The sequence below is a fragment of the Nymphaea colorata genome, chromosome 12 (genome assembly GCF_008831285.2).
Source record: "Nymphaea colorata isolate Beijing-Zhang1983 chromosome 12, ASM883128v2, whole genome shotgun sequence".
NCBI lineage: Eukaryota > Viridiplantae > Streptophyta > Magnoliopsida > Nymphaeales > Nymphaeaceae > Nymphaea > Nymphaea colorata.
The window spans coordinates 20,057,899-20,126,086 of NC_045149.1; the positions used below are offsets into that span (position 1 = coordinate 20,057,899).

General features: G+C 38.4%; 9 protein-coding genes across 19 annotated transcripts in view; 4 read left to right on the forward strand and 5 right to left on the reverse strand.

Annotated features, from left to right (window-relative positions):
* Positions 1–292: 292 nt before the first annotated feature.
* Positions 293–5,913, reverse strand: LOC116266062 (protein LSD1). Its single transcript, XM_031647138.2, has 6 exons — positions 5,512–5,913; positions 4,903–5,056; positions 4,231–4,344; positions 3,036–3,149; positions 1,930–2,039; positions 293–659 (listed from the first exon to the last, which is right to left on the reverse strand). Exons 2-6 carry the CDS (start codon positions 4,958–4,960, stop codon positions 624–626), a joined length of 432 nt encoding a protein of 143 aa, XP_031502998.1. The 5' UTR covers positions 4,961–5,056; positions 5,512–5,913; the 3' UTR covers positions 293–623.
* A 13,605-nt stretch (positions 5,914–19,518) lies between these two features.
* Positions 19,519–25,054, reverse strand: LOC116266000 (eyes absent homolog). The gene is made up of 6 exons (XM_031647036.2): positions 24,898–25,054; positions 23,860–24,156; positions 23,601–23,768; positions 22,553–22,646; positions 21,285–21,452; positions 19,519–19,970 (listed from the first exon to the last, which is right to left on the reverse strand). Exons 1-6 carry the CDS (start codon positions 24,919–24,921, stop codon positions 19,684–19,686), a joined length of 1,038 nt encoding a protein of 345 aa, XP_031502896.1. The 5' UTR covers positions 24,922–25,054; the 3' UTR covers positions 19,519–19,683.
* A 3,869-nt stretch (positions 25,055–28,923) lies between these two features.
* LOC116266309 (plant intracellular Ras-group-related LRR protein 5-like) lies at positions 28,924–32,738 on the reverse strand. 4 transcript variants are annotated; one of them, XM_050081027.1, is made up of 4 exons: positions 32,553–32,738; positions 32,112–32,214; positions 29,424–30,337; positions 28,924–29,337 (listed from the first exon to the last, which is right to left on the reverse strand). In XM_050081027.1, exons 1-4 carry the CDS (start codon positions 32,574–32,576, stop codon positions 29,206–29,208), a joined length of 1,173 nt encoding a protein of 390 aa, XP_049936984.1. In that variant the 5' UTR covers positions 32,577–32,738; the 3' UTR covers positions 28,924–29,205. The 4 variants fall into 4 exon arrangements, with proteins under 4 accessions (XP_049936984.1, XP_049936985.1, XP_031503325.1 ...); XM_050081028.1 differs by having other exon boundaries at positions 32,413–32,738; XM_031647465.2 differs by having other exon boundaries at positions 32,347–32,738.
* A 5,708-nt stretch (positions 32,739–38,446) lies between these two features.
* On the reverse strand, positions 38,447–40,121 carry LOC116266051 (E3 ubiquitin-protein ligase PUB23-like). Its single transcript, XM_031647122.2, has one exon. The coding sequence runs from the start codon at positions 40,030–40,032 to the stop codon at positions 38,764–38,766; it is 1,269 nt and encodes a 422-aa protein (XP_031502982.1). The 5' UTR covers positions 40,033–40,121; the 3' UTR covers positions 38,447–38,763.
* Positions 40,122–47,003: 6,882 nt separating this feature from the next.
* LOC116266096 (MND1-interacting protein 1-like) lies at positions 47,004–50,138 on the forward strand. 2 transcript variants are annotated; one of them, XM_031647190.2, is made up of 3 exons: positions 47,004–47,055; positions 47,422–49,186; positions 49,431–50,138. In XM_031647190.2, exons 2-3 carry the CDS (start codon positions 47,438–47,440, stop codon positions 49,956–49,958), a joined length of 2,277 nt encoding a protein of 758 aa, XP_031503050.1. In that variant the 5' UTR covers positions 47,004–47,055; positions 47,422–47,437; the 3' UTR covers positions 49,959–50,138. The 2 variants fall into 2 exon arrangements, with proteins under 2 accessions (XP_031503050.1, XP_031503049.1); XM_031647189.2 differs by lacking the exon at positions 47,004–47,055 and having other exon boundaries at positions 47,332–49,186.
* Positions 50,139–52,792: 2,654 nt separating this feature from the next.
* LOC116266143 (aluminum-activated malate transporter 12-like) lies at positions 52,793–56,952 on the forward strand. The gene is made up of 6 exons (XM_031647248.2): positions 52,793–53,021; positions 53,178–53,318; positions 53,463–53,735; positions 54,484–54,605; positions 55,946–56,080; positions 56,245–56,952. The coding sequence occupies exons 1-6, from the start codon at positions 52,847–52,849 to the stop codon at positions 56,863–56,865; spliced, it is 1,467 nt and encodes a 488-aa protein (XP_031503108.1). The 5' UTR covers positions 52,793–52,846; the 3' UTR covers positions 56,866–56,952.
* A 730-nt stretch (positions 56,953–57,682) lies between these two features.
* On the forward strand, positions 57,683–58,791 carry LOC116266074 (uncharacterized). Its single transcript, XM_031647154.2, has 2 exons — positions 57,683–58,022; positions 58,235–58,791. Exons 1-2 carry the CDS (start codon positions 57,866–57,868, stop codon positions 58,753–58,755), a joined length of 678 nt encoding a protein of 225 aa, XP_031503014.1. The 5' UTR covers positions 57,683–57,865; the 3' UTR covers positions 58,756–58,791.
* A 150-nt stretch (positions 58,792–58,941) lies between these two features.
* On the reverse strand, positions 58,942–66,583 carry LOC116266073 (DAR GTPase 2, mitochondrial). Of its 4 annotated transcripts, none has more exons than XM_031647152.2 (9): positions 66,396–66,583; positions 66,049–66,203; positions 63,398–63,507; positions 63,221–63,298; positions 62,096–62,243; positions 60,595–60,665; positions 59,842–59,938; positions 59,539–59,729; positions 58,942–59,225 (listed from the first exon to the last, which is right to left on the reverse strand). In XM_031647152.2, the coding sequence occupies exons 2-9, from the start codon at positions 66,137–66,139 to the stop codon at positions 58,944–58,946; spliced, it is 1,068 nt and encodes a 355-aa protein (XP_031503012.1). In that variant the 5' UTR covers positions 66,140–66,203; positions 66,396–66,583; the 3' UTR covers positions 58,942–58,943. The 4 variants fall into 4 exon arrangements, with proteins under 4 accessions (XP_031503012.1, XP_031503013.1, XP_049936919.1 ...); XM_031647153.2 differs by having other exon boundaries at positions 63,403–63,507; positions 66,396–66,581; XM_050080962.1 differs by having other exon boundaries at positions 66,049–66,583.
* A 736-nt stretch (positions 66,584–67,319) lies between these two features.
* The window catches only part of LOC116266284 (heavy metal-associated isoprenylated plant protein 28-like), a 1,309-nt gene continuing 440 nt past the window's right edge, over positions 67,320–68,188 (forward strand). For all 4 annotated transcript variants that reach the window (XM_031647431.2, XM_031647432.2, XM_050080990.1 and 1 more), the window contains exons 1-3: positions 67,320–67,447; positions 67,518–67,593; positions 68,076–68,188. The exon at positions 68,076–68,188 is cut by the window's right edge. In XM_031647431.2, coding sequence (XP_031503291.1) covers positions 67,442–67,447; positions 67,518–67,593; positions 68,076–68,188 — 195 coding nt within the window. In that variant the 5' untranslated portion in view covers positions 67,320–67,441. The remainder of the gene's footprint in view (positions 67,448–67,517; positions 67,594–68,075) is intronic.

The following is a 68,188-nucleotide window of genomic DNA, read 5'->3' on the forward strand; positions in this document are numbered from 1 at the left end:
GCTCTATGCGCCGTCGATTCAGCTCCCTATATCAGTCCCGGCATTGTTCTGCGGACCGATACACACACATACGACACTGAACATGACTTTTACGTAAAAATACTTGATGCTACTTACGTTGACGCATATTTATAGTCCTTGTGAACTGGGCAAGACAGTTTACTCAATATAGAACGTAATTTTTGCTTGAGAATCCGGGCACTTTGCTGCAAGCCTGCAATATGGCTGTATTTCGAGGAACAGATGGAACTCATAAAGAACTTACTGTCGTAGATGAACCTTTGACCGCAAATTAAGTGCAAAGACCGGTTTTATTTTAGCGAGAGAGAGAGAGTTGCTACGATCACCTCTCGGCTCGTCTTTAATCGTCACTAATATGGACAAAGGCCCAGGTTATTTTACATGAACACCTCTCAACTAGAAAAGAACAATTGCACATATGATGACCACCAAAACTGCTTATTTGAACTATAGAAGAGACAGGCTCTGAAGAAAGCTTCTTCTTCTGGATATGTGCGCCATGGAAAAAGGGACTTTCGCTGCCTTAAAATCAGTTATTTATCCCTGTAGCCAAAAGTAAAGGACAGCCATTCCCAGGAACAAAAGCTTCACCAAAGTACTTCTTAGCTGCTAAACTTCTGTTCTGTGCTTGGGGAGGCCTACATTCAGAACCAACTAAAATTAGAAAGTGGCCAATGTTGAAAACCATTTTTCTTCTATTCTAAATAGACAAGAGCCAAGACAAAAGATTGTTGGGAGCTTTTGATAGGTAAACGTTCATATGGTCAATAGTGATAATTGGGTACAACAAAACAGAACAACCAAATGACCTTACGGTCAGATATTAGTAGTTCTAATTCTAAAAGAAAAACATAATCACTTATAGTGACAAGAAATGCATCATAAGAATCTCTCCAGAACTTCCTTTGCCTCTTAAGCAGGCAGAGACCAAGAACTTATGGTAGATGTTATTGTAGTATTTTGTATGACAACAGAAAAAAATCATAGCGGAATATGCACATAAAATCAGCCAGAAAGAAGACCAGATCCATTACAGATGAAAATATGTATATATTTTGGAATATGAGAGTTCCTAATTTCTAACTACAATTAAAGAAAAGCTGTGATTCAAACGCAAGATTGTCAAAATCATCTTATCTTTGAAGTTTGTGGTCCTGTTGACACAGACAAATACCCCCTATGTTCTTCGTTCTCCTTTATGGAGAAGGTTTCCTTCATCAATGTAATATATTTGTAACCAGAAAGCACAGGGAAGGAACTGAATCTAGAGGCAGAATCTCAATATCTAAAACCAAAACTAATCTCAAGACAACTTGGTTAACTATCTTAAAAATTTTAGTCCCTTGATCAGTTCCATCTTGAGAGCAGTTTGACGGTTCCTATGACTCGGGTTGCCTTCTTTGACATTTGAGGGCGTTACTGCCATCAATCACTAGATGAACAATATGCTGCACGTAGTTAGTTCAAGTGACAATCTACTGAACCAGCTTAGTTCCGAATTAAGAATGAACACCAAAGGCATGTTTCAACTAATATTGCAGTCCAAGACCTGTCTTATCTTCTACCATCCTATTGGTTAATGTTAACCTTGAGTGTTACAGTCCAAGACCTGTCTCATCTTCTACCATCCTATTGGTTAATGTTAACCGTGCACAATAACAATTCAATCAGGACTTTTTGCAAAAGTTTCCTACTGGCATTGTGCTAGCAGTTCACATCTCAAGCATTTTTTATATGCAGAGGCAACAAATATCAAAATAATACTGCAATGCTAACTGTTACTCTGTGCACAGGTGTTGCAGACTGGGATCTGCATGTTCTATGCATAAGAGAGTCAATCTGGTAACCCAAATATTTGATGATGATAACAATCAATAATGAAAAACTGCAGGTTCCAAGAACACTAACCCCAATTGAAGTCACAAAACTGCACACTGCACATTTCACTGATCGTGCTCCATATTGATACATCAGCAACATTTGGCAGTTTCCACAGTTCACGTGCGCAACCTGATTTGCTGCAAGAAGAAAAGATGTCCGTGAGCGATGAACTATCATCACTTTCATTAGACATAAGAATCTATACAGGTAGTCAGGTACCAATAAACATTTCATCCTATAGGATCGGAGTAACAAAAGATGATTGCAAAATGGTCCCTCTCTAACAGTACAAAGACCAATTAATGAACCTGGTTAATAACAAGTGCAAACCAAACAACGGAAACATGCTGAAAGCAGCTCTCAGACACATAGGTTAAAGTATCCCCATAAAGAAAGCTGTAGACCTGCAGATATTCAACATCATCTTGCATGGCCAACCAATACAAGTGAGAACCTGTGGTTTCTTTTTTAACAATGCACAGTGGTTAAAGAAAAATCTACAGTTTCATGCTTGACCTTTCTTTCATAATTTTTCAATCTGGAAACAGAAGTCAGGCCTGAGCAAAGATAATCCAGATCTCATTTTCAGTAAATGAAAGTCAATTCCACTTAAGTTAGAAAGAGGATATAGTAATGCATGTTTTGTCTTACAAATTTTCCAGGTCTAGATGCAGGCTAACTGATACGGGTGTCCAAACTATAAGACCAGCACATAACAAGATAGCTGAAGTTGCAAACTGACCATAAGCGAGCAAACAAGGTTCCGAGTCTCTAGCAATCAAGGACTGAAATAGATGACTTCCTATTCCAGTGTTTATGTGCATAAGTGTTGATTCAAATGATTAAATGACTGCTATATGTACTGATAGTGGTCTATACATGCAGCTCTGTGAAAGTAGGGTAGCTTATCTACCAAACCTTTTTACGATTGTTCTTCCAAGTTACGGAGTTTTTCTGTCAATGTTCATATATGATCAAGGATGACTTACATTTTGTTCCTTGAATAGAGATGGACAAAATACAACACACGGTTGAATGGGCACATGATAGGACAAATTGCATTGTCTTCCAGCATTTTGAATAACTATTTTTATCTTTGACAAAATAGCAAATAAGTTGAATAGTTCGCATACCTTCAAGAGCAAGGTTAATGGTATGACAACAAGAGCACTGCACACTTGTCGCACCACGGATGTACATCAAAAGAGTATGGCAGCCACCACAGACCAACTGAGCCATTTCCGTGCCTGTTGCAAAATATGTCTAGTTTTGTAAAAACAAAAAGAAATCAGACTATCTAAAAAGGCAACCTACGGATATTGATAAGAAGATACACACAATAACAAGAGAAGATAGAGGAAATATAGGGATTTCTCTTGTTTAAAAACTTAACATGCCTACCTCTGGTTTGTCATCTTCCGGGAGGCAGATGTGTGAAAAAAGCACACAAAAGTGATCGTACCTTGGGACCTCCACTATCTTGGGACCTCCACTATCAAACTTTTATTGCAAGCCCTCAAGAGCCAAATCACTAAAAATTGGGGCCATAAAGCTAAAGGGACATATTGGGAGCGTAATAACTACCAGTTCCAGTTTTAAGTGTCTCACTATTCTGAATGAACTTTTGGGACGCATATACAATTCCATCACACCAAGATGGTGTTCTGCTAAGGTTATCTGACCTAGATGCTCCTCGAACACATCAATATCCATTATTATTCAACAAATGCATTCATAAAAGGTTTTACAAACTACAATTGCCATGCACCTCTTGACTCTTTTCTGTATTTTGTGTGGCACTCACAAAGTACTTTGTAATTGGAGCATGACCTAAATGAACTACGACAAGATATTCCTAATAAATGCTAGCACATATCAGATACCTTTTGTTATTATTTTTCACCGTTTTGACCTCATTGAGAGGAGAAACCTTTTCTATTCAAAAATTTTTTATAGTGGAAACAAGAAGATTGTTTGTGGAAAATTGTGCACACGCATATGCAGATAGTTTCTTCTTGTGATCACAATATTTAGCACTCCCAGGATTGTCATCTGATATCAGATGCAACTCCAGCTGCTTTAAACAGAAAATTGGCCCCAAGTGACCAATACACATATGGCCCACTCGCAGAAAGCACCCCATAGCTATATGAAAATATCAGAACCTCTTATGGCTAAAAATTAATCAGATTAACAAGAACAACAGACCTGTAAACATTCATAACAACCACTTACATTGGGTTACAAGAAGTTGAGATGAAGTATCAGACTGCTTTTATACCACAACCATAAGAACAGGTAATGGAACAAGGTAACTGCTGAACATACCAGGGGGTGGGACTGCAGTCACTGCATTGCAAACTGCACAACACACAGATGATGCTCCAAGAGGATAGAGAAGAAGATTCCGACAGCCTGAACATACTAACTGGCTCTGCACACCTAAGAAATGTGCACATCACAAATTGAGTTAGTTATGAATCTGATTTATTGCCTACACATTCACGGTAAGACAAGACCATGGAATAGCAAGAAAACCTCACAAACAAGCATGAGAAGAAACTCGTAACAGTGGGAGACTCTGGGTAAATCTAACATGGTGGGCCCCCAGTTTAGTTGCTGCAATGTATCATTTTACAGTCTGACACGGTATCTGGACAATTATGAACAAGCAATAAAAACCTTAGATTGCTAAGACAATCTATGGTCCTTCCGGCATACCACATCCACAAAACAGACTGCTACAGAAAAAAAATGATAACTAGATCCAGCAAACTCGAATATGGAAGATAGATAGCCCAGAAATTCATCATAGACAACACCGTGTTTTCATCTGCATACCAGAATCACAAAATATGGGCAGACAAGAAAACAAATTGATGGATGGTCACAGCCAAACAGATGACTAGATGATAGCCCAAAAATTCAAGTTTCTATACGTATGGTAGCTCACATTACAATCTCGTCAGAAAAATTGTGGAAATAATGAAGATTGTTTACCGTTTGGAGGAGTGAAGGGCACCGGTGGAGATGGGTATGGTGCAAGCGGTACCGGCATTGCTTCGAGTTACGAATGCTCTATTCTTCTCGGAAAGCTATAAACCTTGCCGGCCTAAGAGAGTTGAAAATACAAGTCCCTCATTGTACATACAATCTGCATAAACAAACAAAGATCATTAGAGCAGAAAAGAAGCGCAAACCAACCCCATCATGGGATATTAATCGTCCTTGTGCGTCTATGGCGGAAAATGGTTAGTAAGACCTTGTGAATGCAGAACATTTACTCGAAAGAGTAGGAATGCCAGTAAAGCCATTTCATGCAACCAATGCAAGACCCAACTTGGGTTCCAAAACAGAACACCAGTAGGAAAATACAGAGAACAGAGCCGAAGAAAGTAATAGCAGGCTCTATGTTCCTTCAGATTTCTGCTACCCAACTGAACCGATAGGAAAATGGATAGCTGTTTTGTATTCTCAATGAATTGGACTGTCCAATTCCCACAGCAATTTGCATATACAGGCTAAAGGTTGCAAGCTGGAGAAAAAAAAAAAGTTACATGACGATGAAATTCGGACACAAAGCGCAATATCATTAGAGCTGTAACGTACCATTTGCTTCTACTGTGCGAAATGATAGATGCCTTCGTAAGCGTGAATATTCTGATGACTCAAGATGACTGAGAACCCGAGTCCCCCCTTGCACTATGAACCAGTATATATACGCAAAACTTGAGGGGAGGGGAGAAAGAAAATAATATCAAAAAGAAGGAAAATCAAGGCCAGACTCAAGTTTGTCTCGTTGAAGAAAGATTAGAACTAATCATATGCAAGGAAGACCCACCAGAAAGAGTCAAGGAATAGTATGATAATGTGTTATTTCAGTAGAAGGACAAGGAACCCAATTCTTACTATGGATGAACGTCGCAGACTTTATAGTCTTGCAGTTGACGTTGATACGAGATGGTTGAGATAGAGGCACGGTGGTGAGTGGGTTTTACTCTTGTTTTCTCATACTTGTGTAACTATTCAAGAAAGATGGCGAGAGAGAGAGACGGAGAGAAGCACTATTTGGTGGTACGTCTCCATTTCAGCACTGTCAGACCAACCCCACTTCTTCATGCCATAAATTTTCTCCGATTTTCCCTCACTTTTATCCCATAAATAACAAGATAATATCATAACACCTAACCCAATCCGGTCATGAAGGCAATTACAGATATGCCCATCCTCTAGCAATTTGCAACAAAGCATGAGAGAAAAAAAAAGTTGTAGCCGTGTAACCAGAGGGAAGACATGAGTGCTGCCATTCTCCAATGTTCCAACCAGCCTGAACGATTGCTCATCCATGTTCAGAAACCAGCGGGTGAGGCTGCATTTTTCAGTCACCAATCTGGAAAACTGGGTTTCGTGTCAATATCGTGTTAACAGCTCCACAACAAGAAAAATCATCTCATACTAGAACTAGAACAACCGCTAAACTAGGTGTATAATTTACTCCAGATCTAAGATCCAAAGCGTTCATTTATCATAGGCCCCTCCTTAAATCTATGGTTCTGGCATCTTGAGAATCATGAATTTAGGTTCCCAATTATACCTCAAATCCATAGGTCACGAGTGTTGACCTGAGATCCATGAATTAAAAATGGAAAGGATTAGAAAACCATGTTGCAGTTCATGCATTTGTTAGGGATCATGCATCTGAAATCCCAGTTTCTAAGATACCAAGGTCTCAATCTCCTTAGATTTGAGACCTGACATTATAAGACATCCCTTAATTTGTACTTTATGGAACCAATCCACGTGGTCTCAGTTTTGTTCATAATTCTAATCGTCTAAGAGGACAAAGTAATATCCAACGGTTTTTGACACTGGTAACACTGTGGCTGATGGCATTTCAGATGCATTCAGAGTAGTGACCGTATGGAACTAGTGCATATATCTTCACAGTTCTATTTCATGGTTCTAGTAGTTCTTTCGATGAAAAGGAACATGGAGACAGGGAAAATCTAAGTCTTTTGCACGGGCAATGCTGTGGCCAATGGCACTCCATGATGCATTCAGATTCTGTAAACAGAAAACCACGAATTCATAACCTCTGCGACGATCTCCAATACCGACATGGATTTTGATAACTCCGTTCCACATTGGAGATGATTCCTACGGACTAGAGATTTCTTTCATAAAGTGTTCTCTCGGATAACAATATCAAGGCGAAATCCAGAAATGGCATCGGTGCAATATCCACGAGATTCTACGACAATTTCGCTCCATATTCGGATTTTGCAGTAGGAGTTGTCGGCTAATGATAGAACACTAGTGAACACCACACGCTTGCTCAATATGTGGTGCAGAATGACACAGCTGACTTAATTACAGAAGAGCACAGAGCCTCAGCAGTCAAGGACGACACAGCACCTCACCCCAATGAAATGAATGGCTCTCGAGGCCTTCAAATTCCAAAATAAAGGAAGCGCCCATATTTCTTTTGTTCTGTTCTTTCTTGCAGAAAATTTTTACTCCCTCCAAAAACATTTCAGAGAATTAGCTTATGTTGATGGAAGTAGCTAGAAGAGCTTAAGAAAAATTTAGGCTTTCATACTTGGTCAAATTATCAACTGCATAATGAGCACAAGATTCAACTACAAACCAGCAAATCATAAGAACTTACTAAGCCAAGATATGTTTTATTTTTCTGAAGAAGTAAACACTGTAATCCATTCGATAAGCAGCTTCCAATATATGAAGTCAAAATTCATGTCTCAATAGAGAGATTCGCTTGAAACATTTAGAAATTCGAGCATACAAGTCAGATTCGGTCATCTATCCAATTTAAGCATCCATATGCAAAAGTTGGAATTCTTTTGCAAATCGAGTTTTCTTTTTCTTTTCCTCATATACTACTTTTACAGATGCGAACATGAATATTTATTCATGGAGTAAAGCTGCCGTTCTCAATCTCCTCCTCCGAGTTGGTAGTTAGAGATAAATTCTCGTTTTCTTCTGGAGGCAAAGAAGCCAATCTGCTTTCTGGATTCATAGCACAGTGAGATCAGTGCAGAGTTTTAGATTTCTGAAGATGATCTTAAGACCCAGATCAGCTTTCTGCACAAATTTGACAGCCTTGCAAGAGCCTTTCATAGAACAAGGTGCCGAGATGAACTTTCTGGTGGAACAAATTTCCCAAAGAACGCCTACGGTTACAGTAAGAAGTAGGCGTGTATGGGACGTAAACCGATAAAAGTAGAAAGAGATTCTCATCAATTAGTTTGACTAGTTGAGAGTTGTATGGGAATTATACATTGTTGAAAATGGTTTATTTTAAACCCTTAGATAAATATAAAAATGAAGCAATTACTCTTGGATTGTTCATTAACAAGAACTTATGATGTGGGTAGCAATGAGTTAAAAAGTTACCTTTTATCAAAGCAGTTAAGGTGGCTTTGAAGATAAATCCATGAGTGTCATTGTCACTTTTATGGGTGACAGAGAAAGGAAAGGCAAGCCTTGTGAAAAAGCAAAGATGGTCCTTTCATGCTCAATAGAACAGTAAAATAAAAAGCTTCAAATAATTTCAAAGCCATTTTATATTTAAATGATCTCCTTTAGTCAAGTTAAAAGATATCAAGAGTTTGGCACCTAAAATCAAAGTTATAACTAGAGTATCTTATCCACCCATATCTGCTGGGCCGATCTGCTAAAAAACGCTGCAAAAATGGAATGAAAAGGGGGTCGAAATGGCCCCTAGAATATCGGCTAAATCAGCCTGTGTTGACCTGTACAGCCGCATATCGGCCGATAATGAATAAAATACTACTTTTCTTAGTTTTATATACAAATTATTTTTGAAAAGCCGATAAGTTTGGATGCATATCAGCCAAAAACTGGCATTGGTTGGCAGGCATAAACTGAGGAGGAGTTGGACAACTTTCTGATAGTCAAGGTATGGATGATTAGAGGTCTTCTGCTAAGAAAGATGGTATTAATTTGGTATTTGGGGATTCAGATGCATGTTTTGCTCTCTGTGAATAATACAAATTAATGTCATATCATGAAGTGATGGGATGGGATTACATCATTTGAAAAATGAGAGGAACTTTAAAATGACAGTGCACCTTTAAGATGCTGTCATCCCATAATTGAACTGGCAATACATATGCAGCTATTAGCATTTTGAAAGAGCATCTCTTTCTTTTTCCTCTAATTATATGATAGGGCCTTTGTCTGAGTTAGACAAATAAGGTAAATGATTTCATTTCAAAAGAAACATGTGCTCTCCATTGGCATGAGACTGTACTTTCTCACCGCCATCTTCAGTGAACAGCTCAAGCAACAGGAGGGCTTTCTTGATCATAGGCAGATGAAACAGGAAGAAGCAGTGGGATCGAGCAAGCCACCAAGTTCTATCACATCCAAATGTCTCCATGGTTTTCCCTTGTCGTGTGATAAGAAAACACATTTGATGGGTCAAGTTTTTGATTGCTTGGCTTCAAATTCTAAGGAACTTACATCAAGATGAAGCAGACATTGTGCTGTCACTCTTAGCGGCTTGTTCAACAATACATTGAACACTCAACTTCAGGTGAAGAATGTCTGTGATTTTGCATCTTCCCCTTCAAATCCAAGTGAAGTATGCAGCCATATCTTCTTCATGAAGATAATACCCCCAAATAAGAGAAAAAAGTCAAAATTATCTAGGGCAACGGCATTCTAGATAACTTTTCCAGGCCATAAAACATGTCCTCTAAAAGAGCAATCTTGCTCCCCGAAAAAGAGAATACCTCCACATTAATCAATGTATTTGTTAGTTTACCTGTATGAGTGACAAAGCAGGAAGAAACCATGTCTCTTTGGGCAAGTGGGTGAGGCAGGAAGTTAAGACCTTACCAAATGCTGGCTTCCTTGTTCAGTCAGTAGGGCTGCCAATAATTGATGGAAAAGCAGGCAACGATCAAGTTGCGACCCTGCCATTCTTCCTTTTGAGACTCACATGGGTTTTACCTTGAGGATGTTTAGGTGGTCCAGTTCTTTGAGATATCCTTGTTATAAGAAAGAAAAGAATAAGAACAGAAAAGAAAAAACTTGCCAGTGGATCAGATTTTATATTAGGCATTAGCATGACATCCACATTAAATGCAGCAGCAATGCATGTTGATGTAGTCTCCTCTGCAACACCATTCATCTCAATGCTCCAGCCATTAACAAGTTGAGATGGACTGCCACATCATGGTGGTGAGACATGGAGAAGCACACAGAATAGCACTAGGTAATATGCAACCTCTTTAAGGCAACCCATATTTTGGTTTTACAAGAAACCTGCAAAATTCCATGTTGGCTCTACCTGCCATCTCCTTTCTTCCTTGAATATGGCCCTGGAAAAGCTGTTCTAGATTCAGATTCAACCTGATCTTACCTGACCATTTTGTCTGATTGGGAGTAAAACCAATGCTGCACCTCCTATTGGGTAGGCATTTTTTGCCCTTGCTGTGGGTGAATGAATATGTAGAAGTTTCCAATTAGGGGACATTTCTTAATCCTAATCCGAAAATCAAGCCTCAAACATTTTTTTAATACAAGTTTCGCTTTTGCTGGTAACTGTCAAAGGGACTATCTTTACTATTGCGCCATTTTTTGAGGTTAAAACGTCAGTTCAAGTTGATGAGACAATAGTTAATTGGTTTTCAACTTGAGAGAATTTTCGAATATAATTCTTCACGTCCTCCGACATGAGATGATTGATCTTGAGACCTTGTTCGGCAGGTGTCAGCGGAAAATAGATTTATATTAGAAAAAATCAGAAATATGAGATGTTCCTGACATTGTAGTAAAAAAAAAAGGGCCCTCATTGTCTTTAAACATAACTGGTGAGACTGAGGCCGGGTCTGCCCGAACACATCCTGACGTGACGAGTGTCTGAGAGACATGACCAACAGCTCAGGAGCGAACCAATTGGAATTTAATATATGGATTTCAATATATATACCTTTGTGGTGAATTGTTTTTATATTGCGTCACTAAAAAAATATCATAAATGATACATTTCGTCGCTAAAAGTCATAGCTAACCTGTCGTGGTTAAAAATAAAAAATTTACATGAGCGCAACGGTTTATGAAATAATAATTGTTTATGGCACCTTCGATGATATATTTTCCAGCAACATCAGGTATCCAGTAGATTTGAATCTTTATATATATATATATATATATATATATATATATATATATATATATATATATATATATATATATATATATAAAGGAAATCACTTGAAACATAATCCGGTTGCACTTTCAGAGGTGTAAAACCTTATCTTCTCCAATGTTTATAATGCTTAGTCTTACCGCACACAAAGTTAACGCATTTATCTGTTGGAAACGATTCAATTTGACGAATCATGTTTTCTCAGTGTGCTACAAAAATTTCTAAAATCAAAATTTAAATCTCTAAGATCAATCAATTTTCAAGAGAATGCAAATTTTACTGATTCTTCGAACACTAGCTATCAAAGATTCATAGTCGTAGTTGGAAAAACATGATCAACGGAGGTTCAACTCTCAACGCTGCAAGTATCTCAAGTTTTGACCCCTTGAATTCATTCAAACCCCTCAGTTAGGTGGATGAAGAGAAAATTTGAACTTGTCATCTACCGCACAAGTACATATTTTGAATGTATGATAGACATATATGATAATGCAACTTATTTACGAAGATACATCACTATGGATGTACGTTAAGATTGTGATACATCATTTTCATCTCTTTCACTCTTTCTTTCCCATGTTACTTGTCACATCAGATGGATCGAATTCAGTTCTGCACTAGTTCGCATTCTTAGATTTCCTTTTCCTGTAATAGAGAAACCCTTTGATTAACTTTGTTAATGAGTGAGTAGGATGAATATTTCTTCCTAACGTTCAGAAAAAAGTTGAAATTTTTACGCAACCCTTGATGAGTATTTTTTCTTACCATTCAGAAAAAAGTCAAAGCTCATTAAAAGAAAGTCAAAGCTTCCACCCAATCCTTAATCCCGTACCCTACCAAGTATGCTTTCAACCTCAAGATGTTGCTCCTTCCCCACTCAACTTGTGAGTCAGTAGCTCCTTTCTTACAACACAAGGGATTTGACGCCCATATTTTTCATGACTGCACCACTCCAATTAAGATTCATCTAGAAAAGAATGGGGTCTCGGTCTTTTGCTCAAACTTTTGGATCAACTTCCTTTTCTTCTTAGTATATTTAATTTTGTTGCATTTACTGGTAGGAATTGCATGATGTATCATAAAATCCACCTAAAAGCAAGTCAGAACCTTAATATAAGGCTATGATTCCTGAAAATTTTATGTCAAAGATAGTTTCTCCTAAACAAACATTAAAAAAAACTATTTTAGATCACCAAACTTATCTCGACTAATAAACTTTCATCTTGGTGGTTTGATTGAAACCATGCTAAGTCTAGATACTTTGTCGCTTGCCCAGTGACATAAAACTCAAACGTCCTTAATGGTTTCATCCTTAAAACTTATGTCTGCTTCAACTTGTGCAAAGGGTTAATATCCAGGAGATTTGAACCATCAAAATTATCTCCAAAATTGATTGCTAAAAAACAAAAGGTTGATATTTTTTAGTATATAAAATATTCATATTAAAAAGTTAATGATATCTATCTTGGACCACACACGTGTCAGCCGTTGGTAATCTCCACATGATGGAGGGCCCGAGATCCAACACTTTTCTTCCCTTGCTTTAAATGGAGCTGTCTTATTTCGTTGGGTGGAGACGAGTCCACGTTTGTGGTCAAGATTTGGTATCACCAAATTTGGTGATAACAGAAGAAGACCAAACATATCCTTTCGGAAGAGATCTGTGCGACGCGATTCCGTCGTTGGCTTGTGAACCGAATCGCTTAGGCGAATCGGTTAAAAACAATAGAAAGTAAAAAAATAAATGAAGAAAAGATTAAACAGAACGTTCAGAAATGCAAAAAATTAGTTGAAACTTGAGAAGCTGCATCGTTGAATCGGCCAAGAAATCAAGTCGGGTTCGGTTCGATTCCAATCAGCTAATTCAGGCACATTCCGGCCGATTCTGATAACATGGGTTCTTATGCTTTTTGAGTTTTGAGGATGTTTTCCAAAAATTCCATACCATAGATTGGATTTACTTATTAAAAAGGATTCTAAGGATTCATACTTCTAGTAGTTTCTTGACATCTGAATGAGATTTTATAACTGCCACTTCAGTTTCCAAAAGAAGCTTAAGAGAGCTGAATTTTGGAATTGAACATGATGCTTGCAATTCAAACAAATTAGGCGTGTGATTTAGGTCTGTATGAAATCATCCTCTGTGCTTTTCAAGAAAAGAAAATTTCACATTTAAATATGTTGGTCAAGTAGTAAAAAAAAAAAAAAAGTAGCTCATGTTATAGAGCGCATCATATAATTGCTCCTCTCTTTTCCTAGAATGCTTAATAATTGGACATTTGTCTTTAGATGTATATGCTTAAGCCGGGCAGTCACAAGTCATCACTGTTAGAAAGAGAGAGAAACTTGAAAATTCAGCCTCAAAATGAGACTGGGTTTTTACTCATTTTCCACTGTGGGACAGTTGCTTTCAGAGTATGAAGGAAAAAACAAAAAAAAAGTAGTGGGGAGAACGGACCATCGGCATTTTGGCTTGATTCCATATGGATATTCTACCGGTTGCAGGATTTCACTGAGGTGGCTCTAAATGACATGAGGAAAGGATCCCGTGTCGTTGATGTCAGCATTCTTGGGCTCTCTTAACTCTTGGTCAATCTCATAAAATAATGTCTACTGTTTACTTATGCCAAATTGCACTACAGAACAGACAATAAGACGAAAGAAAAGATATTTATGGAATCGCGTTTGCCTGCTAACATCTTCAAAATCAATGTTTCTAGACAACGCAAGTTACCCACCAACCTGGATTTGTTATAAGACTAAAGTGATATTCTGTTCTTGTGCTTTATTCACCTCACTCTCTCTAAGAAAGACGAAACAGAAGAGATTTACAGAATCGTATTTGCCTTCTAACATCTTCAAAATCAGCTTTTCTAGACAATCCAAGTTACCCAACAACCTGGATTAACTATAAGACTAAAATGATGTTACTGTTCCTGTTCTTCATCCATCTCTCTCTCTCTCTGAGAAAGATGAAAGAAGAGAGATTTATAGATTCATGTTTGCCTTCTAACATCTTCAAACTCATTTTTCTAGACAACCCAAGTTGCCCTCCAATCTGGATTAGTTATAAGACTTAAGTGATGTTCTGTCCCTGTGCTTTAACCACCTCTCTCTCTAGGAAGACGAAAGAAAAGAGATGTACAGAATCATGTTTGCCTTCTAACATCTTGAAAATCAGTTTTTCTAGACAACCCAAGCAACCCACCAACCTGGAGTGATCTCTCTTTCTCTCTCTTCTTTATCATCAAAATATCCTTACAAAAGGCAAAATACTTTCCTATGGGAACTTCGATGATTTATGTGAACTTCTTTAATGTGTTACCTCAGAGATCTGTCTTCCACATTGAAAGAAGAAGAAGAAGAAAGACTTGCTTGAAAATGCTAATGAAATAACTTGAGAAAAATGACAATAAGAAAGAACCATTATGAAAAAAATCCAAAAACCAAAAAGAAGAAAGACAGAGGAGAGATGAAAGAAAAGGATGGGGTATCTGGGCCCTGGTCCTGCCGAGTCTTTGGTATTTGTACCTTGCTTCCTCTAGCTTGGCATCTGGAGGTGCTCTCATGTCTCTTCTGAATCAATGAGTGGTGTGCAACTGCTTTGTTTTACCGAAATCCTCTTGTCGCTCTCGGAAAATGTGCATATCCCACCATATGGCCCACTTTTATTTGCTGAAAGGGGCACTACAGTGTGATGGATTGATGATGGCTGTCTCGACCAAAGAATCCTGGCTCCAAAATCCACATCTGATCTTGGTCATAAAAGAAGTGGTTCTTGATACTTTGTTGCTTAATTGGTCGAGTTATGATACATTGAATTGATATTGCTCCTTCATACAACAACCATATAGCTAATACTGAAATCATGTGGACAGGATTGCCAATGAATTCATGCTGCATAGGAGTAAGGCTTCTGCTGTGGGACTTGCAAGGCTGATAGCCAAACAAGTTCGACCTATCCAAGTCAATTTGCTAAATGTAGATTTGATGTAGACCTAGATGCACATAAACCAACCTACCAATGAGGGCGTTTCTTAACTCACATCCTTCTTCTTTTTCTTCTCCTAATTGATTTATTGTACTATGTTATGAAGGAGAAAAGGAAATTAAATTGGACGGATCAGGTTCAGATTTCATCTTTTTGTGGTCTAGCTAGACTGTTTGTCAGAGACTCAGATATAATTTGCATGGCTTATGTTAAACCAGCAAAGTCTTTGGCCCATGCCGAGTCCACGGCCAATGACATGGGTCCAGGTGTGTTAGGTTAAGTACCGGACACAGACAGCTTGGCTACAGGACTTCGGCATGGCCTGTTCAATACTTTTATTCTGTGATAAATTCAACTTCCGGCAGTTGGGACCCAAGGGAATTGGCCTTCTTCCCTCTTTTGTTAAAGCATCGAAGGCATGTTATTTTTCCTGTGCTATGATGTAACATTATGGTAATCTAAATCATATGGTTGCACCATTATCCACGTAATAACAGCCTGAGCCATAATTTGGTCTGCTTGATGAAACATCATCTTTGAGGTCGACCACATAAACTTTGCGCACTTCGACAGAGTTAACAGTCACCATCTTCGTGGTTAATGTTGGCAACTAAAATAAAGGTTTCGATGAAGGCTCTGGCAAACATTGTTGTCTCAAAATGTGAATTTTAACTCCAGTTTGCTGCAGACTTGGTTCACATGCATCTGCAAACATGTGAAAGCGGCAATTTGCAAATAGTTTCAGTTTACGAGAATGGTTTCTGTAGAGATTCAATCCAGTCTAAAGAGTCGGATCCATTTTACACGGTTATAATTTGATTTCATTTTCATATATGTAATGAATTCTGAAAAAAACAAGAAACCCTGTAGATCGGCATGTAAGTTGAAAGATTTTGAGAAGGTACATCGTAATCAGGAGGCAAAACACATTTTTGGTGAATTGGAAAAGTTCGCTGTTTCCCTCCTCGTAAAGGAACATAAATGACTGTATCGTCTTAATCACGATCAACTCACAGATGCTCAGTTAATCGAAGCTTAACCAAGTCTTCAGATGACAAAATTAAAGTTCATGAAAACTTAGTGAAAACAATTGCATCAATGTCAAAGACACTGTGAATAACTCTTACTGGCTATCATGAGGTTGGCACATGGTCAATGTTTAGCGCAGAGTGAGAGAGAGAGAGAGATCCTGCGGCTAAATGCTGCTAGTTGACATGGTGAATTAACTATTAAGCTAAGGGCAAGTTCGTTGTTGGACAATTAGCTTGAACTTATTATGGGGAGAGAAGGAGATTCATCAAATTGCATGGTAGCAGCCAAAGTGTGTGCTTGCATGAATCTTCTCTTTAATAACAAGTAACAAGCTTATGGGACAAACTGACATGACCCACAAAGATATGTGCATCTAAAAATGAAGCTCAGATCTCACACAACATCTGCAGGACCGCCAGAGTGTGCATCTCATGGGACCTGCACGAATCGCAGACTGGCCTCCAACAACCGATCAAATGAAGTGGATGGCACCGATGAAGCAAAGGTGCTAGCTTCAAATATATCAAGAAAGAGAAGGCCCACCGTTTTTATTTGTTTAGATGCACTCCACAAGTCTGAGGGAGGGCCCTTCTGCACATTCTGCAATCAGATGAGGTGCAATCTTTCCCAGTGCAATGATGATACTTCCACTCCATGAAAGCTTAGTCTAGCAAGCATGAAAACCAGATTGGGATTGGACTTGTCAAGAGAAAAAGACAGGCCCACAGGATGTTCGATGGTTTTTCCGAAAACCATGGTTTCCTAGAACGTATTGCATGCACACTTAACCTCCAAGTTGAAGAAGTCCAGAGTTTCAGCATATGTGTGCATGTTTTGTCTTAATCCAAAAGCAATAGGAGACTTTTTCGGATGCATGAGGGAGTCCAGATTCGTATCATTGAAGAACCATAAGAAGGCATGATAAATACGCATCTCTTCTGTCCAAAATGTCAACAAAGTTTGGTGATTTCTCTCATCAGTGGAGAAAAGGGATATGGCCCTTGGACAAGCAGCATGGGCCGAATAAAAAGAGTTTCAGTTTTGGGGGGAGAGAGAGAGTGGTCTGTAATCCCACATTTAAATGCTTCTCGTCTAGAAATCGCAGTAAGCTACATGGAAGATATCACTTTCACTAGTTAATGGGCCTGTGTAAGCAGGCCAAAATAAACGCTTACAGTTCATGTTCAGCTTGTCAAGTCAATTTCATGAGCTTGAATGAGTGCTTAATTTCTGAGCATAACTTTGAGCAGCTTGCGTTATTCTCCATCCCTCGATCGGAAACGAACAAACTTGTTGCCAGGAGACGCACGTTCTACCTTCACACTTGGAACCCGACAGTTAATTTCTCTAATGGACCTAACCCCAGCATTACAGCATTACTCTGAGAAAACTTTTCTTACAAAGACCACATGTTCACCACACACGACAGGTTCATCACTGCACGAACCTCAGTCCTCTGACAGTGATGCATGCACCTCTCACCCTACTCATCAACTGCGGAGGATTTTGACCACTCGGTCTTAAGAACGAGACTTGCAAAGATTGAAAGGTACTATCAGCCAATTCAAAGTTATTTTAGTTGGGGTGTCCCATCTTACAAAACGGTAATGATTGACTTACACATGGATCGGATCCAAAAAAAAAGTCTGCCTTCTCTTTGTGAAGTATCCAACTATTATTTTAGCTAGCCAATTCAGCTTCTTTTGTTGTTTCCCAACAATGTTGTCAGATACCAGTGTTCATTGCTCTTGGTCACTCTTTGGCATCTTAAATTGAAAAGAGGAAAGCCTAGTGGATGCAGAATATACCGTTCACAGTGAATGGTAGTCTAGCAGTGTCAATGGCTAGGTACCAAAAAATGAATTCGAGTCATATCCTTCACAGCCAAAAACTGCAGAACCTCATGTCCGTATGGACCGTACCGAACCTGCATTCACCCTTGGAGGAGAGTTTCTGGTCCTCTAAAATTTAAACCAGCACTGAGGAGGAGATTGTTTATCATTTTGCTGAACCGAAGGGGAAATCCTGAAATGCGCGGTGAATGGATAAGGTGATTCTCAAAAGCAGTTGATAACAAGTATGTACATCCTGTTCCCGCTCTCTTTCCTTCTCTTTTCATGTTCTTGGTAATTCTTTTTTACAAGATCAATTCCACTACGTCTCTACTGGGCGACTTTGGGGATGGACACCAAAAAGGGCTAAAAGACATGGCAAGGATTCATGTAAAACAAAGTTTGGTACAAACCATGAAAGTACTTTTCTAACCAAATATGAATGATATGACCCCACATTAGAGCTTCAGAGCCAACTCACGCTTCAATAGGCACCGCAAATTGATTGCATTCTATAGGCTATTCAAGCAGGAAATGATATCAACATGCATTTTTTTAACGTTAATAAATGAAATGAGGAAACTAAAGAAATAGTGGTTGGCTTGGGGACTCATCTGCAGGTTGTGTTGGCATATTTAGCTTAAAGGTCGTATGAAAAATTGTTTAGTGCACCTAATTGGCCTAAACTCTATCTGGGCCATAGTTAGCAGGAAACTCGCTTTCTTTTGTGAAAATCTAGATCCCTCCTTCCTTGTGGATCTACATCACTTCCTCGAGTCCCATCAAATATGCTGATGTATGTTCCAAGCATTTGCTTCCCCTGCTTCTGTTTCACATAGGGCATTCCTATCTGCTTCACTTGCTGATACCTACGAGCACTAGAAGAGGCTGCCGAGACAGGGTGGCGGACGATGTCTAGTTGTGACCCAAAATAAGTTAAATTGCTTTGATCACATACATAAGCCAAATTTTCTTACAACATTCATGTTTTCTTATGAAACTCGGTTACAATTTTTCGCTTTGATCACATACATAAGCCAAATTCTCTTACAACGTTCATGTTTTCTTATGAAACTCGGTTACAATTTTTCGCTTTGATCACATACATAAGCCAAATTTTCTTACGACATTCATGTTTTCTTCTGAAACTCAGTTACAATTTTTTGCTTTGATCACATGCAGAAAACAAATTTTCCTATAACATTCATGTTTTCTTATTAAATTCAGTTATGAAGATGTAAATCAGCTTTCTGGTTTGCTAAAGGTATCTTTTGTTTTGTTATCAACTAGTTTGAGTTTGGGTATTCAACCCGAACCCGTCAATTTGCATGGCCAGTTGAGTAGTAGGAATCAACCTGGTTTTACCCAAGCTAGCTTCGATGAAACATTTGTCTCAATCTGATGAATGTCCAAAATTGTTGCCCGCCAAATTTTTTCCGGATAAAGGCTGTGATGCCAAGCTAGGTCTGATGAAACCAATCGTCTCAATCTGATGATGTCCAAAATTGTTGCCCGCAAAGGCAGTGATGCCAGCGGGGCTAGTGAGGATGGGGAAAGTCCTGTTTCACGGAAAGGGAACTAGATCTTTTATGAGAAAAGCATAGCTTGTATTACACATATGCCTACCACATTCGTGACTAAAGTCATCTACAAAGCTACCACGGCTTTGCTTTAGATGGAGAATCAGATAGACAAAACCAGAGTATGCACTGGATTTCATGCTATATTTACATGACATGAGTAGATACACTACCAGATGATTCATCATTCTCGGACTTGGGGACACCATATGCAACTTCTATATGTAGTTTGATAGTTCTTATAGACAGACCAGGGAACCGGTGGTTTCCAGTTGGCTGCATATCAACTTCAACAAAAGGCCAGTTCATGGCCTCAGCAGCTTCACATTCTTCAAGTCCATTGCCGATTACACAGAACTGGCTATTTGAATTGTTGAAACGATCCCTGATCCATGAAAAGCACTGGAGTTTTCCCACATCACAAGAGCTGTACACTGGAGAACAAAGGGGAGAATGGATTATATCAATCAGGCATGAAAAACAAAGAAATCTCTATCAAGGTTACTACAATATCTCAAAGGTTATGCTTTCACAATAACTCATTGCATAATCAGAAGCCCTCAAATGTCCTGTGCCTTCTGCCGTCTGTTTAGTGTTCAAAATAAGTGTTTTCTTTGTCCTCAATTCATGGAATGAAGAACATTGTTTCATTTTCTTTCACCATTTCAAGATGGATTTCCAAAGAGACTTTCATGTGATATGATGGTTTTCTATCAGACAGTAAACTAGATACAAGAAGATAAACAATGACTTCGGACTGCAATAATCTATTTTTCACGTCTGGACAGTGGCTTGACTTTACAAATAAGAAATAGATAGCTGCCATGATTCAGGGAAGACCATCTCAAGCACGTTTTACTTCTGAAAAGATTGAACTTTTTATCCCACCCTAATGTGAATGACATGAGAGTCCAGTTATTCTATCTAAGATGAGAAAGAACGTAAAAATACTCCTGGAATATATCGAGTCTTGTAAGTTAAGCTCTCATCATTCAATAAGCATCCTGTAGTTTATACTTTATAGAAATTAGGGGCAATATAATCCTTACATGGGGACCAACCAATCCAACTTCAAGCATTGAAATCAGGTTCAACATGGATGATTATCATAAGAAATTCCTCACATATCATAAGATTCCAGTTCTTGAAAATTGGTACTTCTCCAAATCCAGCAAACAGATGGGATTCTAGAATTACACTTTGGCGCAAATGCTTCTATGCATTCCTCCTCTGGTGGGTGAACCTTATACTCTCGTAAGCTTATGCACACTAGCTAGCAATCCACCATGTCTTTTATAACATTCGTCCAGTGGTTATGGCATTTTATTATATAATGTTAAATGCATGTACAACAGTACAAGAAGACACCAAGTCATATAACAAAAATTTGAAAAGGTCATTCAACACAGACCCACATGATTATACCATACTTATGAAATCATGAGCACATGAAGCTACAGACTTCTGTAGTTGCTACAAATGAAGGGGCATCTAAGGGTACACACTTAGTAGCAAATGCAGATTATACATTGCTCAAAAATATAAGATGGACTAACATTTCAGCTGAGTTCATTTGAGAAACTGTTTGACATTAACCCAGAGAACTGAATGCTAGGACAGGACAACATATGTAGAACACTGATGTGCGGGCCCAGAGGAAGTATGCGTTTTACAAGTAACTAAGTGCAGGTAAACGCCCTAAACATAGAAAACAAAATTTATACTTGCCCAACTCCAGCTGTGCTTACCATTTGTAGATGGAATAAAATCATTGAGCCGAAACAGCAAGCACTTGACAAGACTGGGAACTAAAGCCCCAGAAGTGACGAGGACATGGATGCATCGACCTGCTTCATCAATGTTTTTGGCACCATCTTCTGGGCTATTTCCTCTACAACATGCCAATAAGGACCGTGCTACATAACAAAAAACAGAACATCAGATGGTACCAGAACCTCTCATATGCTAATCTTAGAGAGTTAGATAAGCCACAGAAAGGCTAATTTGTCAAAATCCTAGATTCAGAAACCAAATAAAGAGAAAACAAATTTCATTTGCAAATGACTTGCCGAAAGAAGTTACTTGGATATCATTCCCATCTAAAATGAAGCTAATTTGTCCCAGCTTTGATCTATACTTGTCTTTAAGATCTTCTAAAAAGATATCACTGCAAAGTGACCAAAACACAAATACATGTTCTGCAGTCTAAGGCAATGGCTTACACAAGCACAGAAACTGAACTTCTGTTTCCAAACATGAGGAAGCCAGGCAATCACTTACATCAACAAACAGCTCCAGTAAGAAGACCTTAAGTATCTGCATTTTGACTGATCACAATCATCTGACTAAGGGGAGATTTTACATAAACCTCCTGAACATTTGATTGGTCAACCATAATTATGAGCCTTGATTGGGCATATACCAATACCTGATTGACCTGGCCAAGTTGTCATATGGCTTCCAGGTAAGACAAATCTAGAAAAGCTCAACCTACTTGATTACAGCACGAATTTGCAGGGCAAACTTGAGTTTACATATTGTTATTTGTTAGTGATATGAATTTGTCCTTATAACTTATAAGTGAATAGGAACGTGTTAAGGCAACACTAGCATGCACCTCAGAGGAGCAGAGGAGAAAAATGAAAATCTGATATTTGTTTATTAAAAGCCATTTGAGGCTTAATCATGGCTCAAAATAAATCAAGGATTAATTTGAAAAAAGAAAAACCACTTTGACCAAGACTGTGAATGAAGCATCAAGACCACATCCATAATCTGAAAGTTCACATAAGTAAACATCTCGTTGCTAGAAAATATGGCAAATTCACTTGTGTAGCACCAAACTTTTTGAAAGGAAAACATATTTCCTCTTTTAATTTGGTAAAAAGGCATAACCTGCAACAAGCTAAAGTCCAATCGTTGTTATGTAGTAAATCTCTAACCAATCAACTGCCACTACATAGATGAATTTTACAGCCCAAAGTGAAAGTAAAAACAATATTGTAGAGGTGCATACCTGATGAAAGCCAACCATCAGTGTAGTGATCTGTCGAACTGTAAAGATCATGCCACAGTTTAATTGTCCTTTCATCAAGAAGATCATCCAGACCCTGCAGTAATTATATACACTTAGTTATTTGGCTTAAAACTAAAAGCTAGTGAACCACAACAAGCTCCAGCCCTCAAATAAAATAAATTTCCACAATCAAATTGAAACTTTTAAGCGTTTGAAGTAAAAGAGACTAATTTGAGTGCTTTCACAATTGTTTTCCAGCTATGCCTTCATTGTAGGCCACAGATCTATAGGAATTGTACTCCTTGTTTGAAGAGCAGCATGCCAAAAAGGAAGGGCTCAGTTGTCTGTAGGACATGCATGTCAGCACAGAGAGGATGTACAAATAAAGAAGGAAAGATGAAACAGATGATCAGAAAGAGGAGCTTTCTCCATCTCCTACCATGAGCTTCCCTGGTGAGCTACCAGGAATAGAAGTGCCCATCACTTCTCAATCACACAATTCTTCCCTGCACAATGGTTGTTTGACCTTCTTATGCAGAGGATTCTTCGGCCTGATTCACAGGTTCCATGCCTTTGTGTGGCAGTGGTGCTCATTTTCAACTCAAGGTCAGAGATACTCTAAAAGCTTGAAGAAAAAGAATCATATGCCGATTGCTGATTCATTTGCTTCTCTATTCTACAGGTACCACCAAATTTCCTGACTTTCCTACTTAACTGAAGCACCCCATAGTTACGCCTGAGCATTTTGGCCACTGTGCATATATGTTGAAGAAACTTAGAGGGCAATATAGTTCTAGAGCAGCTCATTCTGACAGTGTTTTTAAAACGTAGGATACAGAAACCATATTCATACCCTAAAGACACCAAATAACAAACGTACTAATCTCTGGGATTCAACAACAAAAAGTAAATGATGTACTCATGGGCAAACACTAACTAGGGAAAGAGAAACTATGAGAAGCAGATCAACTTAGAGTCAATGAGAAAGAAACATTATTCAAGATAGTGACCTGTAAAACATAAATTGCTAACAGCTCCCAGTTGATACCTGAGCATATCTTTTAGCCATAACACGGTAACGATATGCCAGCTTCCTGTTGTTCGAATCATCATAAGAATGACTAAGGCCATCCTTCGTGAAATCATAGCATGACAAATCCCTACCATCATCATACTCACTCAGACAATGAAGATATGGCTCACTGAAGTCCCCAATCTGCTCCAATACATGACAAAACAACTTGTGAACCATATATACTAACGAAATTTTTAAAAAATCTCAGATATGTGGAAAGGGAGAAAGATACCTGCTCATAGAAGAAAAAACTATCACAGACATGCAGAATGTGCGTTGCCCAACATTTACCTAGCTCAAATCCTCTTTTAATGTCTTTTGAACCATTAAAAGCACCTCCATATGTCCCATTCAACAAAGACTGCAGTAATATAAGAGTCTCGTCCATGTCCCATATGTATATGGTTCTTTTCTCATTCACCGAACTATTGCTCTTTACAGCAGAATGCCTTTTTCCGTGTAGACCATGACAAGGAGCAGAACATTGCCCTTTGTCGTAGCTTGCATCAGCTAGTTGCCCATGCATGCCCTAGAACACCAATCGATATAACAACAATCAGGATCACACCCTTTGACTAATGACATGAAGCTCAGACATGCTTTGCGGATTGTACAAGATAATCCAACATCCATGTATCAAGGATAGAAAATAATCTCAAAACTCAAAAGGCCTATGCATTTCATCGACTCCATCTACATGAAGCTTATTTAAATTAATTTTAATCTAAAATATTTTCAGGTAGAAAAGTAAAAGAACTAAAACGACCATAAAAACGAACATAAAGGAACAATAAAAAAAAATGTCTCTCTGTATCTGTTTTAACCGTTATTAGGTTAGCACATTCTGTTAGAAGGCAAATAGTTAAAATTCCAACCCCAAGAACATGAAAGGGATAAACCACCAAAAAGTAACTCCCATTCCTAACTAAAGAACTAGTATTTTGCTGCTGCGTCTATCCACGAGAAACAGATTATCGATGATAAAGAACGTCAGCGGGACCAACATCACAAACCAACAAATCCTCCAAAAGAACTTCACAGAAGTTTGTTTTCCGTCACATAGAGACAAAAATCCAACAACACAAAACAAAAAAAAAAATACAAGGAAGAACTAATCATGTGCCTCCTAACTTTCTTTATATGTTTAACCTCAAGAGCAATACAGCTTTCAATAGCAATAATGCCCAACCTCCTAACTTAGAGAAACTCAGTAGTAAACTAAATCAATCAAAAAAAGAAATTGGGGAGTTCAAATTCCGGAGAACAGTACCTCTTCCAGGGAGATTTGAGCCATTTTTCGTGGATCTTTAGTGTGGCAGGCTCAAATGAAACAGGTGGAGGGGGGGAGACCGGCGGATGGGTCGTCTCCATCTAACAAGAGGCAGCTGAGGGAGCGCCTTTATAGGCTTCGCCTCCAAGCGGGTTTGGACGAATAGCCGTTGGTTTTCATGGAGGAGGGCCTACCTGGTACCGAGGGCATTTTGAACATTTTGCCTTGTGGATAACCACGAGCTACATGGGAAGACGGGAACATCCACAAAATTCCAAGTTGTACAATCGCTATAAGTCAAGAACACAACTTTTCCGCCACTGTTCCAACCAGCGTAATAAGAATCTGCTGAATCTGTCGACTGGAATCGAATAAACCGGTGCAACCAATTGAGGGGTTACTCGTTACTTTTCTATTTCTGTGTCTATTCATATTTTTTAAATAAAATAAAATATTTATTTTCTGATTCTACGACTGACTTCGCTGAATCTATGAATTGCTTGATTCACCAACTTAGCACTCATCGACGAATGGGTTCAAATTTCAATTTCTGTAACACTGGTTTTCAGCGTCATAAGAGAAAAGATTCTTCAGCCCGTCTCTTTAATTCAATTTTTTGGGTAAATATAGCTATGGCGAGAATGTCTCGACCAACGTTTTTTATTTTTTATTTTTGCGAAGAAATTGGAAGCTTGATTACCATGGTATGATTTCGTTTGGCTTAAGACATCATAGTCATATATTTCAATACTTCAAATTGTTGATTTATAACAACAAATTTGAAATATTTGGTTCGAGAGGGCATAAAAAATATCATGAACTTGTAGTTCGTACATCTTAAAACTCTCAAAATTAGAAACCTTTCCTCCTTGTCACCAACTGTAAATGTCACAAACGCCGATTTAATCCTACAAGATAACTGAAAGTTTCTTAAGCAAATTATGGTTGTAAACAAATGAAATGAAGAAACAGGAGGAGATTCTTGAGCTCCATCCAACGACAGCTGCCCGATGTAATGCATCGGGTGGGTATGATTTAATGTGCTGTGAGAGCTTGGAGGATTTCTATGTTGAGACTTAGATGGAGAAATCCACAAATCCAAACAAATAAAATGAGGTATTGAATGTTGTGTGGAGAAGAAAATCTTCTTCCGAACAAAAAACAAAAGACTGAGGTGATGGCTAATTAATATTCATAGCATATTGGAAGAAGATACTTCGAAGAGGCTCGAGCCCTTCCTCCTTTTTCTTTTGCTACGAGATTAAGACAACTTTGAGACCTGAGTGAAAAACAAGACACGGGTGCTTTTTTAGATTTTTAAATACACTTTTTGAAGGAGGGCTTTAAAAAAAGCATACATTTCAAGTTTTTTTAAAGATCAAAGGTATGTTTGACTGCTCAAATTGATCAATTTTTTAGGAAATGTCGGAGATGGCAACGAATTTGGCTTCATTATTCAACAGGCTCGAGTATATTCTTCTCTTTATACGTTACCATTTTCCTTCGTTTTAAACTTTCTGAATGCTAAAGTCACTTATATGCGGTCAGACTGATGCCCATGAATGATTGAGGAAAGAGAAAAAGAGAAAGGAGAAATTATGTGAATATTCACATAGTAAAGGGCCATAATGCGCATTATGCATTTTCAGGGTCGTTGTCACATTTTCATGTGTTACTCTTTTAACTGTAAACTGTGATAAGTACGACATTCAAGTTGAAGGATCTATTCATTTAACAAGATAGAACCTTAAAGAAATAAAGGCATAGTTCTTAAGGTTTTACATGGAAGGCAGTCAATAAATCGGGTTCAGAGCCTGTACCATTTGTCATATACACACATTTGGATTCAAATTTGTATTCAAGAAGCATATTCAAAGACAAATTTTATGTTCACAATCTGAATCTGTTATTGTACTTTACATCCTAAAACTTTAAACAAACAACCACGTCCATTAGGATATGTTAAAAACTGGCTCACAAACTGTATGAATACTGGATGTAGGATGTTTTATTTAAAATTGAATAAAAACTAGAGTCTAACAAAATATTTATTCAAAACGAAATCCCGTCGGATATAATTTCTTAAATCTGATTTGATTTCCTAGTCAAATCAAATGTTGTTTTCTTTTGGCATATCCATTTTTTAAAGCAATTTAATTGGATATGATCCAAATCCAATTCATAGGCATCCTGCCATAAAATGAATCATGGGTCCATTTTGTTCAGTTTTGTGAATTTAAAATGAATTCATTATTATCTGCACCTTGCACCTTTCTTCGATAAAGCACGAAATATATAAAAAAATCGGAAACATGTGATAATAAAACTGCGTCATTATCGTGTTAAGTTCCACATGATGCAACCCGATCATATAATAAAATAGATTAAGTTTCCTTGAGAAAGGGGTCCCCCGCATGCCAATTTATATCCTAATCCTTTACAGCTAGATCTAGTGTTTGATGAAGACATTAAGTCTTTGAAAAACACTAAAATAAAGATTAATAGGTTCAAGCCTAGATGTCAAATATCTGGCTTGATCACGACTCATGGTTTGAAACACAGCAAACATTTAATAGGTGAATAGGAAGAGTATTTCATCTTACCGATAAGAAGAGAAGTGAAGCTCCTCTCCAACCTATCGTTTCTCATGGCATAAGGCCTGCATCCGGTGACTCAGGATGTCGCCCCTGCTACTTTTCAACTTGCATGTCAGTGATCCTCAAACGATTTGAAACGAGAAACTGACTTATTATGAGTCTCATGCTTGACGATACATGCTTCAAATATGAAACATTTTTTATTTTATTAAATATTTAAAATATTTAATAAATTATTTTTAAATAAAAAAAATGAAGGTAGCCCAGTATGGACCAATGGGTGTCGGCAAAAAAAGGGTCAACAAACTTATATGATGTTCACACTGATATGATTGTTTTGGTTATTATTGGAACCAACTGATAAGTACGTGACATTTTGTTCTTTCACACGGATTGCAAGATAGATCACCTCTTGTATTCCATTCATGTGCGCTGCGTGGGGACATGGATCAGTTTCAAAGCCTCTTTTTCTTCCTTTGTCAATGGCGGTGAGAATTACTTAGTTCGTAAGTTTCCCGAGGAAGAGATAGGATAACGGCAGCAGCCATTTGACGCAAGCCACCTTTGATTTTTCTTGCAGATGACACAATCTTCTTCTTCTTCTTCAATACTGCAACGATTAGAGATCTTCGCTCCGAAGTGTAGATTGAAGGGCATATACTCTGAATAGGTCCAAACCCCTTGCCCATAATTAAAATCTATTTTATTTCAGTTTTATTAGATCTTTTATGTGTTTTCTCTTATTAAAAGGCCCTTTTTGAAGGGCAGGTGTGGTTCATTTAGGGGATGAAAATGAATTGGTGGTGATTAGCCCTAATTCCTTTCCCCTTTTATGTTCTTTTCTTCATTTTCATTTGATTTATCATTTTCTTTGGTTTGTGCTTATATAACACTACATCAGAAACGGAGACACCACGTTCAAGATGGAAGACATGGCTGCACTGGTTTAATTTAACATGTCTCCATGACCTCTATAGGTCTGCACATGTACCCTCAATTTTTATGGAAGTCTACAACCCAAGGGTGCTTTTGTTGCAGTCATTAAGTCAGGTAACAACTACAAATATCAACGACGAAAAGCCTTGTAGTCTCAGTAAATGGAACCTCCGCAGAGTCACGTATATGCATGTCCATGTAGATGGAGGAACAGAGACTTCTAACGATAAGAACTCTTCAGAAATTAAGAAAACAGATAGAACATCGATCCTCCTGCCTGTTCAATTCGAATCCGAGTTCTGAATGACCAAATAAATGGACAGACCGAGCCAGACCAACCTAATAAGACCATCCAATCCACTGGGTGGGCTGAAAATCTCATCAGGGTCTAAACTCAATATAAGAGAGCTCCACCAAACATAAAATTCATAGTTTGCAGCACATCAGATATCGACAAGTGAACTTTGCAAGCTCTAATCGACTGAAAATTGGTAAAAACACATTTAAATGAATGAAACAGAGGTTTTCTTCCAATGAGATAAGAGTGGGTTATACAGGTAATCCTTGGTATGTTTACAAGCCTTCCACCATGTTTTCCTAAGTGGATCCAGTACAAACTAATAGCTACATGGCTGTGATATGTACAAAACAGAGAACCTTATACCTTATAGTACAACTGAACTGCTCTCTACAGCCCTTGTATAAGTGTTACATAAATAATGAACCAACAAAGATGTATAACAGCAACACGAACTCTATTTGCGACAAGAAAAAACTATCCTGACGCTTTTTCAGCTTGCTGTTTTGAACAAAAGGAGAGAAACCAAAAGCAGAAACAACTTCCATTATCGGGCCGTGTCTCCTTATCCCTCTCCGTGACATGCTCAGCCATGTATCTTACAACTTCCTGTGTAATGGAAGCACAGTATAAATAGGAAGAGATCAATAGTGAATGGAACTTGCAAGAAAAAAAATATGATTGTAATGAACAACCTGAGCCCCCAACTTCACAATATCTTGGGGTGGCAACTCCAGTGGTGTTTCATCAGCATGAAGCACTTGTAAATTTGACAGCATTGCAAAAGAGTCTGGTAGGGCTCTAATCTGGTTGCTGCTGACATCTAATTCTTCCAGCAACTCGAGGTTACCAATTGAAACAGGTAATGACTTCAATGCTGTAAAATTCTTTCCTATATTTAACTTCACAAGGCTGGTAACCAGGCACAAACTATCAGGTACTGATTCAAGACTGTTAAAACTGATGTCAAGTTCCTTGAGTTTTGCAAACGGTGCCATGGTTGGTGGAAACCTCTCAATCCTATTGTAGCGGGCAGTCAAAATCTCCAAAGAATTGAGATCCCCTATTGTGTCTGGAAGCGCTTCTAGTGTATTGCAATTGGCTCTAAGCTCAAGAAGAGAAGAGCAAGACCCAATCGTTTGAGGGAGTTCCTCCATATCATTGTTTTCTATATTTAGCATTCTCAGATTGGTTAGGTTTCCAATAGTTTCTGGAAGTGCAGAAAATCTATTTCTACTGATATCAAGATTTATGAGGCTTGAAAGGTTTCCAAAAGTGGTCGGTAAAGATCTCATGCGATTATCATGTAAGTCGAGATCACTCAGCATCGAGAGTTCCCCGAAGGAACTAGGCAGGTTTATCAGTTGGTTTGAATGAATGTCCAATTTCTTCAAGGATTTGAGACAACTGATTGTGGTCGGAAGAGCCATTATTTTGTTTTCTCCTAAACATAGAGTAACAAGATTAGACAGATTCCCTAAAGAGATAGGTAGCCACTCCACCTGATCCATCAACATCTCTTGAAGACAAAGTACCGTAACTCCCATTACTGCAGACGTCTCAATTAACTTTGCTACGTCTGCCAAACTCAGTTTCTTCATCTCCCCTTCTGTACAAATTGGACAAAAGAACTTTAAAATCAGAAAGTTAAATGTACAACAGAGAGGTGTCAACATATGTGACTATGCACACATGTAAGTGCACAGATGTGTACGTTCATGTGATGCACGACCACCTAGTAGATCACAGGGAAGCATTATACCCTGGAGTTTGTGAAAAAAAAATTGTTTACTCCAATTAATCATGCCCTTGAACTACAAGTTTATGGAATGGAAATGAAACAGATGAGAATTAAAGATACCCTTTGTGGAAGAATAAGTAATACTAAAAGCTTTTTCTGCTAATACAACTGCATCTGCCAATTGTGCAAGATCAAGAAATGGAGCATGTTTTTTTCAATTGAAGCATGAGTCTGGAACAGAACGTCAATTCCCAGTAAAGTGTAAGGATAAAACCACCCCGACGGAGGGATATTATAGCAACACTTCTTCTAGAGAGATGTAGCTGCTCCGCATGATTTCTAGTTTCAATTGAAAACTTTACATTTACACAGATAATGAGAAAAAGTACAGATGCCTTATCAACTGAACTATAGCAAGGGATTAAATTTACTTGCAATGATACCAAAAAACTCAAAACCTGTGCACAAGAAAATTGCATTCACAGATCACGACTTGTCTTTCCTTTATTCAATAAAGTGTGGGGTTAGGCAGATCTCTTCCAGGACAAAGAACAAGAAACAACATTAAGGTTGGGAAGTAAATCATGTTCCTCAGAATTAGTTCACTTGACTGACCCAAGCTAGCTAATTTCTAGCCAGATAAGCAAAATCTTCTGGACTCATTGCATAGCCAAAACTGGAGAAAGAAAAATGGCTAACATCTGAGATTTCTAATCCTTTTTTCCTTCATGGTTCCTTTTTTTCTTTTTCTTCTGCTCTTTGCACGTCTGCATATGTGCCTGCTTTTTCTGGCCTATATAGCTCACCCAATACATCCTCAGACCATTTTCTGACTATGGTGCTACCGACAATATTCTGATATTTTTATGTGGAAGCGAGAATTGTTTGCCTACCTCATGACTCCTGATGCTCAGAACTAGAAAAGGAATAGTAAGTCATTCAGGAGCAACCATGAATGACAATTCCTAAAGCATATACAGCAAAATTGTGCTATAATATAGAACTTGTCGAGACGCCCATGTGCTGTACCAGAACCCAGATCGGGTGATCAATTTAGCAGAAGTTGAATGCCTTAAGCCTTGAGCCAGATACAAAAGGGTCGCTTTATATCTGTTCGTAAACATCGTTACGAAAGATACATAGGTACATCCTAAATCATGAGAAGTCTCAAAATTACTTACAATTCCCATTAAATTCTGTTTTTAATTGTCATTCAAATGTTCAAATGCATGCGTTCTTCAATGAAATCGATTCGAACAATTTCCTACACCTAATAGTAAACTTACAAAACAGTAGAGACATAGTTATGCAATTGCAGTATCAACATCTGCAACTACAGAAATTGACTAATAAAACAGAAAAAAAAAATCCTTCCCATTTTATAAAAGTGATAAACGGATAATTTCATCACACAAGAACATGACAAATCTAAAGAATTTGGTGGAAAGAAAAGGTCAAAAAGAAAAAAAAAAAAATCCTCTTTCCGCCTTCAGAGAACCTTCCCGTCAATTCCATTAGCTACATGCAGCATACCATAACATCTAATAGAGACTCAACAACAGGTCTGAAAAAAAAGGCAGAAATAGAAAAAGAAGAAAAGGAATAAACCAAGGTGAGGCAAAGAACTTAATCAAGAAATTACCATCTTTGATAAAATAATCCTTCACTAAACCCATTGAGGCATCAGACTGTCCCTTCCCCTCGTCACCACAACCCTTCATGTATCTGATTGTGGCAGCAATACTCTAAAAGAGGAACAGGAAGAGCAAGAGCAAGCAAACGAAGTTAGTCTATGGGGAAAGAAAAACACCACCAATCTGAAATTGGGAAGAAGTTATATCCACAAAACCACCACCAATCTGAAATTATGTGACTACCAAGAGGGACCAGCATGGGAAAAGAAACTCTCGAGCACGCTTTTCATCGAGAAAATCCAGAATCACCTTCTCCTGTCCACTGGATGAGTCAAACCCGAAGAACACAGGATTCTTGCTTTGCTCCGCGCAGAGGCCGACCACAATATGAGCTTGTCCACCCTCTTAATTTTAAATTTGCCTCTATGGATAATCTACTTTTAACTTACATCTTCGTGCCCCCTCCTGAACATATATCTTCGTGATTTTGCCGCCAGTTGTGGCTAATTTGAGGATGACGTGCCTCATGTTTCAGGTATTTGAACTTACCCGTCAATTTGTGAGAGCAATTATATGTCTGCCGATCGGAGCAACGCCGCTCTGGCTGCTCTCCCACCGGAGGCGTGTCCATAGGAGGGGGAAGGCTTTCACGCCCTCCTCTCGAGTGTAATTAACTTTTTTTTTTCAACCGGGTGGAACCCACAAATTTAATTAAATTTACCAAAAGATGCCCGCCGTTTTAGCATATGGTTTAAGAGTTAAGGTATTTTTATCTGCGAGGTCAAAATATACTAACCATATAACCTAATTTTAAGTTATTAAAAATAATCCACAAAATAAATAGTAAAACGTCTTACTAGCAACATGCTTGGATTTTTATGATCCTACAAATTACAAAATTATTGTTGAATAATTATTTATTGCTGGCTAAGGTAAATGGGTATTTCTCCTATAACTCTAGAAATTACTCATTTTTTCTTTAATTTTTTTACATCTCCTTTTAGCCATGTTCAGCTCCAATCAAATTTTGAGTTGTTCTCTCTCTCTCTCTCTCTCTCTAGTTCACAATTAGTTGGTTTTATGAAGTGGTGTTTTTAGTTTTTATAAGAATAAAAAGAAAAAAAGAGAATTAAATTGTTGGCAATAATTTTTTTCATTTTACTTCTAAATTAGTGAGGTCTAACATATGACCTTGTCTAATAATGGGGCAGGTTATATGTTATGGTTAATGTAATGTAAACGGTCGGGCTTGGTGTTAAAGTAGTTAAACATGAAAATCTATCTTTTTTTTATGGGTATTTTTATTTATTTAAACTTTATTTATTTAAATTCTATTTTATTCTTGTAAGAGAAGTATTTCAACTTACCATTAAGGGCATTTTCGTCATTTTTTTATAACACAAAATTTGATGTTAAGGGTTAACATATAACCTACTCTAACAATGTAAGAGCTTAGATGTAAATTTTGCCAAAGGATGGTGTAAACTGGTAAAAGCGTCAAATTTTGTGTCTACTTCTGTAATTTTTTCTGTAGCAGTGAAACGACTTTATCTTGGATTCGTGTAAAGGTTTTAATAAGAACTGAAAACTCTATGTCAATTGTGTAGATTTAAATTTAACCACTTATAACTCACAAGTCAATAAAGCAACACCAAGTGACATACAATGTTTTTTTTTTATTTTTCTAGATATTATAATTTTATATTTATTTTTTGAACTAAATATATAGTATCTTAGTCAATTCATAACGAATTGAACTCAAACGAGTCGAGTTCCAGCTTACAAATGTACTCGAAACAATAAACAAGTCGAGTTAGAGCTTACAAATGTACTTCAAATGATAAACGAGTTGAGTTCGAGTTTTGAGAACTTGACTTGTTTATACTCGACTTGAGTCGGTTCATCAGTTTTAACAAAATAAATATTTCATAAGTTAGATGAGTTAACATTTACACGAGTTAAATGAGTTACACGAGTTAAATGAGTTACATGAGTTAACAACGCTTGCAGTAGTTAAACAAATTAAAGCTTACACGAGTTAATGCCTAAACGAGTTAAATGGGTTAAACGAGTCGAGTTCAAGCTCGATTTTGTGTAGTTTAGTCGAGCTCGAGCTTGCTATAAGAAACTATACTCGACTTTGATCCAAGCTTGAGTTGTTTGAGCCAAGTCGAGCTGGCCACGATCCTAGCCAACTCTGAGTACTCTTAACTCCTATCGGCAAGTTTAGTAACTATGTCCCTAAATATACAAATCATGTCCACATTTCCTTAAAAGCTCGTTTGATTTGTGTCCATGGCATGAGAATGGATAGGGTCATTTTGTTTAGTCGAATCAGACACAAACACGGACTGCACACATAATAGAGGAGATAGTTTATCATCTAATATTAGAGGTCATGGATAAGGCTGGGCAGCCAGCTGGGCTGCCGGTGGGTACTCGATACTTGGCCCGACTTTGGCCCAAACTCGGGCTAAGAAAAAAGAGCATCGGGCCGACCTGGTTGGACCTGATAAGCACAGGTGGACCTGATAATTTTTTTAATATTTATTTTATTAATATATATATAATATTTTACTACAATTAATTACATTTATATATTATTTTATATTAAAATATATAATTTTTTAATTTAATTGAGCCAAACCCGAGTTTTAATGAGGACCCAAACCCAAAATTCGGGTGTCGGCCGGCCCAATGTCGAGCCTTAGTCATAAAATAAAACACACTCTCCACGACCGGTTCGCCAAACCCTTGTTTCTAAAAGGAAACCATATGCAAAAATCAATACATGAAGTAACCACCAATTACATTATATTGGCAAAATTTTGTACGATTTTAAAAAATTCAATAGTTTAAGAATTTCACGTTGGGTTCACAAAATATGAATACTTTTTTGCATTGCTTTCAACGACTTAAAAGTGTTAATTTATCAAAAAGTTGACTAAAAAAAAGTTGACAACAATTAACTTTTTTTCAAAATTGCGTTGCATGTGTCTATGTCTAAAATTTAAATCTTCAGGGAAATGCTCATAAATTTAAGCAAATCTTGATAGTCACGCCTTCTTACAATCTGCAACTTTTCTTTCAGAAAAAAAAGAAAACACTTCCCGTGTCAAATGAAACATAATGAGTCCGTTTACCTAAAAGAAATAATATTTGCAAAAACAAGAACGTTAGAAATCTAATTTATTTGATAATATATATATATATATATAAACAAAATTAAAGTGACTAATTGTTTTATAATGAAAATAATCATGTCATATCGACTTGAGTGGAACATGATGACCTGAATTTTTGGTTTCCAAAGGGTGAACCAAGAATATGTTATTTATTGCGTGTCAATGATTTAAACTGACCACCTATCAATCCCTATCTTCTCCGTTGTACCCACGCCCCTTAAAAAATATATATATGTAGTTCATTTTTCACCCCCTAAAAAGCCAGTTGATCTAACATAAAAGAGCTATTCGGCAATAATAACAAAATCTTATATGAACTTAGCCTAAAAAATAAGGTAAAAATTCATAAAAATTATTTCTGAATTTACTTTATTTTTTAGATAGATTTATAAGACACTAACAATAACATATTGTTATTGTTGTCAAACAGCTCCAAAAAAAAATAGCAAACGTAATCTTCAATTGTGGTCACTAATAAAAACACATGATTCTTACCAGCTAGAAAATTAAACAAATCAACAATTCATTTTTGAAATTGTAAACAAAACAAATAGTCCCTAAAATTATAATTTTCAAAGGAATGTGGGCTTATATTGATCATCGTATGTTAATTCAAAATGTTTTAATTTCTTTTCAATTTTTTTTTTAAAATAGACCAATTTATAAGCTTTTGAAATTAATAAATAATGACGCTGATAAATAAAGGTCGAGGGCCTACCCCCCGCAAACTTCCAGTTTGAGCACTGAGCTCTTAAATGATAAGCTGACTTTTGAGGGACTAATTCGAAGGAGGTACTGACTGACTTTGACCGATGACTTAGACTCAAAGAAGGTCAAGTTGGGCCCATCCGTCATAATATCCTTCCCATGTATTTGCCAACTGAATTTATTTCAGACCCTATTTCTACAACTAAAATTGTTTTTGGTTTTAAATTTTGATTCAATTTAAACTGCACTTGTGCTGAGAGACTTTGTCAACTCGCGGCCATCAAAGGTTCCTCCCTTAATACCGTTGACTCCGAAAAGACAAACACAATAAACGAGAAGTTTAAAAGAAATATAATTTTTTAAGTATAATTGAATTACTGTGCTTATTAATAATAAACTATTTTAGAAAACTAAATAAATATTTTTAATTCCTTTCATTTTAGTGCCCAAATTTTTTTCTTTAAATTATGGGTTTACCATCCGATCAGATGGGTAGAAGAGGAGGGACTCAGAAGCCAACCAGGAAATTTAATTTGGTGAGAGATGTGGTGCATGAACTATGCATTAATTGCTGACAGAAAAAAATGGCAACAACAGTTAAGTGCCTATTCATTGACAGCAATCTTTCTCTTTTTTTCTATATATATATATATATATATATATATATATATTATAGTGATTGAATGTTAACTATAGTCAGGGCTGAGTGAATGTTAACTATAGTTAGGGGCGGAGATAGGATTTTCTTCAGGGGCGGGCTGACAATCCAACTTCTGAATCCGCATATGACCAAATTGAATTCAAATAAAAAAAATACATGGCACAATTAAATTTTTTTATTTTTTTTAATGTTAATTTTTTTTTTTCATTGGCAAGAGTGGGGCCATGGCCTACGCGCCCCTCCTCCCTCCGCCCCTATCTATAGTTATCCAAAGTCACTCAACTGTCTAACTAAAACCGTTTATTTGAAATAGATAAATGGTTAAGAAAAAAACAATAAAAAAAAGGTATGAACTAAAATTAGATGACAAAAATATTTATCCCATTTTTTTTTATTTTTCTCTTAACAGTCTATCATGATAAATTAGACAATACAATTTAGAAGGCCGAATGAATCTGCAAAGCCAAAGTCATCATTCAATTATATATAGAACTCTAAAGTACGCGGCAAAGCCGACATGAGCTTAGTGAAGAAGGGTACTGATTCAATATTCTTGACCTTCATTAATTGGTCCCGAGAAGAACATGAAAGTCCAGATATGGATGCAGAGAGGAACTTGCATGTAGGCAGGCGGGATCCACCATAACGGATACACCCATCTGATTCCTCTGTCTCCTTCCACTATATATATATATATATATATATATATATATATATATATATATATATATATATATATATATATATATCAAATTTATTATTGTAATAAAGGTAGGTCTCTTGGCAGGTTACTAAATATGTTGCCGGGCAATTAACTATGTTGTTGATTGGGAAGACCCGTTACTAAATTTGACTTGGCTCGGTGGGACTATTTATTAGGAGTTAGGCCCAACCCCTATCCGACTGACCTATTGATGATGCAATTTATTTTATTTACGAACCCTTGATTCATAAGTTAGTAAGCCCTTAGTTTGTTTTTTTTATTAAGATATTTAAATAGCTCCGGATGGACGGGTTGGGGCATGCCTGTACCTGGTTCGGACCCTTCCCATGTTTAATCATTATTTTCATTTATAAATTTGTGGGAGACCGGCAGATGTCCTTTCTCTGTTGTCCGTTCGGACGAGAAAAAAATGCACCTAATTGAATTCATTGGGTACAAAAATGTTTTTTTTTGGTGGTCCAAAATTGAGTGCGTTTTGTCCAATTATTATTTTTTTGCTTATTTAAGTTAAGAATACATATTGGTACTAAAAAGTATTCCAGTTTATGTTTTTAATTAAAAAATAGATATGGCCTGGATTCTTCATTCAATTATGCTAGAGAGAGAGAGAGAGAGAGAGAGAGAGAGAGAGAGTTTTTTTTATGCTTTTAAATGATCATACATCTACCATTTTCTGGATTCATCGTTCTTCAATTATGCTAGAGAGAGAGAGAGAGAGAGAGCCATTTTATATACGTTCTTAACTCAAATTCTAGATAATTCTATTTTTTGGGGATTCATATTCAATTGAGAGACAAGGAAAGAGACAGAGATATTAATCAACATTACTCAATAATCACCACTCGACAATGTGATTCATATTAATTAATTTATAAAGTTGGATTTTATAAGAGAACAATGGGAACAAAATGAAAAAATGAAACAATATAATTGAATTTCAATATGTCCAAATCATTATACACCTTATGTTTTGCTTGTACATATATACGTTACGTATGGAGAGAGAGAGAGAGAGAGAGAGAATCTTACTCACTCATGGTGCATTCACATGCATTTTCCAAGCAAATAATTAATATAATAGATCGAGTTTCTCGCGTACTGCCGCCACTTTCGCGTCCAAGAAGGAACAGCAAATTCCGATGAAGAAGAAACAGCAAATTGAGAGGAAGAGTGAGAAAGAGAGATCTTCAACGATTCAACATCGTATGAACACCGAACCACGTCAACTAAAACATTTTCATGCACACAGAACGAAATCCAAAGATGAATCTTTGAATAGGAAAGGCAAAAAGCCTGGCAATTTTTTCTTTCCTACATTCGGTTGTAATTCAATAGTTGGGTTCATCTTCTTCAGACGATTGATCCCTTCCAAAAAAAATTTCTCACTGAGATCCGTGTTTTCGCCTGAAGAAATCCTGCAACTGCACGGGGAAGCACGGGTGCCGCTTCCACGTGTTCCTGTGCATCTTCAGCATCTTCATGGCCCTCTCCCTCGTTGAGCTCCCGTCTGATCCGCCATTGATCTGCAGCAACGCGCAGAGCTTGGAAAGCGCTCCGTACTCCGCCATCTGCTCGAGAAATCTCTTCGTCGGATAGCACCCGCAGATCAACCACAGAATCTTCACTCCCAATCTCGTTGTCAACTCGGAGACTCTCATGATCTTCTTGGTCACAACTGCGACTGCCATTGCGTGGTCGACGAACGCAGACCTCCCTTCTGCGGTTTCACAGAGCTGTTTCACTGCTGCCATCATCTTCTCGCATCGGCCTCTGCTGGAATCCGGCAGCAGCTCGATCAGAATGCAGACGGCGCCGGCCTCTATGGCCTTGATCCGGTTCAATCTCGAGACGGGCAATAAGTCCAGGAGAATGTCCAGAGCAGAAGACGTGGCTTCGTTGCAGATTTCGTCTGACAGCAACTCCAGAAGCGCCTTGAATATATCTACTTCTTGATCTCCTCCAATTTGGCACCAGTCGAACCCCTTGTTCGTGATCTTTCGCAGGATCGAGACCGCATGGAGCCTCGATTCAGTGTTCCCTGTTTGGATCATCCAAACCAGAGACCTCACACAATCCGGCCTAGTCAAGAACTGGACCTGAGATCCCGAGATGGTCGACAGTGGCAGGCCATGAAGAATCGAAAGAGATTCTTCACACGACCGGAGGGCGGCGAAACTCTCGCCGAAGTGTTCGCTCCTGCCCTGGCAGAGCAACCCGCTTAAGATCTCTATCCCCCCACACCGAACAAACAGTTCGAAATTCTCTTCCTCTGGTCCAATCACCCCCCTCAGCTTCTTCAGTGCGGATACCTTGAACGGCGAAGACTCAATCGACCGGAGAATATCAACAACGTCCTTGGGATCAGCAGGTTTCCGGCCAGACGACGAGGCCGGAGACGAGCTCCGCGGATCATCCCTCTGGGAATTGCTCCACTGCCACGAGTTTATCAACCGTTTCAGTGTGTGGTTGGGAGTGAGATCGAGGTTTTCGAGCTTCTGCATCGTGGCGGGGCAGGTGGTTTTCCGGCAATCGTAGATCCAGCGCTCGATGTATTCCCGTTCGTACGTCACGCCGGTGCAAGCCGTCACCGGATCGACCATGATATCCATTGAAATGGGGCATCTGAAGTAGAGAGGTATCTCCATCTCCATATCTCCCTCTCTCTCTCTCTTTCTCTCTCCACAGGAGAAGAAGAAGATGTTAAGCTTCTGGTCGATGGGGAAGATCTGTGGATGGTGGTTCGCAGATTTATGGAGGTTGAGAAGGGAAGGCTTTTTTTTTTTATAGAAGGGAACGTTCATGGAAGTCAATGGAGATGATGAACCGCTTTATGAGCTGTGTTTTCGCGTGGAGGGATGGAATACGACTGTGTATTCCCCCAAATTATTTTTAAAACGTAACTCTTTGTTCTTCCCGGGAAAATTTATCCGACCGTTGGAGTTGACATTTTCATGAACAGTCCATTTTCCCTTGAGACGTCGTAGAATCATCGAAACGTCCCCTCTATTTTCACAAATTGACGCATGGCCTCCCTTTCCATCACGCAATCTCATAAAATTCATTTTTTATATATTATTTCCTTTATATATATATATATACATAGTATTTTTTTTATCATTTGACTAAGTATTTGAACGATTCAAAATTCGTTGAATTACTGTCTTTCATCAACAAATTTAACTTTGTCAACGGAAACGGATCATTAATGAATACTAAATTCGATTAACTTAAGTTAAATAATTTATTCCTTAGCTACATCAATGGACAAGTAACGTATACGTTGAAGTATGTGATGATAATGTTGCTGTCTTGAAGAAATAGAATTCAAGATCATGAAAGGGAGGTTGTCTTGGGATTGTACTGCGAAGAAAGTGGGGGGAGGGTTCCTGAAATATTGGTAAGACGAAGGGGCTTCCAAATAAATTAACGGATCGTTTACTTTCTCGAGTTACTCGTACAGGTCGGAGTGACGGCGTTCTTTTTTTTTTTTTTTTCCTTTCAATTTTTTTGGGAATAAACCAAACGGAGTGGACGTGGAACCGGGGGCGGTTGAACGGCCGGTGATTATTTTAAATTAAACTAATTTTTAATTTAAAATTAGTTTCAGATCCTCTCATATCCGAGATCCAGATCCAGGGTGAAGCAAACACAACCTACAAGAACCTGCCATTCTGATTCTTGTTTGGGGCGTCCGGATACGAATCTAGATCCAGATCGGCACATGATCAGGCAAAAAAATAATGAAATCTCACCAACTTTGTCTATCTGGGTCAGTTGGATCTCGGGTCTGGTGAAGCAGATCCGAACAAATCTCAGATCTCACACAGCCGAAGTTGGTCCGGGTCAGAGGGTTGACCCAATAATATTACATGAGCAAGGAATTCAATGACGGATCGTGAGAGCAACAATTTGCTTTAATTCATTTTTTATAGGTTCAAGCGTAGATGGATCGGGTTTGGTTGTCAACTCATAAAGAAAGGTGTTGGAGTCAATGAAAGAAAGTCAGAAGCTGCTTCTCCCAAATAAGAAATGCCAAAATTAATGAAAGTCAAGAGATAGTGCGTAGTCGGACCCGGTTTCAATGGAGCATGACGGGACCCGAACATCGGGGGCCCCCTTAAATGAAGCTGGTACCTCTTTATGGTATCGGATTTGGATTGACGGATTCGGTATCCATTCAATGTGTGTGACATTTATGAGCGTCACCGTTGGTCATAGAAAATGACAGCACCTTGGGTCAGATATTTAGATTCACTTGGCTTCTGTAGTAAGAAATCGCTCATTATGTGTGATTCAAGCATACTTAAATGTCATCTGATTAATGAATTTGATCCGATTTGAAGTTAAGGAATGGCATCCGGTCGGGTTCAAAACACGCGTTTGACTGGATTGGGATAATGATTCCGATACAGACTTAAGTTTCGAATAGATGTTCTAATTCAATATCCATACAATTTAACTTCTCAAGGTAAGTCTTTTTAAATAAGAGGAAGTAGCGTTCAAAAGTTAAATTAGAGGAAGAAGCGTGTTTGAATAGGGAGACATGCTGGATGCCAACGGATCGGATTCGGATCGGATACATCTTTAATCATATCCGCTTTTTCAGATATTCATATATTCGGATTCAAATAAAGCAAAGTCATATCCGAATCTGAATCCGAATCCGATTTTTATATTTATATCCAAATCCGAATCTGAATTTTGAACCGGATTTTGCAATTTTTCAAGTATTAGATAGAGGATATTTGTCTAAAAATGAATCCGATCCGAATCCGATCCGATTTCTTAATCGGATATTAAATTTTTATCCATATCCGATTTATCGGTCGGATATCTGATTCAAATCGGATATATTGACATCCCTAGGCATGCATGTGACTCTCTCTCTCTCTCTCTCTCTCTATATATATATATATATATATATATATATATATATATATAAGGTATGAATATACATAAAAAAAACATGAAAATACGACGTTATTATCGGATTTTTTTTTTAGACAAGAAGCGTAAGATTGTTACTTTTAAAATTTCTGAAATCCGATTTATGCAATTATTTTTCATGTTTCTGAAGTCTTATCATTTGAATATTTTGCATTCGTGTATATGAGTGGATTTGTGAATGAAATGGTGTAGCTTGAACCTGAAACTTCCTCCTTGCTATTTTTTATAGAATCTAAGAAGCTGAAAGTTGATTCAACCGATCAAAGAGTGTATGTGACAGTAGCAAAAAATTAATAATCTTTTTTGACACGTACATCAGATTTGACAAGAGTTAAAAACTCAACAATGGGTAATAAAAAAATTGATCTCTACATAAAAAATTATGGTTTTTTAAATTCTAGTACTTTTTGGTATTCTGAATCTATCTGTCCGATTTGATAGATTAAAAAAAAAAAATAACAGTACCAGATGGCACATCGTTCGTCACATTTGAGATGTATATATATATATATATATATATATATATATATATATATATATATATATATATATATATTTTTTTTTTTTTGAAGATTCACATTACTGAATAACTGTGTCATATGTTAAAAGTTTTCACGTGAAATTTAAACTGTAGATGAAATTAACTTGTATCAAGAATAAAAAAATCTTATCGTTAGCCAAGAACGCAACACTCATAGGTAGGAGCAGAGCCAGAAATTTTTCATTAAGAACGTCTTATCATGGTTTCGAAATTTTGACGGGTCAAAATTCTATTTTTCAAAATTTTTATATAGGATACATGATTTTTTTTTAAAATTTATCTGTAGATTTAAATTTTTTTGACCATTGCTCATGGGATTCGATCTCTGCTGCTTTTCAATTAAAACTCTATTTCTAGAACTACTTTTTTTCCAAAGAAAATTTTGCAAACAAGAGAACCATGTCGATATGATCTTCAAGTCGAAAACTGTAAGGATTTAAACATTAAAGATCTTTTCCGGATTATTTTTAATAGAATTTTTATACGACTTTCTGCGTTAATTATACTTTTAAATTCATAACTTAATCTTAACTGCATTATTATCGATTAAAAGCTGCCTCCCAAACTGTATGAATATTGGATATAGGAAATTTATTTAAAACTAAATCCACATTCGAATTGAATCAGAGAATATGAATTTGATAGAACATTTAAGTAAAACCGAATCTGAATCCGATCGGATGTCATTTCTAAAATCCTGATCAAATCTAAATTTTTAATTGGATTTTAATTTTTTTCTTTATCAAAAAGCAATTCGGTCAAATATCCTATCTCAATTTGAGAAGTTGACAACCTTTACTAGGGGAACATCCATCTTATGTATCATGAATTTGCCCTGAATAGGGCCGATTCATAAAACATTATAACAAGTGCTACATGAATCTGCCTCGAAAAATGAAACTGATTCATGAGACAATAACAATATATTGCTAACTTAATGTTGCTAAACATGCCAAATACATGAAAAGTTAGGTTAAAATCCAAAGATATTGAAAACTTCATACCAGATCATCTGGCCCATTTTGGACCCTTGACATGAACCCAACACTGTATTTTCTTGTTAAGTTTGCTAAACTGAGTGGGTCAGGTTGAATGGCTTTAGGCTAGCAAGTTTAATAGTGCAATAAATAACCTAAAAAAATATGCATGCAAACGCTCACTTCAATCCATACTTGGTTGGTGAAACCTCAACTGAAGTACCAACACCTTATTTTTGACAGTCAAATTTGATACAACCACTGATCACAAACCCTAAACTTTTGGTTTATTTCATTTCCCTTTTCATGCCAAACCATGAATTTAATATATGGTGGAGTTGGTCAATGGTGCTTGTAAGTAGAGAAAGTTGTTGCTATAATATGTGAAGTGGGTATGTAGTCTAATGCACCTTCATGAAATATTAAACTTGATTGTAAAGAGAATGTAAGTCACTAAAGTTTAATTATTTATATATGAACCTAGCATTTGAAGCAGGAATACAGGAAGCAGACAAGAATGGGTGACAGCATCAAGTGGGAAAAACATTGAAGCTCAGTTTAGGTGTGGCAAGTAAGGAAATTGATGATCAAGGAAACATAATCAAACTATGACACATGACAAAAGGAAAGATTGGAAAATTCCCAATAGAATGGAGAAAAAAATCATACATTAACTGAAGAAATGAAGAAAGCATGACCCAATCAACAAACCAAAGACTATCAACCTGAGTTCCAAAAGAGGAGCCAGAGGATGGAGTGGACCAAATTGAAAAGCTTTTCTAGGTAGTTGGAATGACCAATTTTTTAGTGGATGTTTTAAATGTGTTAGGTGATGTCCAACTTGGTTTCGGGCGAGTCGTAGGGAATCCACTGCCTAAGTAAGAGATAGAAGCCTCCATTTCTTCCTCTTATGCTTTAGCTTAGAGCTGCTTCAAGATTTGGGTAGTCATACGATACACCTTTTAACTCAAGTGTCGCACATGCTACCATTTGCAATCCAGAAGAGTAGAAACTACAATAATTAAACTAAGGATTCAGGTGAGCGGTAGGGAATCCACTACCTAAGTAAGAGGTTGAAGCCTCCATTGCTTCCTCTTATGTTGCAGTCTAGAGCTGCTTCAGGATATGGATAGTCATACGATATACTTTCTAACTCAAGTGTCACACATGCTACCATTTGCAATCCAAAAGAGTAACAACTACAAGAATTAAACTAAGGATTCAGTTGAATCCACTGTCGGAGTAAGAGGTCGAAGCTGTCATTGCTTCCTCTTATGTTGCAGTTTAAAGCTGCTTCAGGATATGGGTAGTCATACGATATACCTTTTAACTCAAGTGTCGCACATGCTACCATATGCAACTACAAAAATTAAACCAAGGATTCGGGTGAGTGGTAGGGAATCCACTGCCTAAGTAAGAGGTCGAAGCCCCCATTGCTTCCTCTTATGTTGCAGTCTAGAGCTGCTTCAAGATATGGGTAGTCATACGATGTACCTTTTAACTCAAATGTCACACATGCTACCATTTGTAATACAGAGGAGTAACAACTACAAGAATTAAACTAAGGATTCAAGTGAATGGTAATGAATCTACTGCCTAAGTAAGAGGTCGAAGCCCCTATTGCTTCCTCTTATGTTGCAGACTAGAGCTGTTTCAGGATATAGGTAGTCATACGATATACCTTTTAACTCAAGTGTCACACATACTACCATATGCAATCAAGAGGAGTAGCAACTACAAAAATTAAACCAAGAATTCGGGTGAGTGGTAGGGAATCCACTGCCTATGTAAGAGGTCGAAGGCCCCATTTCTTCCTCTTATGCCGCGGTCTAGAGCTGCTTCAGGATCTGAGTAGTCATACGACACACTTTTTAACTCAAGTGTTACACATGCCACCACTTGCAATTTAAAGAAGTAGCAACTACAAGAATTAAACTAAGAATGTGTTAAGAGAGCACCACTCAGCCCAACCAACTATACTATGCCCTCTGGAGGAGCTATAACTTGGTTTAGGAATTCTGTTGTCTAGAAAAAAATGCATAGAACCAATACTATAATTTTGTATTGTAAGTTTAAACTTGCTTTATTTTTCTTAAAATGTAAACAAACATAAAATAAGCTAAGATTGCATTAGCATCATTCAGACTATTATGTTGCTTTTAGTAATATACAACTAATTCTTATAATGCATTCAATTATATACATATGTATATGCACATCTATATATAATTAGAAAAAGAAGAAGAAGTTAGGGTATTTGTTAGGAAAGGTAGAGAGATAGATGTATTTTACTAAAGTACCCTCATTTAGTTAAACCTTTCATACTTCATAATCTGTTATACAAAAATGGTTCGATATATTTAAATATCTGATTTGAATTTAACCTGATATTTTGGGATTCATGAGATCATTTAGATGCACCAAATACGCATTTGGATTGGATGCTGACTTGCTGGACTCAAATGTTGTTTAAGTTCAGACTTTAGCTGAAATCTATTCATAGTCAAATCAAAATACGATCTATGTCCTACTCTTACACATAAATAACATTATTTTTAGCCAGTTTCAGTCGGATCCAGTACTACATCGTGCATTTGCTATGACATTTCGATTCAACTTCATCTTGTAAGAAATTGTTTAATTGTGGAACATTGTTTGGATTAGGGGTTTATGATTTAGATTTTGTAATGTTCAATTGTGGAACAATTGTGGAACATCTTGTAAGAACAAAATGTAATGTTCTTAGAACATGTTTTCTAGAAATATATGTTCCAAAAGTGCATTGTTAACTCGCAAACCTCATGTATGGGTGCCAATTATGGTTCGGATCTACCCATTTGCAGATTCGGCTCTGGATCAATCTACCCAGAACTACCAAATCCGAATCGTTTATTTTCTCACCATTATATTAAGTTGATTAGAGAAAAGATTTCGCATCTTAAGATTCTTAGCCCGGGTATGCTTTTCATACGGAATCATAAAGCGACAATTTTATTGCAACTGAAATGCAAGAAAATTAATTCATGAATCAAATTTTACCATTTCTACAACTGTTTCCTTATTTTCCGGTTTGTTTCTCTCTTCCTCCCCGAGAATTTGCCTTTACTCATCTTATTGTCAAATTGGCTATTTTTCTTTTTTTGCACAATAAATTGATGGCAATTCATTCTCATCTAAGTTCCATTCGAGAGAGTGTGGAAACCCGGCAGGTTAGCTTCTCTGTTCAATCTCCAATTTCGGGTTTTCCTCATATTCAGTCTTTAATTACTTGTTTAATTGTTGATTGTTTATTCTTCTGTTTACGTCATGAATGCATTTACGTACTGTGGTGAGTTTGAGCTTTGTTTGTCATCATAAAGACTTTCAAACCCAAGTCGCTGAAATACCAAAACCAGAGATTCATCTGTTTGTGCATTTTGACGACTTGGTTGTAATCGAAATATGAAAATTTCTTTTCCACGGCTATTTTCTCCGATCTTGTCTTACTGATCCCCGTTTGTGGTAAATCTTGCCTGGATGGTAAGACAGAAGGCAGAAAAATTCAGAAATTTGATTGTGACTCAAAAAATTGACAGTTCTAGGGACAAAACCATGGTAAACCCAAGAAAGATGAGGTCTCATTCAACTCCAGTGGACCGCGGCGACGGCGACTTTCCCAAGCAACCATCCTCTCGTCCGGCGGAGTTTTCCGACGTTGGTAGTCACTGCAACAATCCGTCGACATTTCATGAGTCGGACGGAAGCGAGTGGGGACTCTGCAACGAGCAACAATTGGAGGGAATGCTCCTGAGGAACTTGGACTTCCTTTACAATGAAGCCATCCGTCGGATCGTGTTGTCAGGGTTCGATGAAGAAATCGTGATGAAGGCTGTGTTGAGGAATGGGCATTGTTATGGGAACGGTGACTTACTATCGAACATCATTCACAATTCATTGGCATGCCTCAATGGAAATCGTAAGGATTTCGACGAGTCTGGCACAGTTTTTCGAGATCTGAAGCAACTTGAGCAATACTCCTTGGCCGGAATAATCTGCTTGCTTCAACAAGTTAGGCCCCAACTGACCAGAGGAGATGCAATGTGGTGCCTCCTCATGAGTGATTTGCATGTTGGTAGGGCGAGTTCTTTTGATTTCTCTATTCCTTCATCTGAAAAAAGTGGAGAAACCGGTGATTGTGATTTAGGAGCAAGGAATTGGGCTGAATCACCGGTAGGCATCTCAGTTCCAACGCCCATTCGTCCTTCTCCGTCAAACTTGTTGTCTGCAACTGAAGTTCCCCAGTTTTGTGATACATATAGTAGATTAGGACTTGGAAGTGAGGATTCGGCTGTCAATGGATTTTTGAACAATGCAACTGCAAACGGCTTAAATTTTGGCGTTGGTCAATCTTCGAACAGCTTCAACATGTCGAATTCTACGAGAACAATGAAAGGAAATGCAGCTTCTTTGTTCTCTTCTTCCTTTTCAGAAGTGCCCAGAGCAAGGGAAAAATACACTCCTCTGAGTTGTTCAGTGGGTTGCTCTCACCATTCACTCACATTATGCAGGCAACACAGGTGTAGAACTGGAGTATGGGGACTGCCACAGTGCTCTAATTTAATGAAACACTACCCTAGTCTCGTCTATGAGAATGCTTACACAACTCACATGATGAATGCTGGTGCAGGCACTACATTGCCTTCTGAAAGTGAATCTGAATCTCGAATTTCACATCAATATTGTGGAAAACAAAGGGTTACTGGTAATGCTGATGTAAGTTCCATAGTGGGTAACCTGGAAAATTTACAACTAGATGAAAAACATGATGCGGTGGTCGAACAGAGGGATGAAATGGTCTCAAAATTGACACAACAAATTGAGGTGTTGGAGAAGCAGTTGCAGGAGAGAATTGAGTGGGCTCAGCAAAAAGCACTGCAAGCTGCTAAAAAGCTCAGCAATGATCTGAATGAGCTTAAAACCTTGAGAATGGAAAGAGATGATACTTTACGTGAAAAGAATAAGCAGCCGACGGAGAGCGCCGCCATGAGCGATCTCTTTAAGTTGGAAGATGCCCTGAAGAAGAAGATGACTGAAGTGGACCATGCCAATGCGGTAGTGAAACATCTTGAAACAGAGAATGCAGAAATCAGGGCCGAGATGGTTGCCGCAAAACTAAGTGCAAATGAGTCAGTTAGAAAAGGTTTGGTAGTTGGGAAACGAGAGAAAAAGTGCCAAAAGAAAATTCTAGCATGGGAAAAGCAGAATGACAAGTTGCAGGAGCAGGTGATTGAGGAAAAGCAGAAGAACAATCAATTGCAACAACAGTTGCACCTCATTAAAGAGACACACAAAGAAACTGAGGTCAGTATGAGTTAACACTTTACAATCGAATCCTTGTTTTTCCTCCCTCTTTACAATGTTTTGATAATGATTATAACTTGGGTAATTTATGATATCCCTATGACATTCACTAGTTCACAGGGATGTTTTCATGGGTCATAAATTTCTTCTTTTAGCTTAATATTTTATTAAGAATTGCGCTTATAGTACTTGCCGATACTTTTTGGAGAAAATTCAAGTTTTCTTATGCCACTGCTTTTAACAGCTGAAATGGAAGCATGCAATGAGGGCAAAGGAGCTAGCCAACTCACAAGTAGAGAAGGAAAGGAGAGCCAAGGAAGCAGCTGAAGCTAACAGTGCAAGACGGCAGGAGGCCTTATGCCGCAAGATTGAAATAGATTTTCAACGATACAAAGATGATGTGCAGAGGCTTGAAGACGACCTTTCACGCTTGAGAACATCATCAAGATCCTCTGATCAGCTAAAAAGCTCATCAAACTTGCCGTACTCCACACACGACGCAGACGTGACAAAGACATCGAGAGGATCAGTTGCTAAGGCCACTGTTGAATATTTGAAAAATTTTCAGGAATCATCTCTTAAAGAGATCAAGTGTGACAGGGAATGCTTGATCTGCATGAAGGAAGAGGTGTCAGTAGTCGTTCTGCCTTGCGCTCATCAGGTTCTTTGTGTTGGTTGCAACGAGGCCCATGAAAAGCTGTCCGAGAAGAACTGCCCTTGTTGCAATACCGAGATAAAACAAAGGATTCGTGTCTTTGGTGTCATCTCTTAGAGGAGGTGGTATGTCGCCTAATTTAAAGAGCAAAGCAGATACTTCTCTATAATTTTCACAGTATGATGCCGAACTGAATATAGATATTCTGGGGTTTCCTTTCACCTTTTATTCAGAGAGACTGATGGGATCAATACTCGCGGCCGACCATTTAGAAGAATTGTTGGTGCTCATGCCAGCAAAAGCACAACCCCTGTTCAGCTATTAACTACCAATTTTAAGTGATTCAGTATACTTTCGACGATTTACTATCATGTTATAACGACGGCCCACCGCGGAGCGGAAGAGGATGCCCGACCTTCAACTTCATTGCTTAATCTTGAGCATTTGCAGGCTCGTCAAATAAAGACTTACCCACCAAATGAATGATCCTGACTGTCGACTTGAATGTTTAACCATCGATTATTCTCTCTCTCCATGCAGCGTGTTCGTGTGAATGAGAGAGAGAGAGAAAATATTGTAACTCTCACGATTGTTTGTGACACGGAGGAGAAGAGGCTGACACGAGAAGTATTGATCCGCGGTAGACGAAAATCTATTAACTAGAATGATTCGAACCCAGGGTACTAACCCTAAAAAAAAAAAGTGTTCGCATTAAAGACTGAATTGGATCATATATAGCTGAAATTTTATAGGGAATCTAAAACCAATAACAAAACACTCAACAATGTATGCATGCCATAGTTTCTTTCAAACAAATAACAAGCGAGTCCCGATTAATTGAAGAAATTTTTGCTGAAACACCATATATCATGTCATAAAAAATGTGTTATTAAAAAAAAAACGCAAAAAAATGCAAGAAAATTAAATACCGTTTACAACCTAAAAAACACGTTTTCGTTTTTTTCATGCTAAACAGTTTTTTTTTAAATTTTTTATTTTTTACAAATTTAATATATCTTTTGATTTGTGTTATTATTTTCTCACTCTTTTTTCCCCTATTTTAGTTTTTTTTTAATTTATCATATTTTTCAAGCTAAAAACCTCACCAAAACGTTATTTGTGAGTATGCTATGTATCAAAAAACCGTGTTACTTGTGTGAATGTCAGTCAAAATTGTCTTCGACCGGTAGTGGTTGTTTCTTTACGACAAAAAAAGAACAGTGCTCCTCCTCAATGAAGATCACCCACTTTGCTTGCTTGATCGTAGCTTCCACACTCTCGAGCAATTAATTGTGATCTCTGTGCTAATTCGAAACAACAACAACAACGGCATGAAGACGGTATCAATAAACAGAAGTCCTCCAAACATAATTGGCACTGTTTTGAGGCGTCAGAGAACATAGTGGATCCTTCAAATGATGATCTCATTTCAGTTTGGCATCTTTCATGGTTTTGTATAACGAATGTAAATAATGAAATCCGTGTTAACTTTAAATGCGTGTTAGCTTTCGTTCCAGTTACACGGGTTACATATTTGTTAAAGTTAACACGGATTTCATTATTTGAATTCGGAAGTTACACGGGTTCAAAACCGTGAAAGATGTTGCAGTCTTACGAGAACTCTAGTCTACATGTGTCACAACAGGCATGCGTGTCATCAAGCCCGGTCATGTTCCCTCTAGAACCTGCTGTAGCCAGCCGGCTGCTAATCTTCTGCCTGTTCCTGCTCTCTCTCTGTGTGTGTGTGGGGGGGGCCATGATTCCTTCTAATGCAGGGCTATGTAGCAGAAAACGGGAATCAAAAGTTCAAGCCCCATTATCTCTTGTTGTTGGTCTCTGATTCTGTCGAAGAAACAAGCAGGTGGCAGCAATTAGCTTTCTCAATTTGAGAAAGAGTTGCAGCGGGTAAGTAAACATTCTTTTTCAATTAACAACAAGGCACGATTTCTTTTGATTCAGATTTGTAAACATTCTTTTTCAATTAACAACAGCGTAAGATTTCTAACTTAGTTGATGGAAGTAAGAGGGTTTCCCCACGTTAGTCTCTTTGCATACAAGCCCTTTAGAGCACAAGCTGGAGCGACAAAAGTATCCCTGCAACTGCCAGTCACCATAACTCTATTTTACTTCTAAACTTACGACGCTCCTAATTTTGAGTTTTGCACTAGCGAGGAGGCCAGTGACCGAAGTCCGAATTCTCATTCCAGTTCCTCCCTTTCTTCCGTTCTGCCTTCGCCTTCGCCTTCGCTTAGAGCTGCTTATAATCACTGATTCGATACAGATGTTCACAGAAATGGCCGCTTGTGGAGAAAGCTGGTGAACAAAATACACCATCCACCAAAAAGAGAACAAAAAAATTACTATGGCTGTCAAGCGTTGACGGTGACAGCCACAAATCCCTTAAAATGTGCCATGAGGAATTAGGAACCCTGATCTTCATTTTTTGGATGGTCATGCGTCGATTGGTCATTATATATGTATAGATTTTCCTGTTATAAGACGGATTCCAAACATGATGTGTTTTGAGTGTCTTGATGATCTGCGACAACAAGCCATCAATGGTGTTTGTTTGTGCAGGGGCCATTAATTCATATTCATGTGATGCATTATTGTTCTAATCTTCAATACCAAGTTATTTTACTCCGAAAGGGAAGATACGATCACATAGAACAAAAATATTAAGACGATTTCGTGAAGACTAGACATGCATGTACACGTGTTCTTGGTGCATGAAACAGTGAAATAATCGGTTTGGTTTTGATTAAGTAGGCAAGTTACATACTACATCTGGAAGAGCTTTTCGCTCCTTATATAGAGGAAAGGAGCAAGGGAAGAAAGGTTTCTCGAGGGAAAGCTTGCGTGCCAAGTTAAGAAGACGCCCGAGAGGTTTTCAGTTGGAGGACATGCAGGCCGGAGAAATGCTTTTCAGGTGGGGAGCAGCAGTGGCCATGACATTGCAGAGGTCGAGCCAGGGACTGAAGAAATGGGGAGCTGCTACAGGGGAAATGGTTTGGCTAGTTGGCAAAGAAGATCCAAGAAGGGCGATTCACTCACTGAAAGTTGGTCTGGCACTAACACTCGTCTCTTTCTTGTATCTTTTGGAGCCTCTGTTCAAGGGGGTTGGCGACAATGCCATCTGGGCGGCCATTACTGTGGTCGTGGTGCTGGAATTTACTGCAGGTGAGCTTTCATTGCGCTCGCTTCAAGGTGATGCTTCTGTCATAGCCAGGTTGCCTTCTTATCTTATCTTACCCAACTCCATAGTCAGGTTGCAGGCTTTATGAAGGAATGGTGAAATTTCGTATCAATAAGTGCCTGTTGGTTCATGAAATGCAGGTGCCACATTATCCAAGGGACTGAACAGAGGATTGGGAACATTGTTAGCTGGATCGCTGGCCTTCTTTGTGGAATTGATGGCTGGGAAAGCAGGAAAAGTTGGTCATGCAATCTTCATTGGAATCTCTGTCTTCCTTGTAGGTAAAAACAGAACTAGGCACTTAGCAATCTAATTCTAACCCGTAAATACTTCATGTGCCAAGCAGCTCTTACTTAAAATGTTTAATTTGATTCATTCCTCTCTTTTTCTTATGCTTATGGATTCGATATAATTTTGGTATGCAGGAGCTGCTTCTACTTATCTCAGATTCTTCCCATGGATAAAGAAGAACTATGACTATGGTGTAGTCATCTTCCTCTTGACATTCAATCTCATCACCATATCCAGCTATCGTATCCACGACGTTCTGTTTATAGCACAAAAGCGTGTCTGTGCTATGGCAATAGGCTGCGGCCTTTGCCTCTTGATGAGTCTGCTAGTTTTCCCAATATGGGCTGGCCAAGATCTCCATGATACCACTGTCTCCAAATTTCAAGCTCTTGCAAAATCAATCCAAGGTATTGCTCCAATATTTCCTGCGATTCCGTTTTCACCTTCTCTCTCTCTCTCTCTCTCTCTATGTCTCTCCTTTTCTCTAAATAGGCAGGTCCCGTAGGCATGCAGTCACACGAGTGTGTGCCAATAGATACACAGGAGAATGGAATTCTTCACCTCTCAACTCCAAGGTCTTGCATCACTTGCTTTCAAGGACAAGAAGCACAACACGACGACCATGCATGCTTTGGTGTTTGATACGTCCTAACAACTTGGTAGTTTCTCACTGTTAGAGGAAGAATATCCATGATTAGCATCATCTATTTCATTTGGTTTTATTAGAGATGGTGGCATGATTCATTGGATATCATACAAAACGATCGTCTGTGTATGTCGTATACATACAAGAAAGAACACTCTACATAGGCAAGAGCTAATAATTAATATTTATGAAGACGAGGACGAATCTGACTACCAAGTCTTCTGTGGATAAATACCACCACAGCAAAGCTTCAGGCAACGCCGCAACAGAGTGGGAGGGTTGAGATATTAGAGATGATGTGTATAATAGGAGATGCGCCACAAACATATATATACATGCATGGAACATATACGCGAAATATATAAACTCCAAATTGTAGGACTAAACAAAGAAACTTTCGATGAAAGTACAATGTCACATTACATTGTTCAAATTCGTTGTTTCAACAATGACAATATGGTTGATTATCATTTCGGTGAATTAGTGACAATCTTGTGTTGAATTTGCAGCATGTGTGCATGAATATTTTCAAGACCCTGATAACAAAGTGGTAGGCGCCGAGTCGTCAGAAGATCCCATCTACAATGGATACCGAGAAGTTCTGGACTCTAAATCTACTGACGAGTCACTGGTAACCTTTTCTCTTATTCCTTCCATTTTACAGCTATTTCTTTGTTTACTCTAATTTCTTGATCCGGACATAGGCATGAAAATAGCAAATCACTGTTTTAAAATAACGTACATTCTCACATGATTAGTTTAATTGCTAATATTTCCTCTTGCCGAAACACAACTGCTATAATTAAGTCATCTATCTAGCTAGTAGCTAGTCTCCCACGCACATAGCTCCTGATATATATCCTAGTTTATCCTCGCCTTTGCTCAGATGAAGGCTTTTCTTAGTTAAAAAATACAAAACTTGTTTCTTCGGGAGGTGTATGGTAGGTATTCAAGAAATGTGAAAGATTCTATAACTCAGAGACAAAACGACAATCATAGCCAAAGGAGATGAAGGTGGTTCACTTTCAAAAGAAACCTATTACATCGAAGAATAACCACCTTAGGTAACTTGTATTTTTCTTATGATCTTATGGCAACAGCTGACAAATATATAGATAGAACCACGAATATATATGGCACCCAAAATCATGGATTACAGATATCCTAAGACCCCTCCGAAGATTCTTCCTTGCCACTTTCATGCCTATCAGCATCTGGATTGCACGTATAACTCCTTGATTCACCTTATTTGAATCCGGTTCGTATGAGAATTGTAAATCTTCTTCTTCGTGATGTTCATGTCTATCGCTATTATTAGCTAGTTGGACAGGAACATAGTCTCTTTTATTGAAAAAAAGAACTTATATTAGAGAAAGAGTTTACGTGATTAACGTTGGATAAGATAAATTTCCAAAAGCCTAGCCTTCTACAGTGGGTATGATAGGGCCGCTGCTTTTGAAGACCTAACGTATACGATAAATTTCCAAAAGTCTGCAATTGGGTAACAATGAGGCGACTCCTCTTGGAAACAAATAGCGACATTACTTTCCGCTCATCCCATGAAAGTTCTTACAATTCCTTATAACTCTTAACATTTGTTCCTTCATGATTTCGCACCTTCATAAGTAAAATAGACATAAATGTAGGTGACAAATTAAGTTGGTAAAGGATGGACTGCATCTTCAAAGATGGATAGAATCTCCACAAATTTCTTGAGAATTTTGGAATAAGTTTCATTGTCAACTGTACGCTTCATTATCACAAGGTGTGGTACTTTGACCAAGTTGCGTGAAACTTTAGGCAACCTAAACTATGGGAGGCATGACATTTTCTGCCATTGTCCGCTGATCTTTTTCCTTAGAATTTAGTAAAAAATGAGCGGCAAACTCTCTGCTGAAACTTTCATAAAAGATTGGTGGCCCCTAAGTGGGCAGATCCTCTGTAAAGAATTTATCATCGTCTCTCATGTAGGCTCGGTTCGCAAGTTGGGAGCCAAGGCACTGCTACAGGTGTCCATGGCAGCAGTATGTGCAGCTTGGAGCTGCCCTCCGTTACCTCGCGTACACTGCCGTCGCTTTGCATGGCTGCCTTGAGTCTGAAATCCAGGTACCCACTTCACCTCCTCCAACTCTGATCTCAACCTTCCACTGTAAAGTCAACCACCGTAGTTTATAGTTCTTCGTGCATATAAACTCTCGATCTTTTACTGGCATAATTAATCTAAATCTTTGCATGAACTAAAACTTGATGGTGGTTTTCTTCCACTCCAGACGCCGTTGTTCCTCCGGGCACTCTTCAAGCCCCAATGCACCAAAGTTAGCGAGGAAATCTCCGAAGTCCTCGCTGACCTCGCCGACGGGATAAAAAACCGCTGTCATCGGCCGTATAATGACCTCTCGGACCGCCTACACTCCGCGCTACAGAGCCTCAACTCCACCCTGAAGTCCCAGCCCAGGCTCTTCCTGAATGCCGAAGATGGAGGTGTTCCCCTGCGTTTGAGCCACCAGCGCTCGTCTCACTGCCAAGGTGCCGCCGCCGCCAATGTATCGCTTCCATTCCTGAAGATAGACGAATGGAGGGTCAAGAGGGTGAGGTCGTGGTCAAAGGACTCCGACCAGCGGAGGATGCTGCGGCCGACGCTGAGCAAGATCTTCATGACGAGCCTCGAGTTCTCAGAGGCGCTGCCCTTCGCCGCGTTTGCGTCACTGCTCGTGGAGGCGGTGGCGCGGCTCGAGCACGTGATGGAGGAGGTGGAGGAGCTTGGCAGGTCCGCCCATTTCCAGGAATTCGTCGCCAATGAGGAAACCAAGTCCAAGGTCGTCATCAATGGGGATGGTGGTCGCAGCCGAGGCAAGCTCAGTAGCCACGGAGTTGGCGACTCCGCCGAGTAACGAGGCGGTTTCAGTTAGATGATCTAGGAAATGAACTCTAGTTTTCTGTTTATAAATTGTTTGTGTTGAGTTTTAGAGGGCGTTTGGATGGCAGCCTTCCCTAACTTAGTTTTGTAAAAACTCCTGTTTAATGAGTTTTAAAAATTCTATAATTTTGTCTTTTCGTTTGGTAACACATCTTTAATAATCTAAAGGAGATTTGGTTTTTCACTCTTTTTTACAAAATCAAGTTTTGTCAAAATTGAGTTTAAAATTAAGTTTTCTTCGAACCTGATTTTGATGGCATTCAAGCACTCTATGAACTTAGTTTTGAATGCAAAACCCAAAATCGGGTTTTGAAGTTTCACTTAAAACACTTTCTTATGGTTTCATTTTATACCATATTTTTTTTGTAATGTTTATTTGACTGCCTTAAGTAAACATACGTGGTAGGCTTAAGTGGACATAAGTGGTATGATCTTTCAACTTGAATATCACATTTATAAACTTAAATTTTAAAATACCAACCAAAAATAGTTTGTCTTTGAATAGAAAACTGTGGTCGCACTTGCCAACTTAAATTAAATTCTAAAAATCCGAAACGTAGTTTGTCTTCTGTAAAACAAGTTTGAATGGAAAACTCCGGCGAAACGTGGTTTGTTTTTTGTGAAACAAGTTTGAATAGAAAACTCCGGTAGCGCTTGACAACTTAAATTCCGAAAATACGAAACGTAATTTGTCTCTTGTGACATATGGAACACTTGGCATCAAACCATTGGATACATAAGATAAGGGTTGCTTGTGCATCACAAACGCAGAACCAACCTACAATCGCCAAAAGGACTCGCAAAATAAAATTGTACAGCTCGCTGGGCGCCTGTTCTTCATAATCAGACTGAAAAACATCTGACATCTGCCATTCTTTTTTCCATTGGAAAGCTGCACTCGACAAAAGTGTCCATTGATCAACTACCATTTAGCTTCTGAAAACACAAGGTTTGTGGTCGTTCCTTGTTTCTTGATGGCCTGCACCTGCAGTGTAAGCTCCGGATGGAACAGTCCTTGGAGATTATTTGACTGGAACAGAAGCAAAAGCAAGGAGCCCAAGCAAGACCACAAATATCATGATGCTGACCTTCCTTTCCCTCCAACCCTGCTTTCGAAAACCTTCTTAGCAGGTAAAAGTCAGCTCTTCAATTCATTGGCCAAGAATGAAAAGAATGAAACGTGCTGTGAATCTGTGGTACTGAATACTTTTCACTAGGAGAAAGATACATTTTCTAACGTTGAAGCATGCAATGTCCGACTAACAGGATTCAGGTGCTTTCACCACCATATTCTGAACATGAGTGCTCGTCAAAACCTCTCTGAACATGTTTATGACATACAGGTAGGGAGCTCAAGTGCTGCTACAAGGCATCCATTGATGGCTTTAGTGCAACCTCATTTCATAAAAATTGTGATTTCAAGGGGCCTTGCGTGATCATAGGCTACACTGACAACTCCTTCAAGTTTGGTGGATTCAACCCTGAAGGTTACAGAAGCACAGACGATTACTATGACACGTTTGATGCATTTCTTTTCTATTGGAAGGGTGACGCGTATGCTGACCCAATCATACTTCCTAAAGTTGGAGGAAGTGGGGCAGCCCTATTTGATTATGCAAGGGGAGGACCTCAGTTTGGCGCAGATGGTCTCCTGATTGGACCTCCACTAACCCCAGTAATGGGGGTTTTCACAGGACCAGATGCCAGTTCTGGAGTAGGTGACCTTCGACAGGCCAAGTCTCGACTCGGGCTGTCCTACGCTAAAAGGGAGGATGGAAAGGAGTCTCTGTTTGGAGAAGAATCCAAAGCAACTCTTGATGAAGTACTAGTCTTTTGCAGTCCTCAAATTGCAAACTTATATTAGAAAAAAACTATTATCGTCTGTCAGTATTAATATTGACTTGCTAAGTGCCTACTATGTTCCACATCCCAATAGGTCTAAGGCTTCAAACTCAGAGAAAGCAGAATCAAACTTAGTGTCGATATGGTGACGCAAATGTGGGACTTTATGTAGTTGGAGCATAAAGGATAAGCAGACAGATCGACAAGCTTTTAGTCGTCTAGCTTTATACTGTTCATCCTGTTACAGCAGTCCCTCGGAGGAGATTCTAATGTCAAATGGCCAAGCCTGCCAGTTCGGTACAAATTTAGCAATTTTGTAGCAACCCTGTTTAATCCTTCCTTGCCAGAATCTACTGGCACTCTAAAAGCTTCATGTAAAGCTCTGAGCTGAGCTTCTATCAGACCAACCATATCATCTTCGCTTGCAAGGTCCCCATTAAAAGATGAAATTTGCTGAACAAGCATGTGGCGAACATCCTTCACAATGAAATCCTGTACCATCATCACAAGGTCAGAAGAAATACTATCTTTGGTACTGTTGTTGGTGTGTGCACGAAATATGTACGCACACATAGACACACATAAATATACAGGTAGGACATGCTTAGCATCCTAAAGCAGTCTGTGCAGAAAGCTAGTTTCCATGCATTAGGAAACTAATGGTGTTAACGGATAGTGGTAAAAAGGTCCTGAACATGGGTCATTTCAGAGACAGGGGAGAGGGAACAAGAAAACTGTACCAAGCTTCACTACAACTTTCTAAGAGGAAGTTCATCTGAATGAATGAAGAATCGTTACATTGTACCTGTGTATGATCACTTGGGAACTGCTTCCTTCTGCTTTCTGGCTCTTGTTCTTCCGAATTCTTCTCATTCTGGTAATTCGATAACTTAGTACCTTTTGTGTCCCAAACTTTGTACGCATCAGATGTGTTAAATATGGCCAGAAGATACTGTGCAAGCTCATATTCCCCAATTAAATGGTCCTTGATAGCTCCTGCATTCCATAAAAAGAGGAACTGAAGTCAGGTCCATTACTAAATGAACAGTTATATTTTTTACTGCAAAAAAACAGCATTTTCTGTTATCCACCAATACAAAAGCAGAACCTGTTATAGCGAGCTTTGAGCCGGTTTCAGAATCAGGAATTTCAGGAGCCAAAATGCCAGGAGTATCCAAAATATAGATATTTGGATGACTTGCAATCTGCAGAGAATATACCCTTCTTTACAACCAAGGAAACTAAGGATAACAGGAAATTCAGGATTTCTTCCTGACTTCAGGAGAAAACCAGCAAGTTCTTTATAGAACTTCCAGTTGTAGCAGGAATACGACGAGAACCATATTTCCTGCATAACAAATGAAACTCGCTCTCTTCTTATTTTTGACAGCTACACAGAAACCAAATCGAGTGTGCAGATTTACAAACGCAAGCACACATAAAGTAAACCATAACAATCATAAAATCTCAAGAACATTCTCACTGGTGTTAATATAAGTTTTCCAACGTTATCTCAACACCCAACAACCAGCAGGTTACCGGTTCCTTTTTTTCCCCATCCACGAAATACTAGTTTCTCATTCTTTAGCATTGCAAAAAGTCAACTTATTGTGCTGCTTATTTTCAAGATTCAAGAATTCTATAAGCCAAAAAAAAGGCAATTTGTTAACTACAGCTTTTAACATGGCAGAATGTGCTTGTTCTATACTTCACTAAATATCAAGTTATTGTTTCTCCACATAGACAAATATATTCACCATGGAGAGAGATATATTCATTAAGAGGTGGAGAAAAATACTACCATTAACAGCATATGCACGCGTACATACACGCACACACACACACAGGTGCTTATACTTACTTTAAAGCTGCTAATATCTTTTGTCTCCCCAGGCAATGAACTCACAATTGCATGCTTCAGTTTTCCTTTCTCTACAAAATTATACGCAAACAGATAAATATTAGAAAAAGCAAGAGAAGACAGCCACTTTAAAATTATAAAACATAAAGTTAGCATGTTCCAGGTTTCCCCTTAACATTCACATTCTGAACAGCCCTGTCAACGGGACTCAGGCTATCCTTTATCTAGCTCTTCAGAATGCACATTGATGCAGACGTCTTAATAGTACCAGTTTTTGGATCCAACAAGTTGAGGCCTACAACCTTAAGTAGAAAACCAGATATGAGGGGCCTAGTGTAAAGGAATGTGGTTCATATGTACTACAGAGCATCACATACATCTTAGGTCTTGAGAACTGTATGCCATAGTTCTGTCCAAAGCTTCCTTTACAGAAGATTGCCATTGACTATTGTGATATAACTGACGGAGTCTACTTAAGCCCATCTTGCTGATCAAGAAGAAAAAAAAAACACAAAAAAGGTGATGTAAACAGAGTCAGCTGGCTAGGCCATTTCCATATCTTTTCTGCATCAATATGTCAAGACCTATGTCACACGGGTACTCCTCTTAAGGAGGAGTACCCGTATGGTACGGGTACGGCCCTAGTGCGGTCAACGCAGTATGGGTACGGTCAACGTACCCGGGGTCATTTTTGTCCATTTTTGGACTCGGTCAACTTTGACCAAGTCCAAAGTTGTCCAGTTTTGAGTTGAAAATTAAAAATCCCCCTCTTTTCTTGTTTCCTTTTTCACTCTAAACCTTTCTTGTACATAGTTCCTCACAACTTTTCATTTAAAATCTTCCATACAATGTTTCAAAAATCCATTCCTTCTCTATAACTTGACTCTTCGATAATAGTGTGAGCCATAACCAAAGCAATGTCAATACATCTTAAAAGCATGACCTGTTGCTCCTTCTAATCTTGATGATGCGACGAAGAATCAAGAAAGCTGATATATTTGTATGTTAATTACTTCCATACTCTATTTTGTGAATATATTATTCATTTTGAAATTTTTTGACATATATATATATATATGTCTGCGTATGTGTACGGCCGTACCCCCGCACCCAAATTTTTTGAAAATGGTCCGTACCAGTACCAGCACCGGTACCCGTACCCGCACCCGTACCCGTACCTATGTGACATAGGTCAAGACTATATTCGGCATGCATATCGGAATTTTTATGGAGAGACTGTATCTAGAACACATAAAACTCATGGTTTAGCCTCCACATGTTGCATCAGAGCCTTAAATAGATTATTTTTGAAGCCGAAGGATTTAACAACTGCACTTCATAGTAAAGATTAAGTTTTCTTTCTTGATTGCAGATACTAAAATCACGATGTCTTTTATGCAGTATGTACTACTAAGACTACCACGCTCAATAGATGTACAAATTTTTGAGTATCAAATACATCAAAGTAACAAGCAAGAATGTTATCGATTCCTGTTTATACCTAAAGCACTGACACGACCAATTTGATGCAAGGAGTTGATTAAGGCAGATTTCCCAATATTTGGAATACCAATTAGCATGATGGTTGAAGTGGAATCCGGAAAGCCAACTTTTAACTCTCTCATTTGAGCTCGCAGTAGTTGCAAAAACTGTTACGAAGTAAGCATCTGTCAGCAGCTTTTCTACAATGATTTGAAAATGACGCACTAAAACTAAATCAACTATCAGAGCATCCCAACCAAGCAACTATCAGAACCTTCTAAGCTGACAAGGGCAGTCTTTAATAAAGAAAAGAGAGAGAGAGAGAGAAGTTCCTCCTAACATATTATTTGATGTTAGCAACATATAATAGTGGAAACCATTGGAACATGCTTACTTGATCTCAGTGTGGGGTAATAATTTAAGTTTGCAATGCACTGCTGATTTTAAGGCATCATGAAAAATGCTGCCAGCAATCACAGCAGAGCATGTATATTTTGAAGAAGATCAGGATGAACTGAAATGATTGCTCAAAAGAAGTACATTTCTTTCATATGCCAAGGCTAAACAGATCTAGTTTTCTTTGAGTTTTGTATAGGTAAATTAACCTTATTTTGGAAAGACAACAACAAATAAAAAGACATCTCACATGCCAAACAAACGCTATTACTAGTGCGATGCTTACTCTAGGCTGGCAGAAAAGGAATTGATGTTTCTGAATGGAATTAGCAAACGGCCCACCACTCTCACTGAGAGGTCCAGCACACATCAGCAGTTAACATCATAAAGAATTCCCATGGAGCCAGGTTGAACATCTTAAATTCAGTTCTGCTTAAGAGACTGTAACTACCATTGCAGCTAACCTGCCTAGCAGGTAGAATGGTTGTAGAACTGGATTACATTTGCAACACATCTCCACATTCCATTGGTAGCATATCTGTACTTGGCATATTAATCTACAGCAAGCAACCGTGGATTATGCTCATTGAGAAAAAAACTTGTCACAAGGTCTGCTTTTAGGAACTATTGATGAGAATTAATGCCAAATGTGTAAAATGTTATGAAGGCGAAAGGACCACAGGATATCGAGTGTCTAAACAAAAGCAAAATAGAGAAATAGAAAAAACAAGAAGAAAACAGACTACACCTTCTTAATGCATTCCTTGTTGTGGGAATTGACAGGACAACACTGAAGTTGCTGTTCCTCAAAATATTTCACCCATTCCTGCAAATAGACATATTTTATCAAAACTAGTCTGCTACTTCAACTGCTAGATGAACTCATGACATATCACAGACATTAACCTTATCACACAGAACTTACAGCACCTGCGTCTGCTGGTGATCTGATAGGTCCATTTTGTTTAAAACTATCAAACGCTTGGAGACAGTTGAAGCACGTTCGATCTGTGGATAAGCTGATGATACAGGTATCTGCAGAAAAGGGAAAGTTGAGGACCAGTAATTCAGTAGATTCTCAACTTTCAGAATACAATTTTGTAACTGGAGGGGAAAAAACTTTGAGGAAGTCAGCATTTTTATGAAATAATCAAGTGAAGAAGAAAGGTGGATATCTCATCCAATAAGTCAACCATGGCTTGGAAAAGATACAAACTGTTTTGAGATAATGGTCACATAATCTCCATTTGGACCTCCACTGTTGAGTGGGAACACACACCTTTGGTTGTTTGTACATTTCCATTTTCATGGATGAGTCACATATTGAAGTAACAAAATAAAAAAGCCCAACATGACATATTCTGATGTCAAGCTAATTAAACAAAGACAGAATGTGGATGTCATGTCATCAAATAACAATACAACTATCTCTTCTTTTAGCCAATCTAGTAGAACATGAAATGCTGTAAAATGTTTTCAAATGTGTTATGCACTTATTCAAGGTTTCTTTATTTATGTTTTCCAAGGTTTCTGTACACCTGGCTAGTTGTACTGGCTTAAACCATCCAAGCAGAAGGAGGTCCAGAGCTGAACTGAGGTATACCTCCTCTACCACAAACCATAGAAACAAGGAGATTGTCCTGCAGAAAAGGAAGGGGCGGGGAGTTTTGCAATGAGGGACATGATAAACACGGACCTCATATATCAGCATGTCTAAGTTTCTAACAGATCCAATGTCACAATCTGGCCTAATCCCGCACCAGACTCAGGCTGTTGGTCCAACGGATCTCAACCTGCCCCCTAGCAGCTTTAAATTATTCCTCTAAAAGAGCTAGGAACTAAGACAACCAAACACTTAACAACCCCACTTTTTACAATCTTAGATATGAGACTAAACTTTTTAGGGTGTTACAATCTACCTCCCTTAAGGTACATGTGTCCGCACATGCGAGATCCCAAATGTGAGTGTTGAATTGGTTTGATACCACTTCAACAACCCGATTGACGGATCCCAATCTGCCCCTTAGCAGTTTTGGTTTGAGCTCAAAAAAGGGTAAAAATCAAGATAACCAACCACTGAACAACTTCCTTTATAAGTTCCCCAAAACTCTTCACGATCTTAGATATGGGACTAAACTTTTGAGGTGTTATATTAAAAAAGCTTGGTAGTTTTCCTTGCTATCAATATTAATAAAGGAGAACTTCTGTCGCCCATATTTTATAGAGCCAAACTTCCGTAGTTGCATTAGAAGGACATTTACCTTATTATTGTACAAAATTGCATTCAAATATCTTTGGACGCCAAAACATCACTTGACATGCAAAAGGAGTAGGCGTGCAAATTCAATTTGATACAATAATGAATTGGCAGGACATAGTTGCTTCGTTTAAGGAAATGGCCTTCGAACTTTTTTGTTTTTCTAATGGAGAAATACAATAATGATGTATAAGAGAAGAAACTCTTGAGGATTGGTTATCATAACTGATCGAGCCTGGTATATGCAAGCTGTAAGCTAGTCTTCTAGAGACAAAGGCTGTGAAAGCAGCAGTTCATCTGATTCAGCCTCCCTTATCAAAGATGGTGCATGCTGAAACAGAAAATGAAGTTGCAGCAGAGCATAGGCAGTAACCTTTTATTCCAAGGTGTACCCCATAGAGTTGATCAGAACGTACAATGAGCTGAGACCAAGAACACGTGTAAAACCCGTTGTCGTTGAATTTCTGGAGGAGACAGACCGAGTGGTCATCCGAAGGAACAGCTGAGGACATGGGAATCGGAAAAGGGTGCAAGAGGTTAACTGGTGGAGGAAGCAGAAGAGCAAGAAGTGGCAACAGGCTTCGGTGATAGGACAGAGGTAGAAGCGAATCATCATCGAGGCAATAGAAATAGCCTAGTGTATCGGGAAGCGAATCATCACAATTATGGAGATGGTGTTGGTAGTCTATTATTTGGCATTCCTACCTTCCGAAACCTAAGAGGGAAGATGGGACTGGTCGTGCTACTACGAGCAAAGAAGAAGTCTGCGGTGGCACGTCATGACATACGAGGATGTAGGAAACTATGGGGAGGTAGATGGAGAAACAGTTAAGGAGGTCAGGAGTTGAAGTCACAAGTAGCAATGCTGGTGCACGCAATGGAAGGCTTTGGATAACAACTAGACGGAAAGGTGGAGTAATATTTTAATAGCAAGCAAGGAAATCAAAAGACGAGTTTGAGTGCAGTAGGAAAGAAGGCCGCCATTAAGCCTATCCCCATATTCAACCCATATCTACTGCCAATTTCCAATACCACACTACGGGGTGTCCACCTTACCTCCTCAATATTTTGACAGAAAGAACCATGTGCAAAACCATAACTCCTCCTCCTCCTCCTCCTCAGAGAGAGAGAGAGAGAGAGAGAGAGAGAGAGAGAGAGAGAGAGCAACAGAACCACTAAAGAAAAGAACCCATCTAGATAAAAGAGAGAACCCAATTGCTGGAACATAGAAAAGAAGCAAAATTCTCCCCGTTGAGGGTAACAATAAAGAAGGAGGCTGGTCACTGAGACGGAGAACTTTTAGAGGTTTTCTGACATACCCTTGCATCTCTGACCTCTATCACGCAATCCACCAATGGTATGCGATCGAGGATAGCTCTGGAAGCCGCCTCCATGTGAGGCGTGAACCATCCTGTTTCCGTTCTTCTTCCTGCATCCTTAACGAGATTGCCCACTCTTCGGGAGAATACGGCCGCTGGCATCCCAAAAACAAAGTACCAAACGTCAGAGAATCCTGATTTTTGAAGAGTGGCAGCCTCAAAATGTCAGAGTAAGGAGCCCCGTGCTACGCTTTTCTCTGTTAGGAAGTTTCTTGCCCTTGCAGGGCAGACACCCTTTTGAGTTTGGCGCCCGCGGAGCATCAACGTGAAAAGAGGAGAGCCGTAACCTTTTGGCCGGTGCCGGAAATTACTTAGGCCTGACCGTCCCCTTTCCTTTCGCGGGTGACACCATCTCCTATCTACGACAAAAATTGTTTAATAACAAAATTGAAAAGCGTTGCGGGGAACCGAGTGTATTGCAGTCTAGGTGTGGATTCAATCGCGAGTCTGAAGTTTTTCTACAGTTCCTGAATCAAAGGAATGTAATGACATTTTATGTACAAATAGAATTTACGAGTCACGGAAAGTTTATAATATTGGTTTAATAATGTTTACAAAATGACGATTTTGCATTAAAAATTACACTTCTTTGGTTCTTGAACATCAAGATCACACCCGTTAGTATCGCGAGTAGCCCTTTCCCAAGTCTTTCAATGGCAAAAGTAAATGAAAATGGATGATCTTTAGATGACTGCCAACTCTGAGAGGTCTTAAGTGATATATGTAAGGTCTTTCGCTTGCTGAATACCCCTAAACTTTCAACTTGAGCAAACCACGCAACTTAGAAAGATCAACTCCCATGGGAATACTGAATAATAAAATTTACCTTCATAAAGAGTACTTTTCTGAAAGTACATTTGGAAAGCACTGAACTCCCTTTATGGATTGGAGTTGGACCTTTTTGGGAGGGCACCATAATAATACTAACTTCAAGATCGAAAGAACTCACAATTGCATTACATGCTAAGTTTGGAGGTGCTTCTGAAAAGGTTAAACTATGTAAGTAATTCAAAAATAAAATATTAGCTGACATCTGAAATTGACAAAAGAAAAGCCACTTTATTACTTCGAACAACCAAGCTGTCAATTATTTACGCAATGGTCCCATATACTGATTTTCTAGAAAATCTTAACATGTCGATTCCTTTCAATGAAATGGAGTTGCATACTTGTGAATATAGAAGGGTAAATTGGCAGCTGTGGTTGAGGGCAGTTCTGTCAATGACTTTTGACAGGTATACATACATTCAGAACCGGCACAACCACAGGTGTCCAGAGAAATTTCCGTGTAAAACATCTTCGTGCATGTTCCTTCTTCAGTTTGAAGCTTCCCATGGAGGTAAGCTCGGTTATTTACATAACTCGATCTGCTTCCTGTGGAGAGGTTTAACCGTTTCTTTCTGCTGCAGACCGTGGAGCTCAAGGTAGAGATGTATGGCATTCACAGCGAGAAAAGAATTAGAAGATGTCTGTCCAAACTAAGAGGTACTCTTGCGCTTATGACGTCCTTTCTTTGCTTGAATGTACAAACATTCTGTGCCTGCGTCTGCTCTTTCACCGATGGAACTTCGTGTCCAGCATTCAGAAGAAAAAGAGAACAGCAAACACGTTTTGCTTTAGCTAACTCTAATCTGTAAATTGGCAACCATTTCCCAGCTAATCTGCAGAATACAGAGAAAAAAATCTGTTCTATTCGTCCAAGTAGTCCAATTTGAAAATTGGCAAGTTTTGTCGTAGGCTAGTTATTCTAGTTCATATTTTGAACTTGCTTTATCAACTGGGTTGCCATCTCGCCGTGCTGATGCTAGTTGAATCATGAGAAGCATGTTGAAAATTTTAACTGCTTCAAACTTGAACAAGGTCACTTGTTATATTTGGTGCACAAGCCCACAAACATCCACATAAGTTTTGTGCCATATCCATGTGTGTGGTCAATGCTGCTCTGTTTATAATGGAGTCTGTTGCAGGTGTGAAGATGGTGGAGGTCGAACTAAGAAGTAAAAAGGTGGTAATACGAGGAGACACAGATGAGAGAAGAATAGTGAAGGCTCTGAGAAGAACTGGATTCAGATCAGAACCA

What these genes read in the sequence shown, in the direction of transcription:
- LOC116266073 (XM_031647150.2), bottom strand. Translation starts at nt 66,210, where the DNA reads ATGCCAGCGGCCGTATTCTCCCGAAGAGTGGGCAATCTCGTTAAGGAT. An exon ending in TAGAGGTCAGAGATGCAAGG is followed by an intron (nt 63,508 to 66,048) that starts GTATGTCAGAAA and finishes CCTTTTCTGCAG; the next exon opens with ATACCTGTATCATCAGCTTA. An exon ending in CTCAAAGCTCGCTATAACAG is followed by an intron (nt 59,730 to 59,841) that starts GTTCTGCTTTTG and finishes TATGGAATGCAG; the next exon opens with GAGCTATCAAGGACCATTTA.
- LOC116266062 (XM_031647138.2), bottom strand. Translation starts at nt 4,960, where the DNA reads ATGCCGGTACCGCTTGCACCATACCCATCTCCACCGGTGCCCTTCACT. An exon ending in GACTGCAGTCCCACCCCCTG is followed by an intron (nt 3,150 to 4,230) that starts GTATGTTCAGCA and finishes ATTTTGCAACAG; the next exon opens with GCACGGAAATGGCTCAGTTG. An exon ending in CATTAACCTTGCTCTTGAAG is followed by an intron (nt 2,040 to 3,035) that starts GTATGCGAACTA and finishes TTCTTCTTGCAG; the next exon opens with CAAATCAGGTTGCGCACGTG.
- LOC116266000 (XM_031647036.2), bottom strand. Translation starts at nt 24,921, where the DNA reads ATGGCTCAAATCTCCCTGGAAGAG. An exon ending in CTCAAATCTCCCTGGAAGAG is followed by an intron (nt 24,157 to 24,897) that starts GTACTGTTCTCC and finishes TTGGTGTTCTAG; the next exon opens with GGCATGCATGGGCAACTAGC. An exon ending in TGATGGTTGGCTTTCATCAG is followed by an intron (nt 21,453 to 22,552) that starts GTATGCACCTCT and finishes TTTGTTATGTAG; the next exon opens with CACGGTCCTTATTGGCATGT.
- LOC116266309 (XM_050081027.1), bottom strand. Translation starts at nt 32,576, where the DNA reads ATGTTCAGGAGGGGGCACGAAGAT. An exon ending in TCAGGAGGGGGCACGAAGAT is followed by an intron (nt 32,215 to 32,552) that starts GTAAGTTAAAAG and finishes TTCCTCTTTTAG; the next exon opens with AGTATTGCTGCCACAATCAG. An exon ending in GGATTATTTTATCAAAGATG is followed by an intron (nt 30,338 to 32,111) that starts GTAATTTCTTGA and finishes CAATTTGTACAG; the next exon opens with AAGGGGAGATGAAGAAACTG.
- LOC116266096 (XM_031647189.2), top strand. Translation starts at nt 47,363, where the DNA reads ATGGTAAGACAGAAGGCAGAAAAATTCAGAAATTTGATTGTGACTCAA. An exon ending in AGACACACAAAGAAACTGAG is followed by an intron (nt 49,187 to 49,430) that starts GTCAGTATGAGT and finishes TGCTTTTAACAG; the next exon opens with CTGAAATGGAAGCATGCAAT.
- LOC116266074 (XM_031647154.2), top strand. Translation starts at nt 57,866, where the DNA reads ATGGCCTGCACCTGCAGTGTAAGCTCCGGATGGAACAGTCCTTGGAGA. An exon ending in TTCGAAAACCTTCTTAGCAG is followed by an intron (nt 58,023 to 58,234) that starts GTAAAAGTCAGC and finishes TATGACATACAG; the next exon opens with GTAGGGAGCTCAAGTGCTGC.
- LOC116266143 (XM_031647248.2), top strand. Translation starts at nt 52,847, where the DNA reads ATGGTTTGGCTAGTTGGCAAAGAAGATCCAAGAAGGGCGATTCACTCA. An exon ending in TCTTGCAAAATCAATCCAAG is followed by an intron (nt 53,736 to 54,483) that starts GTATTGCTCCAA and finishes TTGAATTTGCAG; the next exon opens with CATGTGTGCATGAATATTTT. An exon ending in AATCTACTGACGAGTCACTG is followed by an intron (nt 54,606 to 55,945) that starts GTAACCTTTTCT and finishes TCTCTCATGTAG; the next exon opens with GCTCGGTTCGCAAGTTGGGA.
- LOC116266051 (XM_031647122.2), bottom strand. Translation starts at nt 40,032, where the DNA reads ATGGAGATGGAGATACCTCTCTACTTCAGATGCCCCATTTCAATGGAT.